The sequence below is a fragment of the Dasypus novemcinctus genome, chromosome 9 (genome assembly GCF_030445035.2).
Source record: "Dasypus novemcinctus isolate mDasNov1 chromosome 9, mDasNov1.1.hap2, whole genome shotgun sequence".
Lineage (NCBI taxonomy): Eukaryota > Metazoa > Chordata > Mammalia > Cingulata > Dasypodidae > Dasypus > Dasypus novemcinctus.
In genome coordinates this window covers 3,499,599-3,571,320 of record NC_080681.1, presented here as the reverse complement: position 1 = coordinate 3,571,320, position 71,722 = coordinate 3,499,599, and the positions used below count along the sequence as shown (strand labels likewise).

At 45.7% G+C, this 71,722-nt stretch overlaps 1 protein-coding gene across 5 annotated transcripts; it reads left to right on the top strand.

Annotated features, from left to right (window-relative positions):
- Window positions 1-12,486: 12,486 nt before the first annotated feature.
- HAO2 (hydroxyacid oxidase 2) lies at window positions 12,487-70,362 on the top strand. Of its 5 annotated transcripts, none has more exons than XM_058302961.2 (9): window positions 12,487-12,585; window positions 43,621-43,759; window positions 45,340-45,491; window positions 56,569-56,852; window positions 58,674-58,883; window positions 60,482-60,571; window positions 63,959-64,117; window positions 64,435-64,504; window positions 64,844-68,696. In XM_058302961.2, the coding sequence occupies exons 1-9, from the start codon at window positions 12,576-12,578 to the stop codon at window positions 65,116-65,118; spliced, it is 1,389 nt and encodes a 462-aa protein (XP_058158944.1). In that variant the 5' UTR covers window positions 12,487-12,575; the 3' UTR covers window positions 65,119-68,696. The 5 variants fall into 5 exon arrangements, with proteins under 5 accessions (XP_058158944.1, XP_058158946.1, XP_058158947.1 ...); XM_058302964.1 differs by lacking the exon at window positions 64,844-68,696 and adding an exon at window positions 68,703-70,362 and having other exon boundaries at window positions 12,491-12,585; XM_058302962.1 differs by lacking the exon at window positions 12,487-12,585 and adding an exon at window positions 13,366-13,528.
- Window positions 70,363-71,722: the final 1,360 nt, after the last annotated feature.

Genomic DNA, 71,722 nt, shown 5'->3' with positions numbered 1-71,722 from the left:
CTGCTACTAACATTACCTAGGGGGAGAAAAAACAATGTGGTGTCTAAAAGTCATGGCATTCAAGGGGTTATAAAAAACAATGTGTTATAAAACTTCAACTTTACTTTCTTCCTGATTATTTGGCTATTGGGTTATTATAAAAGGCCTGTAAGAATTTCAGTATGTGTTTAATTCTATTGAATTTGAACACTAGACACCAAGAGCTAAAATCTTGGGCTAAAGCCGAGGCCTGCCTCCTCCTGGCTGCAGCACTGTAAGCAAGCTGCTAATCCTTCCTGGGTCACGGTTTCCTCAGCTGAAAAATCCATAATGCCTGCCACGAAATGTGGTTCTGGGGCTCGAATGCCACAGTGCGTGCGACATCTGAAAGCGGCCCTGCAGCCCTGCCCACACCGCTGGAGTCTCTTCAAGCGTACCTTGTAATATTGTCCAACTGCCTTCTTTATTCTCTTAATAAAAATTATTAAAATAAATATAATGAAAAAGAAATTACATGTACATTTTTGTGTGCTTCTGAGTGTATATATCCTTAGCTTGCTTACACTGTTGCCAGTGTAAAGATGGTTACACTTAATTTTATGGGACATAAATTATGACATTACTTCATAAATTCATGGTAATAGTTCCATAAATTTTTGCATTAGTATAAAATTATCATATAATTACAAAGTTCATAGGTATCTACAGAAGAAGTTACAGTAAAGTGCTAAAACCACAAATTATATTTTGGGTTGTATATTAAATCAAAATAATGCATGTCGTTGTGGCTCTTGAGTGTTAAAACGTGATAGACAGTCTGACTTCTGGGCCCTGTAAAGCAGCGTTACTGTAACACTGTGTTGCCTCCTGCCTTGTTGACATTAAACAGGATATTTGATAAGATTTTCCACTGAGCATTTTACAGGTTAACGACAGCGTTACCAGGGTCTGGGCTTCTTGGGCCATCCCCGAAGGGGATCTTCAGGCGGAGATTGGTGATCGTGCCCCTGCTCTCACGCCTGCAAAGGCACTGGGATCAAGTCCAGCCTGGCTGTGCTAACAATGCATGCAGGACTGAGAAGGGTAACCTAAAAATAAATAATGCGGTTGTGAAAAAGAAGTCCACGTGAGAAGCACCACATCAGCAGATGGCAATGGTCTTTGCAAGCCCCTCTGCCACCTCTCGGCCTTCCCATTCCTCCCCGTGTCTGGGGCCTGCCTGCGGCTTGTCCCTGCCGGTCCCTGCCCGTCCCTGCCACGCTGCCGTTGCTCCTGGCCCTGGGCTCTGCCGCTGCTCCCACTTCGCCCCCCGCCGCGGGCCTGGGTGCCTTCCCCGTGCCCTCCTGCGCTCCCGCCAGCTCTTCTTCCCGCAAGCTTGCCCTCCCCGCTGAGCCTGAGCCCCGCAGCCCTCGCGAGGAGAGGGTCCTCAACCGCTTAGAGCTCTGGCCCCTGCTTGGTGACTTGCCCCTCTGCTGGGAAGAGACTCCTTTAATCTCTGTGTCTTGAAAAATCCCTAGCCCCACTCCATCGACTCACCTTAATCTCTTATGGAAAATTCTCCTCTCCCATTTTCCCTTGTTCTCCACCCATCCACTCCTACCGACGACAACTCCCAGTTCCAGAGCCTTCCTGAGCCTCTGTTGCTCATTTATGTCTATAGAGAGAGAGGATATGTGTCAGGACAAGGCTTGAAGCTTTGGAGGATTTTGACGAATGCCTTTGCTGCATGCTCTACACCTGCCCTGTCCAATACGGGTAACGGCTAATCGTGTGGCTCTTAAAATTTAAACTTTAATTAATAAATTCAAAAGTCTGTTCTTCAGTCATGCTGGTCACATCTCAAGTACTGCATAGCCTCACGTGGCTGCTTCATTGTCCGTGAACATCGCTAGCGTTCTGTTTGTCAGCTCAGGTCTGTAGCAGTTGTCAGTGTCTTTCTACATCTCCCCATTTTATTATCAGAGCTTGGAATCCTAGAGGTGAGCTTTACTTCTGGAAAGTTCTCGTTCTTTCTCCGTTCCAGCTCAGCACCCGCGAAGCCTCCTGGCGGGTGGGACCGGGGCAGGGCTGGAGGGCGCTGTTCTGCAGCTGGCAGGCGCCGCAGGTGCACCGCGCGGCCGCGGCTCAGGCCCTGGCCTTGGCGCGGGCGCCCTCGAGATGCCGAGTGAGGGGAGTGGTGACATGTTTAGTGAAAGGTGCTATTTACGGTCAGTCTCCAGCAGATGGACTCTGGGGGAGGGGGCTCGGCGACACCGTCCACGCGGCAGCTGGAATCCCGTGGCTTTGTCTGGATCTCACCTGAGAGTTTGCCGTGTGCCTAAACTGGACCCTGTTGCTGTTCTGGAGCCACAGCAGGTGGGGCGCTGGGGGCCGAGGTGCTGCCAGCTGCACCCCAGCTCCAGAGGGCTGCAGTGCTCTCAACGCCCCGCCAGCGCAGCGTCATCTCCTGGGACGCTGCTGGCACCTAGTGGGAGTCAGGGGAGCAGCTCCCATTTGGCGGCTCACGAAGAGCGGCTTCTGCGGAGACCCCCTCTGTCCTGCGGGGTTCAGCCTTGACGCCCCTCCTCTGACAAGAGTGGTGGCAGGCGAAAAAGAGAAGCCAAAGGAATGAAACGCTGCTTCTCAACTCATCCGTACAATGCCCGCAGCACTGGCTCTCCGCAGTCAGAACCAACGCTCTCCTTTTATAACACCTATTTCATTTCTTCACTCACTGGCATCCTAAAACTAAATTCACATGTAAAATAACTTACCTGTGAACATTATCATGAAAATCAACACAACATCTAACTGTAAAATAAAGGTGAAAACATAGTAACGTATGATTAAAACATGCATTTCGATATGTATGTATTCAGACATGAAGGGATTAAAATGTAATTGTGTCACATGTCTGGAAAATGATCATTTGCATTTACGAGAAGAGAGAATATCAAAAGCAACTCTGTGCAAGAAGTGCAGGGAAATGAAGGTGCAGAAATGCGGGTGGACACTGGAATCAAACCTTGTGTTCAGATAAATAGTAAGAGACCAACTTGATGCTGTGGGTAGGTGATACAAGGAGATAACATACTGGAGGAGAAAAGGAGCTGGGTCTACGCTTGGGTCAATGGAGAATGGAAAAAAAAAACAGCTACAGGAAGCAAGAAATGGAGATGGAGAGTTCAGCCAAAGCAGGAAGTCGGGAAGCGTCTAAATGAAATGAAGGTCCTCTGAGGGTCCATCGACATGTGGAGGCAGAGGTGAGGGAGAGGGGGCTGGAGGCGGTCGGCTTGTCATTTCCTGTTGAAGCGACGGGTGGCCGGCAGGACTAGAGGACCGGGACGCCCAGGAGGACAGCCCACGTGTCACGACGCCTAGCCCGGGTAGGGCGGCCGTCCTTGTGAGCGGTATCAGTGCGCTGCTGTGCCCGGCTCTCAAGAGGGCCTCCGCAAAGGCTGGTCGAGATAGCCTCCACTCATGCTCTTGTGAACTGAGGTGAGCGGCTTACTCAATATCGAGGCTCTCATTTATTGAGCATCCACTGTCATCGGTGTTTTATATGCGTTATGTAATTCTCATAACAACCCCAAGGCACATATTACCATCTTCACTTTACAGAGGTGAACACCCAGGGATGGATTTGGAAAGCAAAAAAAGCCACATCGGTCAAGCTCTTGGTAGTATGTGGCAAAGCCAGGATTCAGAAGCAGCTGTAGGGGTCAGGAGTTTGGCTCCCTGCCAGTGGGCCCTACTTTGGAGTTTATGGTCCCCAGGGACAGAGTCAGACTCAGCTGTGGTTTCCCTACACATGGCTCTCCTGCCCCTTCTATCTGAACCTACTATACTTGATAGGTGTGTGTCCAAGAGACTTAAATCTTTGGGCTGTCCATGGGCCAGTTGAGACCTGAATTTCATCAGAGTTGCAACATCTACTCTCCAGGTCATTGCACTCACCCAGGATGACTAACAAGGAGATGATGATGGACAATGAACATCCCAAGGAACAAAGAAGAGCTGCAACTGCAAGCAAGATACCCCATGGGACCTAAGCCCCCTCTCAATTAAAGGCAGAGTGGGCATCACCACCCCAGAATCCTCAGGATTGAGGAATGAATAATGGACTAGAGTAGACTTACTGGTATTCTACTATAGACTTACTGTGATTCTAACAATGGAAGAAATTTTATCATTGATGTGGAGGCAGAGGCCACCAGAGGTTCTAAGGGGAGTGAGAGGGAAAAATAGTTGAAATATGGGGGCATTTTGGGGACATTGGAATTGTCCTGCATGATGTTGCAATGACAGAGACAGGCCATTATATATTTTGTCATAACCTACAAAACTGTGTAGGACAGAGTGTAAACTTAATCCACAGTTAGTGGCAATGCTTCAATTTGTGTTCATCAATTGTAACAATTTTAAGACACTAAGAGGGATGTTGTTAATGTGGGAAAGTGTGTGAAAGATAGAACGTTGGTCATATGGGAATTCCCTAATCTAAAGTATCCTTTAAAAAAAATAAAAATGTATTAAAAATAAAAAAGAAAGCAAGCAAGCAGGTGCATTTGAGTGTATGTAGCTCAGTGGTTGAGTACCTGCTTCTCATGTATGAGGTCCCAGGTTCATTCAGTACCTCCTAAACAAATCAGCTGTATGTGATTTGAATCTCACGCCCTTCCTACCAGGTAGTTGGGTAGAAACAGGTATTCCCACTCCCACTCGGTTATGAGTAACCTGAGGCAAAGAGCAGTGGTGTGACTTGCTCGATGCCGAGCAGGTGGTATGTAACTTCTGTTTTTAAACTGCTAAGTCCATGTCTTCTCCAGCATTCACATCATATCTTGTGAATAGATTTTAGGGTTCTCCAATATCAGCTGCAATTTAAGTAAATTAAATTAAACTGTAGTGGCAGGATATGAGCATGGTAATTTATCAACTGTTTCATAATAGGGACCAGAAATTTGAGTGTCATTTACTGAATTTAGTTAAGATCTGTGCTCAGTATGGGAACAATTAGCTAAACAGACTGCAAATAAATTCTCTGATTACTCTCAGGGATAGGATAGTGACTCATTAAAAAGCCGCTCTTGGATATGAGGGTGAACTGGCTTGAACATCTGTCACCAAATTGGTTGTTGGATTTGATCTTGCACGGTGAGCATTGCCTTCCTCTACCATTGACCCATGACCATCCTGCCTAAATTTTCATGCTGGGTCTAAAATCCCAATGAGGTCCCTTCAAGGGTATCCAAGTATGAAGTATCTCTTGGCATCAGAACATTCTGTGAAATCGTTCATGAGGACAATTTTGTACTTTTAAAGTGGTTATCTTTTATTAGTAACTATGGACTATTCGAATGAAGCCTAAATGAGCTGACATAACTGGAGCTCTCATACTTTGCTGGTGGGAATATAAAATGGTACAACCACTCCAGAGAACTGGTCCTTACAAAAGTTACAAATATGCTGGGTTATTCAGCAACTTTACTCCTAGGCATTTATCCGAGAGAAATGAAAAGAGGCTCCTGAAAAGAACTATATAAGAATGGTCATAGAATTTTTATTCACAATTGCCCCTCTAACTGTAAACAACCCAAATACCTACCAACTGGTAAATGGATAAGCAAGTTGTACTATGTTCACACAGTAGAACAGTAATCAGCAATAAAAAAGAGAAAAACTACCCATTGAAGCATCAACATAGATGAATCTCAAAAGCATTTAGCTGAGTGAAGGGAAGCACACATGCATAATTAGTTAATTGATTCTATTGATTTAAAGTGCTAAAACAGGCAAAAGGAAGCTGTGGCAATAGGAGTCTAACCAGTGACTGCCTCAGGGGGCGGGAGGGCGTTGACTGGAGAGGGACCAGGAAACTTTCGGAGGCGAAGGACAAGTTCAATATCATGATGTGGCGGTGGTTCTCTCAGTTTTGTAGAAACTCATCAAATGCTACACCTAAAATGGGTTTGTTTTATTGTATGTAAATTGTATCCCAATTTTTAAAAAATGAAACATGGACCTCTTTCAGCTACTGGGAGACCATATTGTGTTCGGTTTCCATGCTTACCTTCTCTTCCACTTCTCTTTTCCATGCTTCAGGCCATAAATGATCAAGACTCTTACAATCAACCTTTAGAGGAAGTAATTGGGACAGGGGCCTAGGGCCACGGGGTCAACCATAGTTTAATGTCTTTAAAAAATTGTCAATCCATGATGCTAAGAAATGGATTAATAAGCTTGTGAATCAAATGATTGCAGCCACCCTCCACCAAAGGAAAGAAAAGAAGCCAGGCAGAATGTCCACGGAATGCAAGTATGCTTAGTTTAGGGAATAAACTATGGGCAAGCACAGCAGACTTTCTGGGAAAGAGGACTTGGAATCCAGTGTCCCAGGGGAGAGGGGGAACGTTCCAGACCTCTCTCTTAAGCTTCCTTTCAGAGGCACAGAAGACTCCATTTACCCAGGGGATCTCATCAGAAACGTAGGACATTAAAAAGCTGCTCCCCCTGAAACTATCCTAACTAACGTGGACCTGGTATTCTCACCCAGAGTTTGACCCCCAAATCTGCTGACATCCTTGCTGGTTCACAAGTCCGACTGTTAATCAACAGCCCAGGAACCACAGCTGTCCTGACCTTTACGTTCGGTTGTCCCTAGCCTTCCCGTGGGAACCACGTGAGAAAGGGGAAGAAAGAAGAGAAAAAGCTGGGTGGGGAGGAGAAGGGCCATCCTATGCCTGCTTCTTTGTCTGAGAATTCAGGTTTTAATATCTGCTCTTTAAGTTCACAACCATCGTCGTGTGCCTACTACGTGCCAAACTCTGTCTGGGTCAGTGTGAATCAAGAATGAATATAGCACGAGTCTTGTCCTCGAGGAACTCAGACTTGCAGATGCCCCCACCATCATGAACCAACTGGAATACAGCAGAATGAGCTCCTCACACGCCACGTGCTCTGCCCAGCATTTTGGGGAGGACTTTCTGCATGGGGACTGTGGCAGTTTGAGATTATTTATGAATTCCCAAATTTTTTAAAAAACTATGTTTGTAAAAGGCCCATTCCTCTGGGGGTGATACCCTTTGTTTGCATTAAATTCAAGGCTTTTAAGCTTACTTAATAAAATCACTTTAGGGCCTTTGATTAAACCCCATCAGCAGGGCACGACTCAGCTTGAGTCCAGGCCCCTTGGTGGGCTGATATAAACAGACACTCACACAGAAGAAGACGCAGAAGAGGAGAGAGCGTGGGCATTTCGGTTCTGCCGTGTGACAGAAAGGATAAGGCTCAAACAGCTAAAGCCCCAAGAAGAGAGATAAGCCATTTACCTGATAGTTTGTGACCAAAGAGAACAGAGCAGCTGAGAAGGCTCGAGAGACCAGGCAGAGCCCGCCCGCCATCTTGCTTCAACACGGGGCAACAGACTTTGGTGGAAAGCAGCCTCGAGCTGGACTCTTTAGGGCCTTGTGACTGTAAGCTTCTACCTCAAACAACTACCCTTTATAAAAGCCAACAGATTTCTGGTACTTTGCATCAGCACCCTTTTGGCTGCCTAATAGAGGGACATACATCCACTGAGTGTTAGGGACAAGTAGGAATATTCCAGAGAGAAGGAAGAGTGAGCCCAAGTCACACAAGCGTGAAAACAAGATGCTTTGGTGCAAGCAGAGGCAAATGGGAGCCGTTAGACCTTTCCTGAAGACACAAACAGTCCCCACAAGTCCCTTCGCCCTCCACTGCTTTCAGAGGCTCCTGTTGAACACTACTCTTCAGCTCCCACTGCCCCAGTTAGAGACCCAAGGACTGGTGTTGGGAGGGGAGCAGGAAATAGAGAGAGCTCAATTCATGTGCAAGGACCACATAGCCTCTTGGCTAGACAGCTTTCCCCGGTCACCTCAGCCTGAAGTGCTTTCTCCCTTGTCTGGTCTCCTCTAGACCACTCTGTGCATTATTAACTAAGAGCATAATAGTCAAAGTGCAGACTCTGGACCAGATGGCCTGGCTTGGAATCCTGACCCTGGTGTTTGCTAGCTATGTGATCTTTTTTTTTTTCTTCTTTATTTTTTTTAAATGTTACATTTAAAAAACATGAGGTCTCCATATACCCCCCACCCCCCTCACCCCTCTCCTTCCACATCAACAAGCTCTTTCATCATCATGGCACATTTCATTGCATTTGGTGAATACATTTTGGAGCACTGCTGCACCACATGGATGATGGTTTACACTGTAGTTTACACTCTCCCCCATTCTACCCAGTGGGCCATGGCAGGACATCCAATGTCCAGCATCTGTCTCTGCAGTACCACCCAGGACAACTCCAAGTCCTGAAAATGCCCCCACATCTTATCTCTTCTTCTCTCTCCCTACCCTCAGCAGCTACTGTGGCCACTTTCTCCACATCAATGCTACAATTTCTTCCATTACTAATCACAATAGTTCCATAGTAGAATATCAGTAAGTCCACTCTAATCCATACTCTATTCCCCCATCCTGTGAACCCTGGGATGGTGATGTCCACTCCACCTCTGTATCGAGAGGGGGCTTAGATCCCACATGGATGGTGGATGCAATTCTCCTGCTTGCAGTTGTAGGCACTCTTGGCTCCCTGGTGTGGTGGTTGACCTTCTTCCCCTCCCTGTTAGCTGGCCAGGGTAAGTCCAATAAACCAGACAGTAGGGTTGCAAACCTGTTGAGGCCCAGGGCCTGGCTGTCACATGGACAGTCCAGAGATTCAGGTCTCCTGAGTATACACCAACCCCAGCGCCAACCACAGGTCCGGTAAAAGTAACAGAAGAGGCACGTGTAGAAAGGTCACATCTGAGTCCAACTCCATCACACTCAGGAACACAACTCCAAAGTAGGGCCAACTGACATGACACTGAACTCCAGAGCCATCTGCCATGACCATAGATACTTCTTCTCCCTGTGCCTCAGTGTCCTTATCTGTAAAATGGGGTAATGACAAGCACCAGCTAGTGATACAACTAAAAAAGACCTTGAATAAAAAGGGGAAATGGTAAAGACAATTTAGTTTATATGGCTAAGAGACTTCAAAATCAGTTGGGAGGTCATCAAAGGGGTTGCGCTTACACACATCTCAGCAGGATCCCAGAGATAGCCAAAGTAGATACAACCCCAGATAGTGGTGCTCCTGAGGGCTACAGAGACACCCAGGTCCTACGGTCATGGCAGACGGCTCTGGAGTTCAGTGCCTTGCCAGTGGGCCCTACTTTGGACCTTGTACTCCTGAGTGTGATGGAGTTGGACTCAGATGTGACCTCTCTACACATGCTTCTTCTGTCACTTTTACTGAACCTGTGGTTGGTGCTGGGGTCAGTGTATGCTCAGGAGGCTTGAATCTCTGCACTGTCCATATGCCAGCTGGACCCTGAGCCTCAGCAGAGTGGCAACACCTGCTCTCCAGTTCATTGCACTTACCCAGGTCAGCTAACAGGGAGGTAAGGATGGTCAACCACCACACCAGGGAACAGAGAACTGCAAGCAGGAGAATCCCATCCATCAGCCATGTGGGATCTAAGCCCCCTCTCGATTTAGAGGTGGAATGGACATTGCCATACCAGGGTCCACAAGATGGAGGAATAAAATATGGATTAGAGTGGACTTACTGGTACTCTACTATGGAATTATTGTGACTCTAACAATGGAAGAAATTATGTCATTGATGTGGAGACAGTGGCCACGGCGGTTGCTGAAGGCAGGGAGAGGGAAAAAGAGGTGTAATGTGGGGACATTTTGGGGACTTGGAGTTGTCCTCAACGATATTGCAGGGACAGATGCTGGACATTATATATCCTGCCATAACCCACTGAATGGACTGGGGGAGAGTGTAAACTGTAATGTAAACTATAATCCAAGCAGTGCAGCAGTGCTCCAACATGTATTTATCAAATACAACGAATGTGCCACAATGATGAAAGAAGTTGTCGATGTGGGAGGATGAGGAGTGTGGGGAGTGGGGTATGTGGGAACTTCTTATATTTTTTAATGTCATATTTTGTGTGATCTATGTATCTTTAAAAAAAAAAGAAAATTTAAAAAAGGAAGAGGGAAAAGAAGGGGTAATGATAATAACCTGCCTCATGAGTAACTCACATAAAGCCTTTAGAACACTGTCTGGCTCATAGTAAATGCCCCATGAATGCTCTTATTACTAATGAGGCGGGAACTGTACTATTTATCGGGCGTTTTTGGAACTAAGCACAGTGCTAGGTCCTCTACACCCATTGTCACAGTTCAGCCGTGAGGCATCCTGGTGCCTGAGCACAGAGAATGATACAGACTCGGGCAATTTTAGGGAGGACCTCGCTGCTTTCTCAACAGAAGTAACTTTCCCTCCTGCCCCCACCTTCCCTCCCCTGCCACCAAAGCAACCTAAAATTTTTGTTTCGCTCTGGATTTCCAAACAATACAGACCGACGGCTGGGTTCCAGTGGTTCTCACGCCAACAGGTTGTTGATAGCTGATCCCATGCCATCTCCCACAGGGACGCTGTGCCAGGACCCCACGCCATCTCCCACAGGGACACTCGTGCCACGACCCCACGCCATCTCCCACAGGGACGCCGTGCCACGACCCCACGCCATCTCCCACAGGGACGCCGTGCCACGACCCCACGCCATCTCCCACAGGGACGCCGTGCCACGACCCCACGCCATCTCCCACAGGGACACTCGTGCCACGACCCCACGCCATCTCCCACAGGGACGCCGTGCCACGACCCCACGCCATCTCCCACAGGGACACTCGTGCCATGACCCCATGCCATCTCCCACAGGGACGCCGTGCCACGACCCCGGCACCTTCTGGTCCTGTGCCAGGCACCTGCCTTCCTCTGTGATCTGGGGGGGTGCATGAACCAGCTCTCTCCACCTGGCGTGCCTCTATGGCAAGAAGCACGTCCGCCTCCGATCAAATCCCACCCACGTAGCAAACTTGACCGCTGGAGGGACCCTTTGCCTTTCTACTTCAGAACTCTGTAAAACAAGGACAATGCCACCCCATGATATATGTTCTTAGCCAAAACCAGGCCCTCCAGCAGGCCCTTCTTTCCCCCTCGGTTTGACGGAGCCCTGTCCGGGACTAGTTTTGCTTTTGGCTTCAACCACCCAAGGTTACCTCGAGTCTGACTGTGGCTCCAAAGGGTCAGGTGAATCTTTAACCTTGAGAGGCTTGAGCACAGACATGCAAAGTCCAGGGAGCTCATCCTGACTTCTGGAATTTGCTCAGAAAGGATGGCTAGCTGGATGGAGAGCAGGGAAGAGGAGGCCCTGGAGCGCCCTTCCTGTCTTCCATCAGGGCAATCGGATGTTCCGTCCTGCTCGTGGAAATACACTTGCTCACTAAGAGGCTGGTCGTGTCCTTTCTCTCTCTTCATCCAAGTTAGGCAGGTGCATTGGCCACCAGGTCCTGCGTGAATGAAACCCAACGTCCCTGCCCAGCCGTGTCCTGACACATCTTGCTAGCCTTCTGGTGCTGCACTGAGGGAATGTGTGCGGTCTACAAGGCTAGGCCAGTCTTCCCCCTGGCCCAACCTCTGGAATTTAAGAGATGCTGCAAATAGCCCCCACCTCAAATAGCTCTTCCATTTGCTATTAGATCATTTAGGCCAAAGTGCTGAAGGTCAGTGTTAAAATGCACCAGCTTGGAAGGGAGGGTAGTGCTTAGCTCAGCGCAGTTATCAGGTCCAAAGGTCCGCAGACTGCCCAGCTCTGTGTGATTATACCAAATGCCACTGATCGCACACTTTAGATAAACTGCATGGCTTACAAATTTTAAGAATGAGAGAAAAATAAAAAGGTCCCCAGCATGGTAACAGTTCCTCCTGGAGAATCTCCAGCATGCCAGGCACTGCTCTGTCAACTAGCCGCACCTTCTGAGCATTAGCTCACTTAATTCCTGCTTCGCTCCCCTGTGGCATAGCGCAGTTCTGAGGGAGTCGGCGCACAGCGTGACTAAGCAGCCTGGGGCAGTTGCTGAGTGGCCTTGCGCTTGAACTCAGGGGTTGGGCTGCAGGGTCCCTGTTCTTAAGCATCATGCTGCCCCGCCTCAGCATGGAGGCGAGTGGCCCAGGACTGGAAAAGAGTCAGGGCCGTTCTGGAGTCGGGGACAGTGAGAGGGTCACGGGACACGGAAGCTGATTGTGGATGTGGGTGTAGAGGCCGTTCGTGGATGGGTAAGAATCACTATGGAGAAAAGGCGTCTTGGGGCGTGGAGGCAGGCCAAGTGGTTGAGCGCCTGCTTCCCATGGACGAGGTTCGGCATTGGGTCCCAGGTACCTCCTGTAAAAAAAACGAAGGGATCTGCAGCTCCGAGGGTGGCCCGACGGGGAGCATTTCTGAGGTCGTACTGCCATCTAGTGGTCAGACCGCAGGTAGAACTGATGCTCCAAGCAACTCCAGCATGAGCCTTTTATGAAGACTCTAGGACAAATCCGCAGGGCTGTTTTGCTTTTCAGGGGCGCTGCCTGTGCTGAACAGGCACGTCCTGCCGCATTGCTGTTGTCACGGAAAGGCGAGCGGTCCAGGGCGTCCACAAGCCACCGTGTGGCGTGCCAAGTCTGGGTTCAAACCCTAACCGCCTGTTCCTGCTGGATGACTTTGGGTGAGTCACGTAATCTCATCTCCTTGCCTGAAAAAATAGGGACAATACTACCCACCCCTCTGGTTGCTGTGAGGATTCCATTAAATAAGGCATGTAAAGCGCCTGGCACATCCCAGGAACGTAATGACCGGTGGTCGCTGCTGCCATGCAAAGGCGAGACAGCAGCTGGGGCCGCCGCAGAGAGGAAAGGGGAGGGTGACTCAGAAATTAACTCATGGCCCGTGTTCCCTCCCGGAGAGCTCTTTTTCACTTGCACTCCTGTTTTTCTTTCCCAACCTTCTGCCTACGGTTCTCCACTCAAAATTATCAGCGGTTGGGGAGCGGATGTAGCTTAAGTGGTTGAGCGCCTGCTTCCCATGTAAGAGGTCCTGGGTTCAAGTCCCAGTCCTGCTGCCTCGAAACAAAACGACGACAACCACAAATCAGCGGTTCTCCTCGCCTCTGGAAAACTCACGCAGCGCACTCCGCCTAACCGGCGTCCCCTGCCCTCAGAATCCCAAGCCCTGGGGGCTCCTCCCCAGACCCCTCAGCACCTGCCCGAACTCCCCCTTCCTTTCCACCACAGGGGCTCTTGGAGTTCCCTCACCTGCAATCACCTCTCTCGTCTCTATCCAGCTTTGACAAAGAGGGAACAAAGTGTGATTTGGGAGTAAATAAGCAGCTCTCTTATTCTGAAATTTGATTTTGCGACCCACTTCATTCAATTCTGAAGTAAATTTGCAAAGCAAAGCTCATTTAAAATGCACCTTGCTCTGGTCTGGCTGCTCATTTACTCCAGAGCCCGTGGTGACCCTCTTAAGATACTAGCTCTGGGCCTTGACCCTCTTCGTTCCGCCTGGTGCTGTGGGGCAGCGCTCTGCTGTTTCCCGCCTCACACAGCAGGGCTTTGGGCAGCTGCCTCCAGACACCACTTTTCCTGAGGACTGGAAGACGCCGGAATCAGGTTTCCTGCTGGGGGGTCTTCTGCGTGCTTGCAGGTGGGGGAGGAGATGAAGGTCAGACAAGAACAGAGGCTAGCGAAGAGTGAGGCGGCTCAACCGGTTGAGCACCTGCTTCCCACGTGGGAGGTCCCGGGTTCCACCGTGCCTCCTAAAAACAAAACAGAAAGACAAACAACAAGCCAACAAACGAAAAAAATCAACTCTGGGGAGCCGATGTAGCTCAGAGGTTGAGCACCGGCTTCCCACATACAAGGTCCCAGGTTCAATCCCTGGCCCAGTACCAAAAAAAAAGAACAGAGGCTAGAGACTGACTTCTTTGACCCTCAACAGAAAGGGGTCACGTAGAGACCAGCAGTAGGGGATGATGGGAGGAATGGCAAGGAAAGCCTCTGCTCCAGAGTGACTATGGGTAGAGAAGGGTAAGTCTGCAAAGTCATGTCTTAGAACGACATGGTGGAATATATATATATATGTATATGCCCTTATAAGGGAAATGGGTCAAAATATGTTCGCCTGGAAGGGTTCTAGAAAAGCTGGACTGTATCATCCCTGCCCTTAGGGACATATCTTGACCACTGCTTCCTGGACCACAGGCAGAAGAAAAGAGACATGCCTACTGCTTCTAAACGAGCAGAGAAGTCAGTGTTCCTAAAATGTAGTTTCTTAGAAGGAATAAGCTTGTCTGACATTAGGCACAATTTCCCTCCAGGGGAGAGCTTTCTGGGATTGTAACTGGGATAAAGTTGAATCTGTAAGATCAATTTGGGGACAACTGCCATTTTAATAATATTGAGATTTCCAATCTCAATATTTCCATGTTTCCATGAACATGGAGTATCTCTCCCTTTATCTGGGTCTTTCTTAATTTCTCTCAGGAAATTTTTATCAATTTATTCTTGATATTTAATTATCTGTTGAAATTATCACTAGATAGTTAATGTTTTGAAGCTATTGTAAAAGGTATACTTTTAAAAATTATTTTTCTTATCCCCCCCACCTTGTGGCTTGTTTGCTGTCTGTTCTCTGCGTTCATTCGCTGCGCATTCTTCTGTGTTTTTGCTTGCCTCACTTTTTTTGTTGCGTCAGCTTTCTGAGTCGGCTCTCTGCAGCGCTTGTGGGCTGGCGGTGCTCCACGGTGCTCGGGCCGGCAGCTCTCTGCAGTGAGTGGGTGAACCTGCCTTCACAAGGAGGCCCCGGGACACAAACCCAGGGTCTCCCATATGGTAGGCAGGAGCCCAACTCATTGAGCCTCAGCCGTTTCCCATAAAAAATATACTTTAAATTTCAATTTTTTCAAATTTTGTTGCCTATGCACACACACAAAATTGAATTTTATATATAGACCTTGCATACTGTAGAATTGCTAAATCCTCTCATTACTAAATTCACTTATTCTAGTAGTTTGTTTGAGACGCCTTTGGATGTTCTACATATGCATTTAGGTCAACCGTAAATACAGACAATCTTACTTCTTTCTTTACATTCCTAAATATCTATGCTCCTAGTAAAAGCTCTTAAAAATACATGAAACCAAAATAGAAATTCAAAAAATAGATAAATACACATTTATAGAGATTTCAATATCCCTTCCTCAATAACTGATGTAACAGAAACACAGAAAATAAGGAATTTAACAGACTCAAACACAACAATGAATTCAACCTCCATTTACAATTACAGAACACTCCATCCGATAGCCAAATATACATTTTTTTCAAGCACAGATAGAACATTTACCAAGAACAACAATATCAAGAACATAAAAAAATTTTCCACAAATCTTTTTTTTCTCCATATCACTTACCTGTTTTATTTTCATTAAAATATTAATGTCAATCAGAAATGTTCATATTTCTTCATCTTCACATATTTTTAAGTTTTATTGATACATATTAACAAAGCACAAATCCATTCAGAGTGTATAATCAGTGGTATTTGGTATAGTCTGTAGTTTTTAAAAATTTTATTATTTTTTAAAAATTTTATTTTTCATTATCTTTTTTAAGTTAATAGATCACACAAAATGTTACATTAAAAAACATAAAAGGTTCCCATATACCCCATTCCCCATCCCTCCACCCCATCATATTTTTATTTGTATTTTTCTGAAGATACATAGATCACAAAAAATATTACATTAAAACATATAAGAGGTCCCATACACCCCCAGACATCTCCATGAATCTTAAAAGATTCAAGTCAGACAAAATGTGCCTTCTGACCACAGTGGACTTAAATCAGAAATCAAGAGGAGAGAGATCTCTGAAAAACTCCTAAATATTTGAAAACTAAGTAAACTTCTAAATAACCTCATTGGGTCAAAAAAGAAATCAAAAGGGAAGTTAAAAAACATTTTGGGTTAGGCAAAGATTTCTTCAGTGTGACACCAAAAGCATAACCCGTAAAAGAACAAGATTAATAAATTAGACTTTATCAAAACTTTAAAACCTAGCTCTTCAAAAGACACTGAGAAGAGAATGGAAAGACAAGCCACAAACTGGAAGAAAATATTTTCAAAGCATACATATAATAAAGGAGCAGTACCAAGAATATATAAAGAACTCTCAAAATTCAATAATAACAATTCAAACAACCCAATTTAAAAATTGGCAAATGATTTGAAAAGTCATTTCACTGAAGAAGATATGCAGATGGCAAGTAAATATGCTAAAAGGTACTCAACATCATTACTTATTAAAGAAATGCCAAATAAAAGCATAATAAGACGCCACCATCCATCTACTAGACTGGCTAAAATTAAAAAGACTGACCATACCAAGTGGTGGCAAGGATGTGAAGAAACTGGAACTCTAATATACTGCTAGTGGGAATGAAAAACAGTTTGTCAGTTTTTAAAAAATGTTAAACACACACCTGGCATTTCATCTAGTCATTTTTAAGCCAAGGAAAAAAAGCATATTTCTTTATATTCTGAATCCTTGTAACCAATTATTCCTAGCAGCTTTATTTGTAATGACCAAATATGGAAAAACCTAAATGTCCATCAAAAGGTGACTTGATAAGCAAAAGTGGCATACCCATATAATATAACTTTATTTGGCAATAGAAAATAATATATTATTAATACATGAAACAACATGGGCGAATCTCAGAATAATTATGCTGAGTGAAGAATCAGACAAAAAATGCACATATTGTATGATTCCATTTATATAAAACTCTTGAAAATGCAAACTAGTCTATAATGACAGAAAGCAGGTAAGTGATTGCCTGCGTGGAGAGGGGCCTGCAGGGAGGGATGGGAGGAAGGTGTCACAAAGGGTCAGGGGAGAACTTTGGGGAGTGATGGGCCGTCCCCTCTCTTGATTGTAGTCATGGTTTCATTGTGTGTACATATTTCAAAACTCATGAGAGTGTACAATTAAAATACGAGCAGCTTGTGAATGTCAATTATACCTCAATAACACTGTTAAAAAGTTTCTGAGAGAGGTGTATTGAAATCTCCACCCACGATTGTTGACTTTTCTATTTCTGCTTTTAGTTCTGTCAGCTCTTCCTACATGTACATTATCAGGTACACATATATTTAGGATTGCTATACCTTCCTCATAAATTGACCCTTTTGTCATTATTGTTTCTCTGGTCACATTCTTGCTTCAGAGTTTAATTTGTCTTACATCAATTGAACCACCAAGGCATTCTCAATATTAGAGTTCGTTTGGCATATCTTTTTTTATTTTTAACCTATTTGTGTCCTTATATTAATATTTAAGTCTCTCATGTTGATAGTTTGTAGTTGTAGTTGGGTCTTGTGTTTAGTTTTTGTTTTTTTTAATCAGTGTGATAAATTCCATCTTTTGAAAGTTTGGTTTGTTTACATTTAGTGCAATTACTGATCTTTTTGGGTGTTAATCTACCATACTACCATTTCCTGTTTTCCCCTGTCTTCTTTGTTTCTTTATTTTTCTTTTGGACCAGTCAAGTATACATATTATTCTATTTTATCTCTGCTTTCTAAGTTTTAAATTCTTACATTCTCATATATTATTTTAGTGGTTTACCTTGAGATTGCAATATTCATCCTTAATCTACCATAATCTACCTTAAATTAATGTTATGTTATTTTGTGAACAATTTAATCCATTTATCTTCTTGTCTTTGGGCTATGGTTATCATCATTTTACCTCCACATATACTATAAACATGCTTATACATTACACTATATTTTTAAAAAACGTTTTTTCTTCACAACTTTTTAAAAAATTTTATTTATTCATTTTTAAAAAAATATTACATTAAAAAAATATGAGGCCCCCATTCACCCCCACTGCCCCCACCCCACCACTCCCCCCACAGTAACACTCTCCCCCATCATCATGACACATCCATTGCATCTGGTGAGTACATCTCTGGGCATCGCTGCACCCCATGGCCTGTTGTCCACACCATAACCCACACTCTCCCACGTTCCATCCAGTGGGCCATGGGAGGACATACAAAGTCCGGCAATTGTCCCTGCAGCACCACCCAGGACAACTCCAAGTCCTGAAAATGCGTCCACATCTCATCTCTTCCTCCCATTCCCCACACCCAGCAGCCACCATGGCCACTTTCTCCACACCAATGCCACATTTCTCGATTATTAACCACAATAGTTCATGAATAGAATATCATTAAGTCCACTCTAATTCTTACTGTATTCCTCCTTCCTGTGGACCTTGGCTTGGTTGTGTCCATTCCACATCTATGGCAAGAGGGGGCTTAGATTCCACATGGATACTGGATGCAATCCTCCTGCTTTCAGTTGTAGGCACTCTAGGCTCCATGGTGTGGTGGTTGACATTCTTCAACTCCATGTTAGCTTAGTGGGTAAGTCCAATAAATCAGAGTGTAGTAGCTGAAGTCTTTTGAGGCTCAGGGCCTGGCTATCATATTGTCAGTCCAGAGATTCAGATCCCCTAGATATATCTTAAACCCCAGCACCAACTACAATTCCAGTAAAGTAGCAGGAAAGGCTTGTGAAAAGAGATCCCATCTGAGTCCAGTTCCATCATGCAGAAACACCAGCTCCAAAGAAGGGCCAACTGATATGGCAGTGAACCCCATCTGCCATGACCATAGAACCTGTGGGTCTCTTTAGCCCTCAAAAGGACCAATACCTGGGTTTGTATCTACTTTATCTGTCTCTGAGACTTTGCTCAGGTGTGCATAAGGGCAATCCTTCTGACAACCTCCAGACTCTTTTTTAGAGACTCATAGCCATATAAACTCATTTGTCCTTTCCATTTCCCCCTTACTTTAGGTCAAACAGCATTTTTAACTCCTGTTATTATATGTAGACAGGGATATTCTGCTGGTCCGCGTTGAACCTTTAATTCAAGGTCATTTTCTAGTTGCATCATCAGCTGGTACTTGGTAGTGATCCCTCAGTGCCAGGGAGGCTCATCCCCGGGTGTCATGTCCCACGCTGGGGGGAAGGCATTGCATTTACATGCTGAGTTTGGCTTTGAGACTGGCCACATTTGAGTAACATGGAGGCTGTCAGGAGGGAACTCTTAGGCACAGTGCTGCTCTAGGCCTTGTTCTTATTTCAGGCGTATAGACTCACAAGCATAGTCATTAGTATCAGGGGCTCACTGTTGGACCCTCATTCCTTCCTGGTCCTTGCCGTTGCACCTGGGGGACAGCCGCTGCTCCCCAGGGACCACAACAGAGCCCCCCCCTGGCCAGGAAGCCAGTACCCCCCCAGCTGTTGTTTTTAATTGTTTCTACTATGAGTATATCCAAACATTTCCATGCACCCTGGACACATGCCCTGTATAACTCCCTGTCAACCATATGTCCCCTTTCAATAACATCCCATACCAGTATTCCTCCGCTGCCATTGTTGAACCACTCTGTGATCCAAAACTTCCTGAAAATTGAAGCCCAATATAATGTCAGGTTCCCTTAATAGTAAAATGAAATATAGCAATGAGTTTAAAGGTTAGATATAGAATACATATTGATTTGGAAAAATTCTACATCCTATCTTTTTCTTTTCTTTTTTCCTAATTATTGAGCTTCTCTTCACAAGAGCCTTAGATCACAGTAATTCATATATACAATATACAGTACTCCCACATATCCATTATAAAACCTTTTCCCTTCCACAGCGATAATCTTTTAACTTATTCATATCATATTTACTGAAACTGATGTACAGATATTGAGACAAAAGCTTTCAAACAAGGTAACATTTGTGTTTACATTGTGGTTTATACTTTAGGCTATACAGTTTTCTAAATTTTTAGTTATCCTATGTTTTACATTATGGTTTACATCACTAGTCTGTCGTCCCCTATATGTTTTTGGTGTAATATTACATGTTTTATATCCATCCTTGTGTACTCTTGTGAAGCACTTCTTTTGCTCTCACAGTTACTTCGGTTCCATCTATTCAATATCTATTTCCCCCTCCCCTTGGGGCCCACAGTGACAGTCAATCTTCATTTCTTGAGGAGCCATGTTCAGAGATACTTGCAACAGTGTTCAGGGCCTGACTTGCTCAACTGCCCTAATGCCCTGGGAGCCACCCTTTCTCTTGAGAGATATGGTTCCCTCTATTTGATGGCATTAGTCCTCCCCAGGTTATGGGTCTACCTTCACTGTCATTATATGGGTCTCTACCCAATGGTATAACCCACTCTGGCAAAATGAGCATTCATTTATTCCCTAGGAGTCTGTCCTGCGTCAGATTATCCCCTTTGAGTATCTTAAACAGGTAACTTTCCTAATTATATTTTGAAAAGGTTTTCTCAGCATTATACTCTCAACCAACACCTGACAATCTCCTATGTTTGTATGTTGCCTCCCCCTCCCCCCAATTTCTTGGGCAATATTACCCATCTGCCCATCCCTAGCCCCCCTCAAACCCGCAAATCCCCACCCAAAGGTAACCCTATGCCCCCATTTTATCCCTTCCTTGTACACATACTTACCTCCAGCTTATCATAGATTTCACCCATGTAGATGTCAGCTTACATCCTTCCTCTACCCCCCAGTTTCCTGTAAGCCTATCTTCCAGTCTCTAGCTCTCTGAGGCAGCTTGCTTATTTCATATCATTGAGGTCATGTAGTATTTGTCCTTCAATGCCTGGGTTGCTTCACTCAACATAAGGTTCTCAAGATTCATCCATGTTATCACGTGTGTTTGTAGTGTATTTGTTCTTAAAGCCAAGTAGTTTTCCATTGTATGTATATACCACATTTTATTGATCCACTCATCTGTTGATGGGCATTTCGGTTGATTCCAACTTTTGGTGATAGTGAACAAAGCTGCTATGAACATTGGTGTGCATATATCGGTTTGTTTCCTGTGTTCAGTTCTGCTGGGTATATACCCAGCAGTGGAAATGCTGGGTCATATGGCAAATCTGCGGTTAGTTTTTTGAGAAACTGCCAAACTGTCCTCCAGAATGGTTGGATCCTTCTGCATTCCCACCAGCAGTGGATGAGTGTTCCCATTTCTTTACATCCTCTCCAGCATTTGTATTCTTCTGTTTTTTTCATAGCTGCCAATCTTATGGGAGTAAGATGGTATCTCATTGTAGTTTTGATTTGCATTTCCCTGATAGCTAAAGATTTGGAGCATTTTTTCATGTGCTTTTTAGTCATTTGTATTTCTTCTTTGGAGAAGTGTCTGTTTAAATCTTTTTCCCATTTTTTAAATGGGTTGTTTATCTTTTTATTTTCAAGATATAGGAGTTCTTTATATATGCAAGTTATAAGTCTCTTATTGGATATATGGTTGCCAAATATTTTCTCCCATGTGTAGGCTCCCTTTTTACTTTCTTGACAAACTCCTTTGAGGTGCAGAAGGCTTTAATTTTGAGGAAGTCCCATTTATCTATTTGTTCTTTTGCTGCTCGTGCTTTTGGTGTGATGTTCTTGAAGCCATTTCCTATTACAAGGTCTTGTAGATGTTTCCCTACACTGCTTTCCAAGGTCTTTATGGTCTTGGCTCTTATATTTAGGTCTTTGATCCATCTTGAGTTGATCTTTGTATAAAGTGTGAGATGGTAATCCTCTTTCATTCTTCTACATATGGATATCCAGTTCTCCAGGCACCATTTGTTGAATAGGCCATTCTCTCCCAGTTGAGAGGGTTTGGTGGCTTTATCGAATATTATATGGTGATATATATGAGGTTCTATATCAGAACTTTCAATTTGATTCCATTGGTCTGTGTGTCTCTTCTTACCCCATACCATGCTGTTTTCACAACTGTAGCTTTGTAGTATGTTTTGAAGTCAGGTAGTGTGATTCCTCCAATTTCGTTTTTCTTTTTCAATATGTCTTTGGCTATTCGGGGCCTCTTTCCTTTCCAAATAAATTTCATAGTTAGTTTTTTCTAGTTCCTTAAAGAAGGCTGTGTTGATTTTTATTGGGATTGCATTGAATGTGTAGATCAGTTTTGGTAGGATAGACATCTTAATAATATTTAGTCTTCCTATCCATGAACAGGGAATATTCTTCCATTTATTTAGGTCTTCTTTGATTTCCTTGAACAGTCTTGTATAGTTCTCGGTGTATAAGTTTTTTACATCTTTAGTTAAATTTATTCCTAAATATTTGATTTTTTTATTTACTATTGTGAATGGTATTTGTTTCTTGATTTCCTCCTGATCTTGCTCATTATTGGTGCACAGAAATGCTACTGATTTTTGCACATTGATCTTATAACCTATGACTTTATTAAACTCATTTATGAGTTCTAGTAGCTTTGTTGTAGACCTCTCAGGGTTTTCTATGTATAGGATCATGTCATCTGCAAATAATGAAACTTTGACTTCTTCCTTTCGAATTTGAATGCCTTTTATATCTGGTTTTTGCCTCAGTGCTCGAGCAAGTACTTCTAAGACAATGTTAAAAAGAAGGGGAGAGAGTGGGCATCCTTGTCTTGTTCCTGACTTTAGAGGGAAGGATTTTAGGATTTCTCCACTGTAAATGATGTTGGCTGTGGGGTTTTCATATATACTATTTATCACGTTCAAAAAATTTCCTTGTATTCCAATCTTTTGGAGTGTTTTTATCAAGAAAGGGTGCTGTATTTTGTCAAATGCTTTTTCTGCATCTATCGATATAATCATATGATTTTTTTCCTTCAATCTGTTTATATGATGTATTACATTGATTGATTTTCTTATGTTGAACCATCCTTGCATACCTGGAATGAATCCCACTTGGTCGTGGTGTATAATTCATTTAATGTGTTGTTGAATACGATTAGCAAGTATTTTGTTAAGTATTTTTGCGTCTAAGTTCATTAGAGAAATCGGTCTGTAATTTTCCTTTCTTGTGGTGTCTTTGTTTGGCTTTGGTACTAGGGTAATGTTGGCATCATAGAAGGAGTTAGGCAATGTTCCTTCTGTTTCAATTTTTTGGAAGAGTTTCAGCAGGATTGGTGTTAGTTCTTTCCAGAATGTTTTGTAGAATTCACCTGTGAAGCCGTCCGGCCCTGGGCTCTTCTTAGTTGGGAGGTTTTTAATGACAGAATCTATCTCTTTACTTGTGATTGGTTTGTTGAGATCATCAATTTTTTCTTTCGTCAATATTGGCTGCTTATGTGTTACTAGGAATTTGTCCATTTCCTCTGAATTGTCATTTTTGTTGGAATATAGTTTTTCAAAGTATCCTCTTATGATAGTCTTTATTTCTGTGGGGTCGATGGTGGTATCTCCTTTCTCATTTCTTATTTTGGGTATTTGCATCTTCTCTCTTTTTTTCTTTTATTAGTCTTGCTAAAGGTTTGTCAATTTTATTGGTCTTCTCAAAAAACCAGCTTTTGGTCTTGTTTATCTTTTCAAGTGCTTTCTTATTTTCTATTTCATTTAGTTCTGTCCTTATCTTTGTTCTTTCTTTCTTTCTTCTTACTGTGGGATTACTTTGTTGGTTTTTTTTCTAATTCCTCCAAATGTGCAGTTAGTTCTTCAATTTTTGCTCTTTCTTTTTTTTTGATGTATAAATTTATGGCTATAAATTTCCCTCTCAGTACTGCTTTTGCTGTATCCCATAAGTTTTGGTATGTTGTGTTATCATTATCATTTGTTTCAAGGTAGTTATTGATTTCTTTTGAGATTTCCTCTTTGACACACTGTTTTTCTAAGAGTATGCTGTTTAATTTCCATATCTTGGTGTGAAATCTGGGTCTCTGGCCCTTGCAGATTTCCAGCTTCACTCCACTGTGGTCAGAGATATTATTTTGTATGATTTTGATCTTCCTGAATTCATTAAGCCTTTCTTTGTGGCCTAGCCTATGGTCTATCTTGGAGAATGATCCATGTGCACTTGAGAAAAATGTATATCCTGCTGTGTTTGGGTGTAATGATCTGTATATGTCTATTAGATCCAGCTCCTCTAATATATTGTTCAAACATTTTGTTTCTTTAGTGTTTTTGAGATGTTCTGTCCAGAGTTTATAGTAGTGTATTAAAATCCCCCACTATAATTGTAGATGCATCTATTCTTTCACTTAGTTTTTCCAGCATTTGCCTCATGTATTTATAGGCGCCCTTGTTAGGAGCATAAATATTTATGATTGTTCGATCTTCTTGACAGATTGTCCCTCTCACTAATATGTAGTATCCTTCTTTGTCTCTCACAATTGTTTCACATTTAAAGTCTATTTTGTCTGATATTAATATAGCTACTCTTGCCTTTTTTTTGGTTATTGTTTGCTTGTAAGATTGCTTTCCAATCATTCACTTTCAGCCTCCATGAATCTCTGGGTCTAAGATGTGTGTAGACACATGTCTAAGATGTGTCTAAGACAGCATATAGATGGGTCATATTTCCTTATCCAATGTCCCAGTCTGAATCTTTTAATAGGTGAGTTTAATCCGTTGACATTCAGTGTTATTACTTTCAAGGAATTATTTATGTTAGCCATATTTTGATTGGACTTGTGTTTGTCATATTTTGTTTGATTTTTTTCTTCTCTTTTTGTCTTTTTTGTTGCTCTTACACTCTCCTCCAACTCTGTCTGTCCTGTTTTTTCCTTTCTTCCTGCAGAACTCCCTTTAGAATTTCTTGAAAGGGAGGTTTCTTGTTGGCATACTCTTTCAATTTCTGTTTATCTGTGAATATTTTGAACTCTCCATCACTTTTGAATGCTAGTTTAGCTGGATAGAGTATTCTTGGTTGGAAATTTTTTTCTTTTTGTTCCTTGACTCTATCATACCATTGCCTTCTTGCTTCCATGGTTTCAGAAGAGAAATCAGCACTTAATCTAATTGAGCTTCCCTTGTATGTGATGGTTTTCTTTTCTCTTGCTGCTTTTAGAATTTTCTCTTTGTTTTGAGCATTGGATAATTTGACAAGTATATGTCTTGGGGTGGCCCTGTTGGGGTTTATGATGTCTGGGGTGCGTTGTGCTTCTTAGATATGTACATCTGTCTCTCTCAGTAGATTTGGGAAGTTTTCAGCCATTATTTCCTGCAACACTCCTGCTGATCCCTTTCCCTTTTCTTCTCCTTCCGGGATGCCTATAATACATATGTTTATGCGTTTTGCATTGTCATTCAGGTCCCTAAGTCCTAGCTGAATTTTTTCTATCTTTTTATCGATTAATTCTACTATCTGTTTGATTTCTGATGTACTGTCTTCCACATCGCTAATTCTCTGCTCTGCCTCTTCTAATCTGCTGCTATTTGCTGCGAGTGTATTTTTGATTTCTTGAACTGTGGTGTTCATTCCCATCATATCTGTTATCTTTTTGCATATGTCTGCATTTCCTCTCCAAGTGTTGTCTTCATATTGTTAACCTCTTCCTTTACTTCATTAAATTTGTCTCTGATATATGTTCTGAGATCTTTCATTACTTGTGCGAAGTTCTGCTCCCCTTCCTGGTTTTTAGTTTTTTCATTGGATTCAGCCATGTTTTCCCGATTACTAGTTTGGTTTGTATTTTTTTGTTGCTGTCTGGTCATCATTTTATCTTGATGGGTTTAATCAGTTCCTTAGCTTCTTTGTCTAGTCTTGGGGATTAATTAGCTGTTGTTTTTTGTGTGTTATATCTTCTCTTTGTCACTTTGTTCTTCTTATTCTAATTTCTTATTGCTGGCTGAGTTTGCTTTGGAGGAAAGTATTAGGGCCAGGGAAAGGCAATTTTGTAAGAAAGGAAAATGTGTAAACTAGTATTGGTAATAAATGTTAGAGCAACAATATGAGATCTGGGAGGATGGATATTAGATTCATGTAAGTTGTGTAGAGTTATAGCAGTAAGTAGAGTACCTATAATGAGGTAGTCGACTGAATATGGGAGGAATATGGTATGAATTAAAAAGCTAGTGTTTTCATGAGAGAGGGAAAGAGAAAAGAAAGGCAATAGATTCAAGAGTGAATGAAAGACAGAAAACAAAACAAAGGTATTAGAAATTAAAAGTTAGACAATTTGGGGATCAAAGAAAGGGAGGTGGAATATAGGAGAGACAGTAGATGATGAGGATATCAAGATGTGGGGGAAAGGGGATGGTGTAGATAGCCAAAATCAATTCACAGAGAAATGAGGCAACGGAGGATGAGGAAACCCAGCAAATGTGAGGTGTTCCCTGCAGCACCTATTGTATAATTAAGATAAAATAAAATAAGAAGAAAATGAGGGACAAGAGGAAAGAAAAAAAAAAGAGAAGAAAGAAAGAGAAAAAGTGGGGGTGGGTAAAAAAAAGGGAGGGGAACAAATAAGGAAAAGAAAAGAATATATAGAACAACAACAATAGCAACGACAAAAAAGCCCTAAATAAATGAAAAAAAGACCTTGGGGGATACAATGGGAGAAAAGACTTGGAAATAATGCAATATTAGCAACCAGGACAATAAAAAATAAAAAATAGAAAATTAAAACTAAAATTAAAAAAAAAAGTATACGTTGAGGGCTAGGACAATCAAGGGCCTCAGATGGACCTCAGGGCATGGTGGATTCAGGGGTGGAAAGTCTGTGATATTGCAGACTCAAGAGGTGTAAATCTCTGTGGTGTGGGCCACCAGGGTTTAGGGGACACAGACCTGGCAACCTCAAATCCAGTTAACAGGGAGCCTGGGAGCACTGCAGTGCAACACTGCCTTCAGGGATCCCCGCAGCTGGGTGCCAGCCCTATGGGGGAGGTCACATCCACAAACTCTGACCTATGTGTCAGAAACCCACAATTCCCCCTCTCTCTGGGGTCTCTTTTGTGGCTGTATCACCAATTCGACTTCAGGACACCTCCCGCCCTGCAAGCCCCCAAAACAGCCAGTTGGGGGCGCCTCTATATTGCAGGTGCCAATTTAAGGACGCTGCACATCTGCAGCCAGGCCTAGGGGGCAGGGCTCTAGCCGGAAGCGCTGATATCAGTGTCAGAAACCGAAAATCCCACGCCTCACAAAAGATTCCCCTAATCAGCTTCCAGATGCCTCCCACCCTGCAAGCCCCCGAAACAGCCTCCTGGTGATGTCTCTTTATTGCGAGCGATTTAAGGCCACTGCAGATCGGCAGCCGGCCTTGGGGGTGGGGCTCTAGCCCAAAGCACTATTTATTCGTGTCAGAAATAAAAAATTCCTTGCCTCGCAAAAAACTACCGTCTGTCTCACCAAATCAGTTTGCGAAGGCCTCCTGCCCTGTTAGCCCCCCAATAGTCCGCTCAGGGCTTATGAATTCCCCAGTAATGCAGAGCCTCCAGGAATCGCCACCGTGGTGCTGGTGCTGTGGTACTGCCCACCCCAGGGGGGAGTGTCCCGCGCAGCCCCTAGCTCCATGTAAGAGAGCCTCAATTTTATCTTTTACACGAATTTTCTCTGTTACCTTCCCACCGAATCGATGTCCAGATACCTCCTGCCCTGCAAAATCCCGAAACAGCCTGGTCCTGAAGAATTTCTAATGCTGCCCAGCCACTTCTTTGCAGGAGAGACTATCAGGTGCACTCACTCAGCCACCATCTTGCCCCGCCTCCCTCTTCACAACTTTAAATCAGTTTACTGACACAGTAACACGGCACACATGCCTCCCTGTCACCCCCCTCACCCAATTTGGGTCTGGGTCTTCCCCACTTCCTCCCCACTTAAAATGAGCTGTTCAGTGAAAACAGAAAAAGGCAGGTCCCTGCCCCGCCTCCACCCCACCTGGGTCCACGGAACGGGGTCACGGCACTGCTCAGAGCTGGCTGGGGAGGGAGGGTGGCAGCCAGAGGCTCCAGTCCTGAGGAATGACCCCCACGGACCCCAGCCCCCATCGGCCGTTCCTCCATCTCTCTGCTCTGACCCTCGGGAAGAGACCGCGGGGCCTGCGCCTCCTGCCAGGAGCAAGAAATCCTGGCAACGAACTGAGAATGGGGATTCGGCTTGTATTTTTTAAGGCCCAGGTGCTCCCCAAAAGCCCAGGTGGCGGGGATGAATTTCAGTGCCCCTACTTAAAAAGCTTCAATGACGTTAACCAGATCAAGCTAGCTTCACCAAATACCAGAACACCAAGCTGTCAAGGAGGACGGGTCACACCTGCTCGACTCCAGGCCAAACCCAAAGACCCACGGAGAAGCCCAGGTGGGGCATCACCCAAAGGCCACAGAGAAGCCCAGGTGGAGCATCACCCACAGGCCACGGAGAAGCCCAGGTGGAGCGTCACCCACAGGCCACAGAGAAGCCCAGGTGGAGCATCACCCACAGGCCACGGAGAAGCCCAGGTGGAGCGTCACCCACAGGCCACAGGGAAGCCCAGGTGGAGCGTCACCCACAGGCCACGGAGAAGCCCAGGTGGAGCGTCACCCACAGGCCACGGAGAAGCCCAGGTGGAGCGTCACCCACAGGCCACGGAGAAGCCCAGGTGGAGCGTCACCCACAGGCCATGGAGAAGCCCAGGTGTAGCATCAGCCACAGGCCACAGGGAAGCCCAGGTGGAGCGTCACCCACAGGCCACAGAGAAGCCCAGGTGGAGTGTCACCCACAGGCCACAGGGAAGCCCAGGTGGAGCGTCACCCACAGGCCACAGGGAAGCCCAGGTGGAGCATCACCCAAAGGCCACAGAGAAGCCCAGGTGGAGTGTCACCCAAAGGCTCACGGAGAAGCCCAGGTGGAGTGTCAGAAAATGCAAAGACGCTGCCCAGGGGTTGGAACCAAGTCTACACCCAGGAGCTCCTGGGGTGCTGGGAGGCAGAGAAAGAAAAAGAAGACACAAGTCTTAAAAGCCAAAAAAGAGAGCCCAGCAGCAGCGGAAGCTGAGCCTGACTGCTGCCCTGGCCTTTCAGGCCTTACCCCTGCCCAGCCCTTGCCTCTGGGCAGTGTCCTCCCGTGGCCTCGATAAAGCCCCTTGCACAGGGCAGTTGAAAAGGCTTCAAATGCCTGCTCATGAACATCTTCATTTACTATTGGTGATTCCACGAGAGTAACATGTTTACGATGTGCTTCATGAAGAACAATTTCCATGCGTCAACTCTGAGAACACAACAGGCTGCCCCCAGCCTGAGCCCCTCAGTGTCCTCCCTTAGACAGCGAGGAGACCCCTCCTCCATCCCAGGGCTGCCTGACCTTCCCTCCTTCCCCCACTGTGGGCTTTTGGCCAACAATACCCCCCATGACCATTGGCTAACGTCCTCATCATACAAGTTCTGGTCCGGGGGGTAAACCATGACCGTCACATCTTGCCGAGGGGCACAGGGATGGCCTGGACGCACAGCCTCAACGCCCTAGAAGCTGAAGGCCTTCAGGAGCGGAGCTCTGTCTTCCCCACCCTTCCCAAAGCAGATGAAGACAGAGTTTGCGTTCATCTTCTCTCCAGCAAACTCTAACAGGGCGAACAATCCTTCTTTGCTCCCATCAGCTAATAACCCATCAGGGATTTCTACAAACAGGCTCTGGCTGGACAGGACTGCATCCCAGGAAGAGAGGTTCACCTCGGCGGCCTCATACTGGAGTGGATGGTGGGAGGTTGCCCATGAGCCTCTGCTTTTTTTTTTTTTTAAAGATTTATTTTATTTTTTTCTCTCCCCTTCCTCCCCACTGTCTGCTCTCTGTGTCCATTCTCTGTGTGTTCTTCTGCATCCACTTGCATTATCCGGCAGCACTGGGAAACTGCATCTCTTTTTTGTTTCATCATCTTGAGGCATCAGCCCTCTGTGTGTGTGGCGTCACTCCTGGGCAGTTGGCGCTTTTTTCATGTGGGGTGGCTCTCCTTATGGGGCACACTCCTTGTGTGTGGGGCACCCCTACATGGTGGCACCCCTGCATGGCACAGCACTCCTTGCCTGCGCAGCACTGTGTGTGGGCCAGCTCACCACCTGGGCCAGAAGGCCCTGGGTTTGAACCCTGGACCCTCCATATGGTAGACAGATGCTCTTCAGTTGAGCCATGTCCACTTCCCACGGTGAGCCTCTTGTCCTTAGAGATTAGAGCTGAGAGAGAAGGATCCCTGTCACACCCTCGCCCACCGGGGATCTTCAACAGTGGGTGAGGGGCATCAGGAGCACCACAGAGGCCCTGGAACAATGTGCCTGGGACCGTTACTCAAAGACAAAATACTATCGTCCTGGGTGATTATCTTCCTCAGCGGCTCTGCTCACGGAGCAAGGAGAAGCCACAGGGAGTGGGTAGGTGGATGAGTGGGTGGGTGTGGGGTTGTGCACATGGGCTGATCGCAGGCTAAGTTCCTGTCAGGCCATGGGCCGAGAGCCTCCTCCTGCTTCAGTGAGCGCCTGCCTCTTAAAATAGTTTATAGTCTTTGGGTTTGCTAATCCTTTCTTTTTCTGTGTCCAGTCTACTGTTAAGCCCATCCATGGAATTCTTTATTTTATTTACTTAATTCTTTCAGTTTCTGAATTTCCCTTGACTCTTTTTAGTTTTCATTTATCTGAGCAAATGATCTTTTTACCTATATTATCCATATTTCCTCTAAATCATTTAACATAATTATAACATTTAAGTCCTTTTCTGCCATTTCCAATATCTCAGTCATCCTTTGTTCTACTTCTATTGAGTATTTTGCTTCTTGATAATGGCTCATCGTTTCCTATTTCTTACATGTTTTGTAGCTTTTCATCATATGTTAGACATTCTGTGTGAAATAATAGTAAGGAATGAAATAGCTGTCCCCAGAGGAGGTATGCCCTTTCTTTGGTCCAGTAGCCAGGATGGAGAGCTCTTTTCTTTGACTAGTCAGTAGCTGAGCTGGGTTTGAGCTATGTTGCTGTTGGTCAGCTTCAGTTAACTCCTAGTTTTTTAATATCATGAGAACGAAATAAGGTCCTCCCACTCTAGCAAGGCTTGGGGGATAAAAGCATCATGAGACTGTGATTTCTCTGCTTTCCAGCCTATACCCCAGCTACATGTACCTCCATCTACTCAGAAAAAGTTCTACAGGTGAGAATCGGTGGACAGGAAGGATGTCTTTGCATTTGGGAAATCTCCAGTTTCAACAGTCACACTAACCTGCATGTCATTAAAAGTGTGGCTGTCTCCTGTTTTCAGCAAATTTCATCTACACTGTGGCAACCTAATTCCTCCACTTTTGTTTGTCCTCACGCTCAGTTTCTTCTCACCTAGGAAGGGCTTTTCCCTCTTGGAATTTAGTTAGTTTAAACTCTTTGCAATCGTGCACTTTGATAACTTAAAAAATACTTATGGTTTTTAATTGTCTGCTATTTTCTGTTTGTTACTACTGGAGAAACAGCATTTTGTGGTCTACCACCCTCTAACAAGAAGTGGAATTCCCAAAGCCTTTATACTCACTTACTACTATGCTATCCTGCCTTTTACAAGATCCCTTGATTCTCACAAGATCTCTAGGACACAGAGAGTAATATCCTAATTTTACAAATGAGAATTGAGGCTTACGTAAAATTAGATGGAGTAGAACATCATCTGTGGGATACCATTTGAGAGGAAATGAAAATATTCACAAATACCTGGGTAACTCTCTCTAGAAAAGGGCTTTTGTTACACTCCAAGGCATATACACTAAGAGGGAATGAGCTACTGAAGTCCATCTTCTGCTTTCATTGTAAGCAGAGACCACACGACATAGGTCTTTTTATCGCCAGTTTTAGCACAGTGCTTAACTAGATTAGGCTGTGCTGTAGTAAAGAATGAACACTGAAATCCTAGGAGTGTAACACACACACATTTATTTCTTGCTCATACTAAGCAGGTGCCCTCCAGGACCACACCTTCCCATGGTGCCTGAGAGGTCCGAGCAGCCTTTGCCTCTATCTATGCCTTCTGGACCACGTGGCCTCCAGATTGCAGTAATAGGAGGGAAAAAAAGAGATGAAGGGTAATATACCTGCTCTTAAATTCTTGGCCCAAAATTAATAGGTATAACTTTCACTCTCAGCCCATTGGCCAGAACTAGTCTATAACCCTGATTATCTTTAAAGACCTGGGAAACTCCTACCTCTGGTTTATTGGACTTACCCCAGCCAGCTAACAGGGAGGTGAAGAAGGTCAACCACCACACCAGGGAGCCAAGAGTGCCTACAACTGCAAACAGGAGAATTGCGTCAAGCATCCAAGTGGAATCTAAGCTCCCTCTATATCACCACCATTCCAGGGTTCACAGGCTGGAGGAATAGAGTGTGGATTAGAGTGGACTTACTGATATTCTATTCTGGAACTATTGTGATTAGTAATGGACATAAATATAGCATTGATGTGGAGAAAGTGGCCATGGTAGCTGCTGAGGGTAGGGAGTGGGAAGAAGAGATGTGATGTGGGGGCATTTTCGGGACTTGGAGTTGTCCTGGGTGGTGCTGCAGGGACAGTTACCGGACATTGTATGTCCTCCCATGGCCCACTGGGTGGACTGGGGAGAGTGTAAGCTATAATGTGGGCCATTGACCATGAGGTGCAGCGGTGCTCAGAGATGTAGTCACCAAGTGCAATGAATGTCCCATGATGATGGAGGAGGCTTTTATGGGAGGAGTGGGGTGAGGGGGGTGGGAGGGTATATGGGGACCACATTTTTTTAATGTAACATTTTAAAAAAACTAAAGACCTGGGAAATGTTGGAGAGCACATGGTGAGGCTGCAAACCTGGATGAATGGAGGTCCTTGATAAACGGTTAGATGATTTAATGAGTAAATCTGACACAGCATTCTAAATTCTACCATCACAGGATTATTTAGATCTTGCAGAAGCATTCAATTTACAGAGCCTTACCTGGAAATGCTCATGTCATCCATAGGAGGAATAATGAAAAGGCATCTACCATTTATTGACCATCTCCTTTATACCAGGCAGTGCCCTAGAAACTTTTTATGGGCCGTCGTGTTTACTCCTCAAAAAGGCTCTATGGGGTATGCCTTAATATTCTTCTTTCACAAATAACTTTTCCACGAAACTACAGTGAGCAAGTAGGAGAACTAGGATTTGATCCTAATTTTGCTAGTTTCCAAACTTATGAGAGTGTTCTATCTCCTACACCCTCACTAACTACCTCAGCTATTTTTTATTGTAATCATCATATTCTTTTTTTACATATATATATTTTGAAAAGATATTTGGATTACATAAATGTTACATAAAAATACAGGGGATTCCCATATGCCCTGCTCCCTAGCCCTCCCTCATTTTCCACATTAACATCCTTTATTAGTGTGGTACATTTGTTACTATTGATGAAAACATTTTGGAGCATTGCCACTAAGTATGGATTATGGTTTACATTATAGTTCACACTCTCTCCCACACAATTTTGTATGTTTTAGCAAGATATGTACTGACCTGTATTTGTTGTTGTAATATCTATCATTCAGGAAAATTCTTAAGTCCCAAAAATGCCCTCATATTTCACCTGTTTTTCCCTCTCCCTGCCCCCAGCACCTCCAGTGGCCACTGCCTCACATCAATGATATAATTTCTTCCATTGAAAGAATCACAATAAATCTATAGTAGAATACTAGTAAGTCCACTCTGGCATAGTTCATCCTCCAATCCTGAGGGTTCTGGGATGGTGATGCCCACTCCACCTCTAATTGAGAGGGGGCTTTAAGCCCATGGGGCAGATGGATGGGACTATCTTGCTTGCATCTGCAGACTCTTTCTGTTTCTTGAGATGGTCGTTGTCCATCATCATCTCCTTGTTAGTTGTCCTGGGTGAGTCCAATGAACTGGAGAGTGGGTGTTGCAATTCTGCTGAGATTCAGAGCCCAGCTGACACATGGACAGCCCAAAGATTGTAGTCTCTTGGTGTACACTTATCAACCCTAGTGCTAATTATAGGTTCAAATAGAAGGGTCAGAAGAGCCATGTTTAAGGAAACCAGAACTGAGCCCAACTCTGTCACACTGGGGAGCGTAAATTCCAAAGTGGGGTTCACTGGCAGGGTGCCCAACACCTGAGCTGTCTGCCCTGCCTATAGTGTCTGGATGTCTCCAGAGCCCTCAGGAGCCCCACTATTTGAGGCAGTATTTACTGTGGCAGTCGATGAGATCTTGCTGAGATGTGCGTAAGCATAACCTCTAGAATGACCTCCTGACTCATTTGAAGTTTCTTAGCATGTAAATGCATTTGTCTTTACCCTTTCCCCCTTCTGGTCGAGGTGTTTCCCAGTCGCATTGCTAGTTGGTGCTTGGTAGTGATCCCTCAGTGCCAGGGAGGCTCATCTCCCCCAGCTCTTAATGCCTATGGACCACTGCTACCAGCCGAAAGCAAAGCTCTTCAGAAATGCAGTCTGGGGTAGTTGCCACGGTGAGAGGTGCTAGGAGGAAGGCGAAGAGGGCCAGTGCTCTACTCTACTCAATAATTAGCTTCCTTTAACCTAGCCCTTTCTCCTCTCTACCCTGCTGCCACCCAGCACCTGCCACTGTTAAGATATCGCTTCACATACAAGACCTGAAGGCAATGAAAAGAATAGAGTTCAGAGCCTGTTTCAGCACTGTGCAGCTTCTGACCTCTGTTTTGCACACTCCATACTTTTTGAACAGATAGAGAGGAAGGGGCAGCGATCTGCACAAGGACACCTTTCCCAATGGCTTGGATTTGGTGGGACTTGACACAGGTCACTTCATGCAGTTCTTCTGACCCTACAGCATAGATAGAGACTTGAATGTCTCCCCGTTACCACGGCTACTTCTGATGATTCAAGTACGACACAAGCAAGTAAGAAGGACCCCAGGTCAGATTTTGCCATTCTTGTCATGTGAACTTGAGTTATTCACTTGGATTCTCTGGGTGTCAATTATTTTTCATCTATGAAAGGGACTTTGTACATCCACTCTCTGATCACCTTTTATCTCACTGGGTTATTGAGAACATCAAATGGGGTAATGTGTGGAAGAGTGCTTTGTAGACTGTTACAATCGATTTAAATGTAAGAGGCTATTTTTATGAGCAGTGAAATAATGAAGACCTTTTACTTTTTAATTGAGTTATGACTTCATTGAGAAATGGGAGCAAGGCTGCATATTCCCACGACATTTTAAACTTCTAAGATCCTTGCCAACTCTGTCATTCTATAAACCACACTTGGCTGCACACATTTTCTTTTTATAGTGCTTAAGCATTGGACCTTTGGAGTTAGAACACATGGGCAGATGTGTGAGCTCGGGCGAAGCATTCTAATGTTACTAACGTTCAGATCACTCAACTGCGAATGGTGATACTAATATTTGTATTTTGGGATTCTTATAAGGATTAAAACATTAGTGCAGGTAAAGCGTTTTACACAGTGTGTGGCATATCATAAAGCACTCAGCTTTATTATATAATTAAGGAGCCATTATGCTGACACTAAGGCTGCAATCAAATGATACAATCAAATGATTCCACTGCTTAATAGAATAAGAAAATCTCCAACCTTCCAAAATGCTACCTGAGTGGTTGGGCCAATGCCTCCCTCCCTCCCAGGACACCCTAAACTGTCCCCAACACCCTTTAGCAAGAACCCAATTTACAACATGGCTATGCTCCAAAGCTCTGCTTGGAAGTCATTTGTTTGGAACTCAGAACATACCTTCCCTTAGAAAGCAATCTATTAAAATAGTGGTCGAATTCCCAGGGTGGCCGAAAAAAACTACTTGAGCCACAAAGTAGCAAAAAGTTTGTGTATTTGCAGTGCAAATGAACCTAAGTTAATTTTGCCATATTGCTAGTCATTAATCAAAACCAAAAATCTGAGAAAACTCCAATAAATACTTTCTTTTCTTTCTTGTAAATGTTGACAATGAGGAAGAAAACAGGCTTAATTAGGGAAGAGAGTTTAGTGGAATCCTAAGGTACATCTGACAGTAACTTCTAAGGCATTTGAGGTTTGTTACTAGATTTACTGTGACTTCAAGCTTTTCTGACATTTTCGTTCTTGGACCAGTGTCTCCTAATATTAATCTCATCTGCCATGATGGAGTTACTTTTTGATTTGCAAATAGGAAAGGGAAAGAAGTCAGAGAGATTAGAGAAAGGTAAGAAGGGATAAGAAAGGTTTCCCTTGGAAAATCAGCCAATAGTTTGGAGAAACTGAGGAAGGAGGAAGAGGACTTACAGACAGCATGTATCAGTGCGGGAACACCATGTCTGCGGGAACCCCACACTCCTGCAGCCGGTCAGGTGCTTCCCCACCGAAGCCATAGGTGGCGGCACAGAGCCAGAACCGCTTGAAAAGTGAGGGCTGGCTGGGAGTGTTGGTGGTAGGAGGTAAGCCTAAACCGAGGGCTGGTCCCTTGTTCAGAACTTTATTGCCACACACACACACAAAGCCGAATCCCCACGTTAAGATGACCTCACCCACACAGAGGTCAAGGGAAGCACAGAGTGTGAGGACCTCACTTGGTTTCCAAAGGAAGAAACCGAGGCGCCAGGAAAAGAAATTACTTGTTCATGTCCTTAGAGCTCAATCTTGGCAAACACTATCCACTAACTAGAGGAAGTAACACTTGACTCTGCACCTGCGGCTGTCTTTGCCAACCTTGGTTCATCAGGGCAGTAGGAGTAAAGAGGAGTTGGAATGATGAAAGCCAGTGGGGATGAGTTGAGGCTGTAGACTCCTCAGCCTGTGCTGACATTAAGTGAAGAGAAGCCAATTCTAGTTGACATTGCCAGGCTATCCAGAAGCAATTGCAAGAATCATGTACTACTTCAGAAAGAGCACTGAGCATGGAGCAGGAGACCCGGTTCATAGTTTAAATCTGCTTCCCAAGACCTTGGGCTCACCTCTTCATGTCTCTATGGTCCCTCTCAGCGATACAAAGCATGACATTCTAATTGCCTTCCAGTTCACACCAGGCCGGATGTGTGGTCACTGTAGCTTGGAAGGATGGAACAGCCGGTAGCTAACGGTCTAATTCCGTCACAGTAGCTCCAGGATGAGCATGCCCCTAATATAAATATGCCTCCAGACCCTGAAAAAGCCTTCAAGGATGGTTATTATTTAAAAATTTTAAAAAAGAAAGAAAATGACAAGAGTTAGAGAGGATGCACAGAAATCAGAACCTCTGTGCATTACTGGTAGAAAGATAAAATGGAGCAGCTAGTATGGCAGTTCCTCAAAAAGTTAAATTCAGAGTTAGCACAGGACCTGGCAATTCATTGAAGATTCAAACAAATACTTGTACATCAATGTTCATGACAGCATTATTCACAAAAGCCAAAATTCAGTGGGGATGAGTTGAGTCTTATCTCCAACAGATGAATGGATAAACAAAATACGGTACATACACAAAATGTACAATTACTCAGCTATAAAAATGAAAGACGTTTCATGTATGCTGCAACATGGGTGAACCTTGAAACTATTATGCTGAGTGAAATAAGCAAGGGACAGAAAAATACTGTGATTCCACTTAAATGGTGTATCTAGATATAGCAAATTCATATACAGAGAAAATAAAAAGAGTTTACTAGGGGAAGGAGGTGAGGGAGTTGCTGCTAGGGGGTAACAGTGTTTCTAAATTTTAGAAATTTTGGAAAATAAAAAAGCACACAGAAGACCAAGGGTCCTAGAGTAAAACAAAGATAGGTGTCGTTCCCCTCTGACCACTTGCCAGGAAGGTTCTGAGGGACCCGGCACCTGTCTCCTCATCGCAGCCCGTGCCTTCCAGCCACACAGGGAGATTCACCTACTGGCACTGAAAACGGGCTCAAGAGTGGTTGAAGGGTGTGGGCTGAGGGTGAGAGATTATTCCTGTAAAAACCAAATAACCAGAAGTCGTCTTCATAATCTGGAAGCAGTCCCGAGTCCTTGGTCAGGCAGGGGCCACCCTGGGCCCCTCGGTGCTCTCATTCCCCAACAAACGGAATCCTTTTGTCCTGCCCTTTCCTCCCGCCCCAGGGACTCCCCCGGGCGCCCACCGGCCCTCCTGGTGGGGCCTGTCCATTTCACTGGCTCGTGTCTTCCCGGCCTGGCCCTGCTGTCCCCGCTCGGGCTCCCTGCGGCCCCCTCCAGCAGCACCAGGGCCCCTGCCCCTTCTGCCAGGCCTCCCTCCACGGCCAGGGCCTCCTGCACCTGCAGCCCCTCCACCTGCTGCTGTTGCCATGGGGACCACACCACCCTCCAGTCACCGCCCTTGAGGCTGGGGAAGCAGCACCCCACGTGCAAGACTAAAACACTTTCAGCCGACCTTGAGGAGTGTAATCTTTCAGACAAATCCCCCCCAGGGTGGCCTTGATGTTATCTCTACCCAGCCTTTGGGAAATGCGGCCTAAGGGCCAGTGTCAAAGCGTCTTGAAGGTCAAGCCAGCTGCAACACCCAGCCCTTTCCCCTTGAGCTGAGTCATCTCCCGCAGCCCTGTTTATTCCATCGCATCTCACTGGCCTGCCCTGTGACCTCAACCCCATAATTTCTTGCAGAATGCCTAGTTTTTCATACAACTGTAAATGCTGATCCCTCAGAGCTCATAAATAGGTGTAGTTGGGGGCATTTTAGGGACCGTGGAATTGTGCTGCATGGCGTTGCAATGATGGATACAGGCCATTGCACATTTTGCCATAACTTACAAAATTGCATGGGGCAGAGTGTAAAGTGCAATGAAAACTCTAATCCACAGCTAGAAGCAATGCTTCAAGATGTGTTCATCAACTGTAACAAATGTACCTCACTAATGAAGGATGTTAATGGGGGAAAGTGGCAGAAGCAGAGGAGGTGGGGCTTATGGAAACTCCCTATATTTTTTACGTAACATTTATGCAATCTAAAGTTTCTTTAAAATAAATAAATAAAATTTAAAAATAAAATAAATGTTACCCCTCATGAATCAAGTGAACCGACTGAACTCTTCAAAGGAAGACAGGCTGTTGGGGAGCCTAGCTGGGTTAGTCCACGCGGAAGCGAGCCAGCTCCGCCTTGCAATGCCCTGCTCCTGTGTGTGCCCGTCCACCGATCCCCAGTCAGGAGAGCTGAGAGCTTCAGCTTGTCAGCAACAGGCGTCCCTGACTGTGTTCCCTCTTAACTTCTTTGTCACGGTAATTGCACTTCAGCATTTCGTTTTTCACTTGAAGACAAAAAGTGTAAATAGATTAAATGAGCTAAAATGAGCCAAAGTTCCTAGAACAGAATCTAGTAGTTGGTCAGTGCACAAGAATGTTTTATTCTTTTTTCCTCTTTCTCTCCCTTTTGGGTCATTGAGGTAGAGGAGGGGAAAACATGGAGTGGGAATGAAAAACAAGGGGAATACAAGAAAACCAGAGTCTTGAATCCACCCCGTAATTTCTGGTGTTTTACATCTGATATTAATCAAGCTGAATATACAAAAACATAGGGGAGCAGATGTAGCTCAGTGGTTGAGCACCTGCTTCCCATGTACAATGTCCTGGGTTCAATTCCTGGTACCTAACAAAAACAAAAACAAAAACACAGAGTGCTAAGTTTTCTCTCCCAAACTTAGGAAAAGCTTGAACAAAGAAGTTAGCCCTCTCTTCAACTTTAAGTCTTAGGTTGAATTTCTAAAAAAAACCATACACTAAGTACTATACTAGGCTTTTCATACATGATAAAAATAATAAATGCATCATAATTGTATTTTTAATCTATAATAAAATTATTTTAAATTCAATGTACTAAGTAATTCAATGTACTAAGTATTTTGCAATGTACTATGAAATTGAAAATGGAGAACATTTATTTTAGAAGCTACAAGGAGACATGATTCCTGAGTTATCCCCTGTAATAATTTACTACCTGATCTTTGACTAGTTATTTCATTTCCTAGGTCTCATTCTCTTCAAATATAGAATGGAGAGACTAATACATTGTCTGCTTACTTCACAGGAAGTTGAGTAGATAGAAGAGAGGCTATATAAAATGTAGAAGTATAGAAATGTAATAAATTAATCTTTGGTATATAAGGATGTTGGGGTTAACACTTTAGTTCCAAGCAGTTTTTTTTTTAATTACAGACTTTATTTTTTGTTGCAAGCTTACAGCAAATTGAGTGGATAATAGAATTATTATTATGTACACCCTCTTTCTCCAGTTCACAGTTTCTCCTGTTAACAACTTGCATTAGTGTAGGGTAGTACAATTATTACCATTGATGAGCCAATATGGATACATTATTATTAACTAAAAAATCCATAGTTTATATTAAGGCTCATGCTTTTGTTGAAGAGTTCTATAGTTTTTTGTTTTGTTTTGTTTGAACTCAGGACCTTGTACATGGGAAGCAGGCACTCAACCCCTGAGCTCCATCTGCTCCCCAATGAGAGTTGGTTTTTCGTTTGTTTGTTTTTAGGAGGTATCAGGGCTTGCACCTGGGACCTTGTACGTGGGAAGGAGGCGCTCAACCACTTGAGCTACATCTGCTCCCCTCTGTGGATTTTAATAAATGCATAATGTTGTGCGCCTACCATTACGGTATCACACAGAATAGTTTCAGAGTGTGTCCTAAAAATGCCTTATCCTTCCCTATCCCCATTAACCCCTGGCAACTACTGGTCTTTTTACTGTCTCTATAGTTCCACCTTTTCCAGAATATATCATATAGTTGGAGTCATATAGTGTTTAGCCTTTTTAGACTGACTTCTTTCACTAAGCCATAGGCATTTAAGATTCTCCATGTCTTTTTGTGACTTGAGAGCTCAGTTCCTTTAATCACTGAATAATATTCCATTGTGCTGATGAATCACATTTTGTTTATTCATTTACCTTTTGAAGATTATCTTCGTTTTTTTTTTGTTTGTTTTTGTTTTTAATGTTTTTTGTTTTTTAATTTTTTTGAAGGCTATCTTGATGGTTTCCAGAATTGGGCAAGTATGAATAACGCTGCCACAAACACTAAAGGGCAGGGTTTTGTGTGGGCATGTTTTCAACTCATTTGGGTAAATTCTGAGTAGCGTAATTGCTGAGTCGTACAGGGAGACCATGTTCAGTTTTCTAAGAAACTGCCCAGCTTCCTTCCACAGTGGTGGTGCCATTTTGCATTCCCACCAGCAATGAATGAGCGTTGCGGTTGTCCAAGCAGTTTTCAAATGAAGCAATTCACACCATGCCAAGCAAGTAATTATGAGTGAGTCTCAGCCCTTTCTCTTGGATTAGACACAAACTTGCCTAATTTCTATACTAGAAATCTGTAGAAGAGCATTTCTGTGAGTGTGCAATGCGCAGGCTATGGGAGTTTGTTAAGACATTGGGAGTTGAAACTTGGTGGAGAATTCTCACCCAATAAGGCAGAGACGACCCGCAGTGCAGGCGGTGGAATGTGAGATTCCAGGGGCAGGCATTTCTGAACAGCAACTCAGTGTCAGGAATCTTCCTAGTTGCTGGGGATACACAGTACGTCTAAGGGTCCCAGACCACCCCTGAGATTCGGGGAGTCACTAGGAATCAGGAATCAGCATGTGGTTGTACTCAGGGCTGTATGTTATTACAGCACAAGGATACAAGACAAAACCAGCGAAGGGAAAGGACTCATGGGTGAAGTCTGGAGGAAACTAGAATAAACTTACAAGAGTCTTCTCCCCCAGCAGCCACTGGGGGTGCTGAAGGCAGGGAGAGGGACAAAGACGTGTAATATGGAGGCATTTTGGGCACTTGGAATTGTCCTGAATGGCGTGGCAATGACAGACACAGGCCATTCTATATCCTGCCATAGCCTACAGAATGGAGTGGGAGAGGGTGTAAGCTACAATGTGAACTGTAATCCACGCCGGTGGCCAGGCTCCAAAATGTGCTCATCAATTGCAATGAATGAGCCTCAGTAATGAAGGATGTTATAAATGCGGGGAAAAGTGGGAGGTGTGGGGAGTGGGGCACGTGGGAATCCATTATAATCGTTTATGTAGCCTTTTATGTAATCTAAGTACCTTTTAAAAATAAATAATGTATATATATTATATAAACAAAAACACCAGGAGTCTTCTCCCAGTGGAATCACTCAGGAACTGTCACAACACGTGTAAAATGTCATCTACCAGGCAAGCTCAACAGAGACTCAAGGTTTTCTGGGAGCTGGTCTCAGGGGCCCCCTCTGCCTGACTTGTACCCAAATCCGAGACTCGCAGAGGGGAAGGCGCGGCTCAGCGTCACGCCCGCCGTTGCACAGGCCAGGCGCGGGGAGCCGTTCTCATCCGGGGAGGACGCAGTCCCTCCAGAGTTCCGAGTCCCAGACGCCGGCCGCTGGAGCCGCCTGGTGAGCAGGCCTTTCCAGGGGTGGCGCTCTCAGGCCTGCTCGGTGAGCTTGTGTGTGGGCACAGAGAGGGAAACAATTCCAGTATGGTAGGATAAATGCAACGGTTAGTTCACTTGCCGAAGGCAGAGGAGCCCTTCAGAGTGCTGAGTAAAAACTAGAAACAGAGATGTGGCCGCTGCCCCTTAGCAGCCCCCCCCCCTCGGCCGGCGAGGTGCACGTCTGCCAACAGCCTCCGGGGGCTGGGACGGGCCCCCCTCCTGGCCTCGGTGTGGGGGGCCCCGCTCATCGTGGGGGCCCTGTTTTCCATCTGTCCGTCGTTTCTTTCTGCTTAGCCCCTTGGCTAAGCGCGCTGGGTGACCCTAGCTTGGCCCCAGCTGCCCTCCGGCCAGCTCTGGCCCCCCCCCCCCAAGTTCTCGGCACCTCACTCTTGATCCAGCACCCTTGTCTCCCGGCCCGTTAGGAGCTAACACATTTGTCTTGCGGCCACGGTTCCTGGGGCTCCCACTTACCCCCTTCCTTCGGTCGGTGGCCTGCGAGCCTTGCCGTGTCCACCCGCAGCCTTCGGCTAATTTCCGCGCCGCTGCCAACGGCGGGCAAGTGCCCGCGCCGCGAGCTCCGGCCGGCCCAGCCTCTCCCTGGGCAGTGCTCCCGTGAGAGAGGACCACAGGCCAGACGCGCTGCACCCTGCACCCAGCATCTCGCGGCTCCTGTTCTCAACCATCGCCCCTTCTGGGGAAAAGGACCGGTGACCCACACGCCCTCCTCTTTCAGGGGTGGTTGTATCAGAGTTACTAACCAGGTTGAGGGGCTTCAGGATGGGTTGGGCAAGAATGAAGGCAGCATAGGGTGCTTTCCTAGTCTTGAAATTAACAAAATAACGAAGAGGCGGGTGGAGAACGCCTAGTAACACTAAGCAATGTGCTCAGTGGCCAGGCCGAGGCGTCTCCAAGAGCCAGCTCCCTCCCCACTTGACCTGCAGGCCCAGGCAATTCAGACCTCCTGAGGCTCCAGACGGTGGGATCAGATCAGCCCCAAGACTCCCACTCTGGTGGGTCTCCTCCAAAAAAAAAAAAGGCACAGAGATACAAAACAGCCTTTTGGTATGCTCCAGAAATGCAAGTTGGGATTCGTATGACAGGTGCAAAACAAGCTCACCAAGGGATGACGCTGGCGGGGCAGGGAGGAGCCAGATTCTGAAGGGCTGGGAATGCCGTGGCACTTTGAAAGGCGAGAGGCATGATCAGATTTGCAGAAACCTGACTGTAGAAAGATCCCCGGCAGCTGGAGGGAGAGTGGATGGACAGCGAGCGCTAGGAGATAGACGAGGAATTCGTGTAAGATCCTAAAAGAGGGCAAGGGGTCTTCTACTGGACCAGAGGCAGCGGGCAAGAAGAGGACGGGCCAGACAGGAAGGTTTGGAAGACTGCATAATGGGGACTCCTAGAGCGCAGGAAGGGGGGTCCCAGAGCCCTACCTTCTGACCTGAGGTGACCCCATTGATACAAAGACTACGGCGGGACTCGTTGGCTCCAAACAGCTTCATCCTGTCTTTTGTTTCTTTGTTGTCCTTTCAAGGTCCAGCGATGCCCTTGGTGTGTCTGGCAGACTTCCAGGCCCACGCACGGAAGCGTCTGTCCAAGTCAACTTGGGATTACATCGAAGGAGCAGCCGATGAAGGCGTCACAAAGGACGAAAACATTGCGGCATTTAAAAAGTTTGTTCTTCTATTTTCCTTTCTATTAAGCTAAGGTGCGCTGGGTGACAGCTCTGTGGAAGGCAGCAGTCCGGGTTTCTACCTCCAAATAACACTGTGTACTCGAGACCCAATCATGGGGATTTTTTTTTTGGCAGGGGTTAAGGAGGGCGGGTGGAGCACAAGCTTATCTTAGTGCACCTGCAGAACGAGCACAAGTGTGTCATCCTTCCTCTAAATCCCAGCAACTTTGCAACCTGACAGGCTGGGACAAGAGTCCCCAGGCTCCTGTGAGGGGAGAAGCCTGCTGGGTGGATCTAAACCGCCTCGGTTTCTACACTTCCGGCTTGGAGGAGAAAATGTTAGGCAAAGAGAGGACTCAGGTTTGCAGAACACAGGACCTCCCGGGAGTCTCAGGGATGGAGAAAACGGAGGCGGGGGAGAGGAGCTGGACTAGGAAAGCAGGGGAGAGGGCAGTGTTTGCACACAGTGGCCCAGGCGAAATCTGGCCGCCACCGCCTGTTCTCTATGACCTACAAGCTCAAAATGACTTTTCGTTTTTAAATAGTTGGGGGAAAAAATCAAAACAAGAACAATAGTTTGTGATATGGAAGGAGTACACGAAATGGAAACTTCTGGGTCGAAAGTAGTTCCCTTGGAGCGCTGCCTCGCTTGGTCATTTACATATTGCCTACAGCTGCTTTTGTTCTGCCACAGCAGAGGTAATTGTGATGGACCCTGTACAGCACTCAAGGCCTAAAAGGTTTGTTTTCTGGCCCTTTACAGAAAAGAAAATAGCCGAGCTGTGGGATAGAGAGGTAAAGGGAAACTGGAAAATGGGCTACAAGGGCCACACCTTATTCAGTGTTTTCATACTTAATTAGCACCATACTGGGACCGGCTTCATCTCATTTTGTCATCACAAAGCTTTGGGGAAATTGAGATTACTACAGCTATTTCACAGCTGGAGTCACAGAAGCTAACTTCCTCAAGCGTGCGCAATTAGCAGTCCCACAAAATCTTTCATTTGTGCCCAGAAGTATTTGGTGGGGGGAAAAGCCAAGTATTTTTCGACCCAGAGTTGATGTATTCAGTGATCTTGAGAGTGTGTTTTATATACTGATTACTTGTGTACCTCCCTACCGTCTGCTACAAGCAGTATTTAAATCAGATCTTCAAACAGATTAGCCTCTGGCCAAAAAAAGCTTGGCATCCCTCACACCTCTTCTTCTGTGCTCTAGTCCTCACTGCACTGCATTGATCATATCCTCCAAGTGCTGAGACTGTGGCTGGGGGCACGGCAGAGCCAGACCCCTGAACGGCGGAGGCAGGCTGTGGAGGGAGTGGAGCGGGCTTGGGAGGAGCAGGGTCCACATGGGAGCAGGGGCGCTTCCGGCAGCTCAGCTCCGGCTGGATCCGGGCTGTTGAACCAGCTCTCAGCAGCCAAGGCCCCGGGAGGTTTCAAGAGACCCAGACGGGTGCAGCACCCGTCTGTGGCAGGCGGCCCCAGCCTCAAGCATCAGGCGGCCCCAGCCCCAGGCGCTGCCTCCAGCCTGCAGAGTTAAACCCACCAACAGGAAATATTTGTGTTGCCCACACAGAATCCGCCTCCGTCCCCGGTACCTGAGAGACGTGACCAAGGTGGACACCAGGACGACCATCCAGGGAGAGGAGGTCAGCGCGCCCGTTGGCATCGCGCCCTCCGGCTTCCACTGCCTGGCCTGGCCTGATGGGGAAATGAGCACGGCGAGGGGTACGGAGTCCCCCGCCTAGAGGCCCCCTTCCCACGGCGGGGAGGGTGCCCGGGCACCCCCAGAGCAGCCCGCGGGTTCCTCTGGAGACCAGCGCCCTGGCTGGAATTGGAGAGCGGGAGGGAAGACTTAAAGCTGAGGTTAACGTTTCACTTGAGTGAGGAACATCAATTTTGCATGATGAAGAACGGTCCCAGCCAAGGAGGGGCTAGTGAGTGAAGAGCAGGAGGGTGTGCATTCCCGCCTAGCCTCTCAGGACCCCGACCGTCTGTGGAGCAGGGGTGGCCCCCGGGGAGGGCTCTCCTTTGCTCCCCACGGGCTGCGGTGATCCTGTGAATTTAGCATGTGGAGGTAACCATTACATGGTGGCCTAACACAACCATTACATAGTGGCCTAACTGCAGGTGCCCTGGCCTAAGGTTTCATTTCCCTTCTCTTCCGTTCGCTTCATGGGCTTGTTTCCCCAAGTTTTCTGTTGGGTTATGTCTCCTTAGTGTTAGAAATAAATTTTCTTCTGGAAGAAAATAAGGCTCACCGAATAGTGGAGAAGAAAAGAATTTATTCTCAATCTTGCAAGAAGGGGTGCACAACCAGAAAACATGGCTGGTGTCCCAAACAAAGAAAAATGACACAATTTATACCCCCAAGCCTAGCACGCAAGCCCTTCCTCGGCTTCTCCATAGATTGGATACTTCAGAAGTTACAGCCTATCCAAGGAGATCTAGCTTTCCCGCACAAAAGTTTGTGATTACCCACTTCCCCCATCACATTCCAACCACTTTAGTTTTTACCTGCTCCCCTTTGCCAAATAAGGGATGGAATTTAGTGCTGAATTGGTATTGATTTAGCTCTTTTTGGGGCATCTTTTTATTGCCCATAGGACTGGCTTAAGCTGGTTTCCTTTGTTGCTGTTTAACCCAGGAGTGGGAGACTGAGGCAGTAGGCTGCCAGGTTACATTAATCAATGTTTTCTTCCTTTATGTGAAAACTAAACTAATCTTTGTTTCTTACAATTGCCCCTCTTTCTTTTAAATTCTTTTTAGTTTTCACATTTCTGTTCTTCAAGTTTTCTAAGTGCTATCTCACACTCTTCTTCATAAGAATCTCCTTCTTTAAGGGGGTACAGATCGTTTTGCCTACACTGTACGGGCATTTGTTTGGTTAGGGCGGTTTCAATGAAGTTTGAACTAGCTCTCAGGCACATGGAATGATACAGCATCTGACCGTGGTAAGCACCCCAGCTGAGATAATGAGGGAGGTTAAGATGGACAGTGCAACCCCTTTCCATTTTCCAAACCAATTTTCAAGCCATCCTGTGAGTGAATTGCTAATGTCAGAATTCTCTGCTAATTCCTCAGATAGGGCTGTTAGGCCTTGTAAAGCTTTAGTGATAGTTCCATTAGGGGCAGTGTTATTGGGGATGATGTACAGCAACTACCTCCAATCATAACACAGACTCCCCCTTTCTCACTAGCGCATAGCTAAGGCCATTCTATTTTCCCATGCCATTCTGCTAGTAGCATCTAATTGTTCTGCAATTCCCTTAACTGCATTCCTGGTGTAATTAATAAATCTCTGTTGGTTATAATAGATATAATTAATCCAGTCTACATTTTTATTAATGGTGACCCACCAGAACAAGAATGACTCAAACCCAGCTGCTACCTGATTTCTAGCTTTAAGCTCATCTGGGACTCCTCGGGGAGCTCCTATGTTGTCTAAATAGATCCGCTCATCAAAAGAACCAAGTAAACTTCTTTTCTCTCTCCCTCCCTGGGATGATATTCTCGCTTCTTTTTCAAATGCCAGGGTGAATGGGATAGCCAATTGGACTAGAGCACAGGTTCTGCCCCACCTCTCAGGCAGTATTGGCTGGAGAACACCCTTTCCACAGGACCACCACAGGTCTGCTTGAGGTCTGACCAAACTGGAGAAATTGTCAGTACGATCACTGCTTACATTCCACACTTGTGTACACGAGGCCATAGTTTCAAGGTCCTGGAATCCTTTCCCATGTCTAGAGAGACAAGCAGAGTGATTCCTTGGGCCCAGACGGGAGGGGGCATGGCCTTGATGTTTCCATTTTTGACTGGTGGGAAGAGAGAGGATAATGTACTATAATTTTCACCAGGAGTAGCATTTTGAAAGAGGAGCATCATGCACTTAAGCTCCTTTTCATGCTTTTCCATACTGAACGGAAAATATGAGCTGTGGGGCGGCCTGAGGCACAAGCATGACAGTTGCTTTTGTTTAGACTCTGGACTGTATATTTAATCCATTCTACCCAGGCATTTGCGTCCCCATATCCTGTCTCTATTTCTATGGTTTGCTTTAAATCTTCTGGCTTAAGTATCCTAACTGCTTTGGGATCATTTTGAATTGGGGAACTGGCCTTTGGTGGGTTTTCCTGTGGTGTTTCTGAAGGGTTAGCTGGAGAGGGTGTTGTCGATGTCATATCTACAGGGGGAGGAAGGACTCGGAAACGGAACCTCCCCAGAGGATCTTTACCTGTAACACCTCCTCCCATTCCATAGACTCCATCGACCACTTGGTCCCTGCCGCTGCTCCTAGTTTCTAATTTGTCTGCTTTCTTAATAGTTATTACTGCTGGATTGCACTAAGACTTTTGTAGTCTGGTGGGGTATTACCTTTATAAAAGGTTATCTTACCCTTTAATGGCCTTGAACTTGGTGAGACCCATCTCATATTCACGGTCCATCCCTTACACTGGGTAGTCCACCATGCATCATCCCAGGAGGGACAAGGGGGGGCTCGACCGTAACCATTCCCACTGGCTCTGGGCATAGGTGTTTATCTTCCCCACTCAGCCATCGCTGGTGCTCTAAATTCCCACAGTCTATTACTTGGCAGGCGTCAAACTGCACCGTCTGGCACTCCAGACCTTCAGTCACGTTTATAACTAATTTGATGGGGCTAGTTGCTTCTCGGGTTAGAAACATCATGGCTAGTAAGATTATTTTCACCTGTAACTTAAGCTTTGAATTTCTCCTCTGGTATTCTGATAGGACTAGGGCCATTATTGACAAGAACAATACACAGCTCAGCGCCCCCCCCCCTTCCCACCCCAGTTATTGTTTTTTCAGTGTGATCTTTAAGGGATCTGGGGCTGAAATTATTTTCCAAGACTCAGATGAAGTTGTTGGGTACTTATCATCCAGTTCAGGTACTGGTCCTTTACTCAAGTGTAATGAGTCCAGTCTTTTTCTACTGTGTAAACTGCTGTTTCAGTTGACATCAAGACTTGATAAGGTCCTTCCCAGGTGGGTTGGAGTTTGGACTCTTTCCACAACTTGATTAGGACCCAGCTGCCAGGTTGGTGTTGGTGGACTGCAAGTTCAAGAGGTGGAGTCTGAGGAACAAACCCCGATGTCTGAGGGATGACAAAGCAGAAGACAAGGCCAGTATACAATTTTGAAGAAAGAGATCCTTCAACTCAAAGGAGGGGAGTTCTCCAGGCTTCCCAGGGAAGGGCAGACCAAAAAGCATTTCATAAGGAGAAATTCCCAGTTCCCTCCTAGGGGCAGTTCGGATTTTTAACAGAGCTATAGGTAAACATTTAACCCATGGTAATTTGGTTTCTAAGACCAACTTAGATTTTTTTTAAGGTTTGATTCATTCTTTCCACTTTCCCTGAGGATGGTGAGTGCCAGGGTGTATGGAAGTTCCATATGACATTTAGACCCTGCATAATATTTTGCAACACTCTGGATGTAAAGTGACCACCATTGTCTGAATCTATATTTTCTACTAACCCATATCGGGGAATGATTTGTTCAAGGATAATTTTTGAAGTCCCTGATGCTGTAGCTGAAGCTAGAGGGTATGCTTCTACCCACCCTGTCAGGTGATCCACAATAACCAGAACATACTTTAGTCGACCTACAAGGGGCATTTCAGTATGATCAACCTGAGTGCTGTGGAACGGTCTGAGGCCCGGCTCCCTCCCCTCTGGCACTTGCTTTCTTAAAACTTTCTTATTAACTTTCTGACAGATTATGCACCCTTCACTTATTTGTTTGGCTATAGTATAAAGGCCCACACACCCAAAATGCTTGAGGACCAGGTCACACAGGGCCTGTGCTCCCCAGTGACTCCCTTGGTGCAAAACTGCTAGTACTTCCCTCATTATTTGCTTATTCAACATCTGCCAGCCATCTGGGAGGAGCCACTTCCCTTGGCTATCTAAGGTTCCCCCAGTTGTTCTAGTTCTTTTACTTCCTTTTCAGAGAATACAGGGATTCCAGTTTCTTTGGGGATGGAGGGTATCAGGACCATTAGTTCCAGAGGGGAACAGAGGGAAGCCTCTTTGGCCTTTTCATCTGACAACCTGTTGCCTTTTGCTTCAAAAGTGTGACACTTCTGATGCCCATTTATATGTACCATGGCTATTTCCCTTGGTAAGAGCAGACTGGCTAACACTTGTTTTACCAGTTCCACATGGACTAATTCCTTCCCTCTGTTATTGATCAATCCCCTTTCTTCCCAAATTTTTCTAAAGATGTGGACCACGCCAAAGGCATATTTAGGATCTGTGTAGACTGTACTATCTTTTCCCTCTAACAATTTAAGGGCTTGATTTAATGCATACAGCTCACAAGTTTGAGCTGACCAATCACTGGGCAGTCGGCCAGCTTCTTTCACCTCACAAGTTAGTCCATCAATAATAGCATAGCCATTGTGCCTTTTTCCTTCCAGGACCCTAGAAGACCCATCTATAAACAATTTTCCCCTGAATGTAAGGGAAGGTCCCCCAGGTCAGGCTGGACTTGGGTTTGGTATACAATTAAGTCGAGACAGTCATGTTCAGTAGTTTCTACTTGGTTGGGACCTTCCCAAAGTTAAGAAGCTGGGTTCAGACTACGATCAACTGTCAGTATTAAATGTCTTTTCCCATTAGAATAGCCTCATATTTCAGAATTCGGGAATCTGTTAACCATCTTCCTGCTTTTTGAGACAAAATAGTCCTGACCTGATGAGGGGGGCTAACAACTAAGGCCCCTCCAAAGGCCAGTGTCCTGCTTTCTTCTACTAAGAGAGCAGGTGCTGCCACGGCCTGAGCACACCCTGGCCGTCCCTTGGAGACAGGGTCCAGGATTCTGGAAAGGAAGGCCACGGGCTTCTTTTGGCCTCCAGATGTGGGTTAGGACTCCCAAGGCTGTCCCCTCATCCACTGTCACAAACAGATGGAAAGCCTTCTCGAGAGAGGGGAGGGCTAGAAGAGGGGCTTGCCCCAATGCCTGCTTGAGCCCCTCCAAGGCCTTCACTTCCTCCTCTTTTCACTCTAACTTGTCAGGCTCCTCCTCCAACAGTTTTTGGTGTAACCCTTTGGTTTGGGATGCATAAGAATCTGTCCATAATCTACAATATCCCACCAATCCCCAAAACCTTCTTAGTTCTCTTTTTGTCTGGGGAAGAGGTAATTTAGTAATGGCCTGAATTCTTTCTGGATTTATCTTCCTCCTTCCCTCACTAATGAGATGACCCAGGTATTTGACTTCTTTTTCTACAAATTGTAGCTTACCTTTTTGACACTCAGCCCTTGATCCCCCAGGAAATTCAGTAAGCTCTTTGTAGTTTGGGCCACCATCTGCCTTTCTTCACCTGATATTAGCATATCATCTGCATATTGTAAAAGGGAAATTTCAGGTTTCAGGTGGGACTGCAGATTTCTCCAATACTTTTTCCAGTTCCTGCCCAAAGAGGTTGGGGGATTCTGTGAAGTCTTGGGGTACAACTGTCCCCCTATACTGCTGTTTTCTTCCTGTAGAGGGATCCTCCCACTCAAAGGCAAACAAGTCCCTACTCTCTGGGTCAAGGGGACAGGTCCAAAAGGCATCCTTTAGATCTACTACACTAAGCCATTTATGATGGCAGGGATCTTACTGAGGAGAGTGTATGGATTTGGGACTACTGGGTGTTGAACCTGAATGATTTGATTAATGGCCCTAAAATCCTGTACCAGCCTCCAACTTCCATCTGATTTCTGAACAGGCAAGATAGGAGAATTGACGGGGGACATGCAGGGCTCCAAGAGTCCATCCCCAAAGAGGCCTTGGATGATGGGCTGAAGTCCCTGCCTCCCCTTAAGGGGAATGGGGTATTGTCTTTGACAAATAATTTCCCCTTCCTTTCTCAATTTGATTTTAATAGGGGGTACCTGCCAACCCCCTCTATTCCCTTCTCTTACCCACACTTCCTCTCTGATACCTTTTTCATCTTCTTCAGTGAGCATGGCTAAGACTACTTCTATCTGCCCATCCCTTACTTCCAAATGCAAACTCATGAATACTATTAAGTCCCTTCCCAACAAATCACTCCCGGCTTCTGGGATGTACAACAAAGGGCTTATAATTCGATTGTCTGCCCAACAAATATCAGTGGGAGAAAGAATGGGGACCTCAAATCCTTCTCCTTTTACCCCTGAGACTGTAAGGGAACTTCCAGAGAGTTTGGTCCCTCTGGGAAGATGAGTCAGAGAGGATTGGACTGCCCAGTGTCCACTAGAAATGTAATTTCCTCCTGATATGGCCCACCCTTAGACTTACTAAAGGCTCCCGGTGGGCTTTAGAAGTGAGGAGCCTCAGACCCCCTAATCCTCAAAATTCACGAGGGGATTACCTGACTCTCTTTCTTTAAACTCGGGCATTCCCTTTTGAAATGACCAGGGCTCCCACAGTGCTAGCACCCTGCAGAGCCTTGCCTTCTCCGTGTCCCCTTATCTAAATAAGCCCATTTTGCATCTTTTTCTTACCTCTACCTGTCCCCTCCCTGACTTGTCTCCAGTCTTTTCCTAACCATTTGATCCACTGTACTAATCATAACCTTTGCTTTCTGTTTCTGCTTTTCCTCCTCTCTCCTTACAAACACTTTCTGGGACTCTCTCAATAACTCTTCCAATGGCTTATTCATCCATCTTTCTATTTTCTGAATTTTTTTTCTGAGTATCAGGCCAAGACCCTTTCACATAGCTGACTTTTAACATTCCCTGAGCCACAGGATCATCAGGGTCCATCCCTGAATATTTCCTCACTTGGTCCCTCAATCGTTGCAGGTAAGCAGAGGGAGTTTCATCTTTCTCCTGGGCTACTTCAAAGGCCTTACTCAAGTTTTGAGATTTGGGTACAGCCAATTTGATCCCCTGTATAATGATCTTTCATTTGTGCTCTGTCCCCCAGGTCATTATTATCCCAGTTAGGGTCTGTGTTTGAGAACTTCTGTTCTGCTGCTATTACCCCCTGTCTGGGTGGATGCTGCCTTCCCACTCCTTCATAGCTGCCCTCCGCACCATTCCTCTTTCTTCTCCCGTAAAGAGGATATTCAGTATGGACATAAGTTCAGGCCAGGTGTATAAGCTAGGACCTAGGAATTGATCTACTTGTTCAGCCAGCCCCACTGGATCTTCCATTACAGACTTCATCTCCTTTCTGTACTTGTCAGTGGGGCACTTACATGGCCAATCTCCCCTGGCCCCACTGGTACTTCTCTCAGTGGATACAAAGGCTCAGTGGAGTTTTGCTCTTTCACTCTCTTTTCCTCAGATGCTCTGGGGAATGGAACAATTTGTATATCTTTCTTACACTGCTCCAATTCTTTCCTCGGCTGTTGGTGGTCCCACTTGATTCTCCGGTTCCCCAGGGCTTACAATGGGTTTTATCGGGCCCTCCAAATCTAATGGCCCTTCTCCTGGGGGTGGGGAGTGGGGAGGGGGAACATAAGGAGGAGGGAGATTAGACAAGGGGTCCCAGGGTTTAGTTTCTACATCTTTTGTTTCTGCAGCCTTAGTTTCTGCAAGCTTAGTTTTGGGGCCTGGATTCTCAGCTTTCATAGGATAGAGAGCAGCCCCCTTTCCCTTTAGCCAGCACATGGCATAGCCAGACTCTTCTTTGGAGAAGGGAGTTTTTCCATTAACATACAGTGCAAGGTCAGCACAAAGCCAATCCTCATCTGCCCCATATTTTGGCCGGAATACGCCAGGCAGTAAAATACTTTCCTTGGACCAGATACAACAGCAGCATTTAATCATTTTCTGCTTGTCTTTTCCCTGGTCCGATCACTATGGGTCCAATGCCTTAACATCCTCCCTAGTGGACTATCTGGAGGAATGTCTCCGGGGGATCCTACAGATACCCCCTCCCCTTTTTCCCAGTTGACTGACTGCCTCTATTTCCTCTTCTGAATCTTGTCAGGGTCTCTTTCTCTTGAATCTTTTGCTTTGTCCGTCTCCGGCCCTTTCCCTCACGGGAGAGGGGAAATGTGAATTGGGACTCCGCACTCACTCCACACTGTATGCCACACGTCTCAAGCACACACAGCGAACCTCAGACTCATCAGAATTCCCAACCACCAAGGTAATACTTAACAGCCTTTGTTCTTACCTTGGTCCATGCATGGAGTCAGCTGGTCAGCAAGAAGCAGATTTTCCCTTCCCTTTTTCTCATCCACAATCAGCAGATCTAAGCATCTGTTCTCGGGCCTCCTGGCTGCCAGAGGGGAGGCTCCCGCTGGTGGAGTCCAAGACTGCTTAAACAGCGGGGCGCGCCTCCCCCATTGTCCACCCCGGGGGTCCGTCTCTAAAGCCTCAGAATCCTGGATGAGCCCCCAAAGCTGTTAGAAAGAAATCTTCTTCTGGAAGAAAATAAGGCTCACCCGACTGTGGAGAAGAAAAGGATTTATTCTTAATCTTGCAAGAAGGGGCGCACAACCAGAAAACATGGCTTGCAAAACAAAGAAAAATGACACAATTTATACCCCCAAGCCTAGCACGCAAGCCCTGCCTCTGTTTCTCCATAAATTGTATACTTCAGAAGTTACAACCTATCTGAGAAGATTTAACTTTCCTGTGCAAAAGTTTGTGATTAACCGCTTCCCCCATCACATTCCAACCACTTTAGTTTTTACCTGCTCCCCTTTGTCAAATAAGGAGTGGAATTTAGTGCTGAATTAGTATTGATTTAGCTCTTTTTGGGGCATCTTTTTATTGCCTATAGGACTGGCTTAAGCTGGTTTCCTTTGTTGCTGTTTAACCCGGGAGTGGGAGACTGAGGCAGTAGGCTGCCAGGTTACATTAATCATTATTTTCTTCCTTTATGTGAAAACTAAACTTATCTTTGTTTCTTACATTAGTGTCTGGGTTCTGTACCCTGTACCCCCATTATGAGAGAGAGAGAAGGGAGGGGAGGGAAGGAGAGAAGGGAAGAAGCTGAAAATAGCCCTGCGACTCTTTGGTAATCCTCACTCTTGGTTTTAGTTTTCCAGTTGCTAAAACCAATACTGTACAATAGATTGGCTTAAACAATGGAATTTATTGGCACATGGGTTTGAGGCAGGACAAGTCCTAAGTGAGGCATCAGCAAGGTGCAGCTTCTCCCTGAAGCTGTGGCGTTCTGGGCTGGCTGTTGGCGCTCCTCGCTCCTTGGCTTTTCCGCATGTGGCGAGGTCTTCCCTCTCTTTCAGGTTCTGCTGACTTCCGGTTTCCTGCTCTTCCTGTGTCTTCTCTCTCTGTGGCCTTCTCTAGAAGACCTCCAGCAATTTGATCTGTATTCATGCTCATTTGGTTGAGCCACACCCTACCTGAAGGAACCTCCTCAAAAGCTCCCGTGAACAAGGGTTCACACCCACAAGAATGGATTAAAATCAGGAGCATGCTTTTCTGGGGAACATAACTCCAGACTACCACAAGGTCAAATCTTTTGTGTATGTCCAGGGCTTCCCTAGGGTTTTTTCCTTTGACCCTGTGATTCAGGAAGCAAGGAATCCAAATATTCCAGAATTGAAAGTGATAGCCACCTTGATGGGATTAGTCACCAAGTCTGGCAATTTGGAATGGAATTAGTTTGCGAAATCTTCATGATTGAATGCGTTGTGCTGGTTGAGAAACGGGGTAAGAGAATGTGGTCCCCTGTTGACAGTAAGAACTGAAAATACAACTTTTGGATCAGGCCAAATCTCATGGGGTATTCAATGACAGTGACATTAACCTACCATTGGAGAGACTCACTGAAAACGATTAAAGTAGGAAATGAGAAATATGCAAATCATCTGTAGCAGTAGTGTCACCATCATCACCACCATCATAATCAACCTCATTATATTAGCATTTGTGTAGTATGTCATTTTGCAATTTAAAGAATGCTTCCATATCTAGTATCTTATTTAATCTCCCAACAATTCTGTAAGATTTTTTTTTAAATTTCCCCATTTTGTGGTTAAGGGAAATGAGACTCAAGGTCACACAGCTGAGAAGTGGTAGAACTAGCACTCTTCTACTGTCAGATAGCATGCTTTCTCCACCACAACACTCAACCCGCTCTATGGGAATTGAATTTTCTCTTCCTCTGTTTTACTTAATTCCCTTCTGCTTCATCGTGGAGTTCGCAAGAAGCCAACTCACCTGCCCTCGGGCCACAACATACTCAACAAGGTTCTGGGAATGAAAGGACATCTCAAACTGGAAATATTTTGCTCTGGAGTGCAGGGTTTGTAAGATACGCTGTACAGAGGAGAACCCAAACAGCCTTGTGCTTGTTACAGATAGAATCACGCCCCCCCAGAGGACATGCTCAAACCCCAGCTCCTGGTCCTGTGGATGCGATCTTGATTGTAAATCGGCCCTCAGTAAAGAGGAGGCCAAACTAGATTAGCGGGGGCTCTAATCCAACACCACTGGAGTCCTTTTAAGCAGAAGAGGCTTGGCCACAGCAGGAGACAGCTGGCGATAGAGATGGCGTGTGACAGGCAGAGCCTGAGTTCCAAGTGTGGGGGCCACCCCTGAGCACCACAGACTTTCAGACCCTTCTGGCCTCCCAGACTGTGAGACAATGCATTCCTGTTTAAGCTGAGTAGTCTGTGGCTGCCTGTTACAGCAGCCCCGACCAACTAAGATAAAACTCAGTGTGCTCAGACCACCTCCTGCCCCTGCCCTATGGGAAGCACAGCGGAGCCAGCTCCAGCTCTACTCACAGGGCAGGCTCGTGGGAGGCAGTACAAGCTCCCACGGCTTCTCCCCCCGGTCCTGATCCTCCCTGCCCTCCGGTCTGAGTCGTGCCCTTTGTTTGGCAGCTGCCCAAGAAGCCGGTATCTGCTACACCACCAGTACGTATGCCTCCTGTACCCTGGAGGACATCGTTACTGCTGCCCCCAAAGGCCTCCGGTGGTTTCAACTCTACGTGCAAACGGACCGACTCCTGAACAAACAGCTGGTCCGGAGGGCCGAATCCCTGGGTTTCAGAGCTTTGGTGATCACTGTGGATGTACCTGTAGTTGGCAACAGGCGACAGGACCTTCGAAACCTATTGGACTTGAAGACGAATTTATTGCTAAAGGATCTTCAATCGCCTAAAGAGGTAGGAAGGATACCAGCTTCAATGGGTAGACATTGCGGGAGACAATTTTCCTTCCCTCTTTCCTCTTCTCCCTTCTTTCCTTTCACAGTATTTATTGTACGCCTGCTCTGTGCCAGACAGGGAGAGGCAGCAGTTCTAGAAACAGATCATGTTCCTGCTACCCAGACCTTCCAAAATATTCTCACCCCTGGCACCGTCCAACCTAACACTAGGAGTGTTCTAGCCGAGGTTGGACCTAAGTAACAGGATATATGTAGAAAGGATTGTTCCATGAAATAGGGGGGGCAAATAAAGTTTTCCAAAATTTTCTACTTTATGGCACTTATAGAAAAAGATCATTTTGGATGGTGCGCCAAGACTGACTATCTGAGGGGAATGCTGCAGACAAGGAGACGGGCCCATGGAGCCAGCCAGCTCGGGCCCGCCCCGCTGGGCTGTGGACTGGGGAGTGGACAGCTCTGCACACCTGGAATTCCTCCTCGGAGCACCAGGCTGCCACACATCCCGTGTTTGGAATCTCTGCAGAAGGCGTGTCCCCGTGTGGTGGTTTGAGGCGGTGTGTGCCACAGGACAACATGCTCTTAAACTTAGCCCGTTTCTGGAGGCGTGATGCCATTGCAAGGAAGGCCTTTTGAAGAGGCCACCTCCGCTAAGGGGGGCCCACCTCCGTCAGGACGGGGCTTCATGCCGTGACCGGAGCCCTTCACACGTGGGGTGGAATTCAGGCGAACAGAGAAAAGGCCACAGGAAGTGGAGCTGAGAGCCACAAAGCCCAGAAGAGAAGGGAGCGGCCGGGAGCGGCTGCCTGCGCGTGCCGTGTGACGAGCTAAGGGCCAAGAACCGCCGCCAGCGCCCCAGAGCCCGCGGTCTCCAGGAGGAAAGCGCTGCCTGGACGGTGCCTTCGTGTCTGTGAGCGAATGCGTTCCCACTGCTCGACCTCAGCCCCTCAGGGGCATCTGCTTGAGCAGCCTCGGAAACCGAAACACCTCCCAGGAAAACTCTACGGGAGAACGGGATGGAGTGTCCCAGAAAGCAAGCCGTGGAAAATCTGGACCTCCCTGGCTAAAGCAGAGCTAGCGATGTCGGCCTTTCTAGCCAGTGGGCAGTTGTGACACCGCGGCCGTGTGACTCAACAGCTCTGCCCGTTAACCACAAACTGGCCATGAGGAGCTCTGGGGTCCTTATCTCCAACTCCAAAGACGTGACATTTACGTGTGCTTGATGTAGTGAACCAAGGATAAATGTTGGATAATATGTGATTTAAGATTATTGATGTATTGCTTAGTTCTTACTACTTCGTGCGTTATCTCAACCACAGAACGTTACTTTCATTGAACTGCAAACTGTTTTGGTTAATCATCTCACCTACTATATTTTGAATTATTTTAAAGGTACAGACTGCAGCAGGAAACAGAGGTCACTTAAGCAATTAGGCTTCTCCTTCCCACATCGGAGGTCCTGAGTTCAGTTCCCGGTGCCTCCTAAAGGAACAAAGAAGCCAAACAGTCACAGCAAATGCAAACAACAGGGGAGTGGGGAGGGAGAAATAAAAGTACAGACTGTGCCTTATTTGTGTTGGTGTCCCCTGGGCCTGACGTAATTATTAAGCAGGGCAGGAGTAAAGATTAACGAATAAACCATCGAGGTAGAAATTCACGCACACGAATTTCATCAGGAAAGAAGCCAGATGTGTTTTTTGGATTTTATGGTTCCTCTTTTCAAGCTTATAAATGGAAGCCTCCCCGAAGGCGTCTCATTTCTGAAATGGGCCAAGCCGTGTGGAGAGAGTTGGGAACTAAGATTTCCTTCTATTCCCCACAGAGCAATTCAGTGCCTCATCTGCAGGTGTCTCCCATCGACGCGTCCTTCTGCTGGAATGATCTGGCCTGGCTTCAGAGCATAACTCAGTTACCCATCATCCTTAAAGGGATCTTGACCAGAGAGGATGCAGAGTTAGCCGTGAAGCACAGTGTCCAGGGCATCATCGTTTCCAACCACGGAGGGCGGCAGCTTGACGGGGTTCCTGCTTCCGTAAGTAAACGACTTCAGGGGGCCGTGCGGTCGAGAGCTCTTCTGTGTGCCATGCTCCCTGCGGCGTGGTGCACGCTGCCGCGCCTTTCCGCAGGCATTAACTGTGAGGGTCTATTCTAGGAGGTCCCGGGGTTTCAACTGGGGACCTCGACCTTGGGAAGCAGGCACTCAACCGCTAACTAAACCCGCTCCTGATTTTAAGGATTTTTAATCACTAACTACAGCCTAGCATGTGCCAGGCTTTTTTTTTTTTTAAACAAGCTTTACATATATCATCTCTACTCCTGAGAGCTGTCCTACAGATGGGCGATAATATCTCCCCTTTACCAATCAAGATACTGGAGTTTAGAGATGTTAAGCCACTTGTCCAAGGCCACACAGGTAATAAGTTACGATAAGACTTGAGAAGGGGGATGTTTCAGAGGCGGTGAGGTTTTGCTCCCTTCTGGCAGAAGCACTCAGCTTGAAGCTGGCCTGTCTGCGGGGACTGTATTTTCTCCTACGACACATCCCAAGAAGAAGCAGGTTTATTTGAGCTGGTAAATAATGGTCTTTCACAATAAAACTAAAAAATGCCCGAATGAATAATTTGCTGAAATCTATGACAGCCTGTAATTCTTTTCCATTCCATGAAGTTATGTCCACTATAGATAGAATTTGGGAGAAGAAAATGAGGAAGAGGGAAGCAGGGAAAGAGTCTTTAAATGTGAATTAGTTATCAATTTATTATTATGGAGATATGTAGGTTATATCTTTCGAGAGATTTTTCTTCTATGGATGCTTAACTCCTGTTAAGAAAAGGAAGTGTTTTTTTCCTCTCTATTTTTATTGGATAAATAAAATGTGTCCACTGCAATAAAGTATAAAATATACACAAGTAAAAAGCCTAAGATAAAATCACCCAATTTCATTTTTACCATTAATTTTAATATTTTAGTAGTGGTTAACCTTTTAATGCAAATAAAACTTTGTTTTTAAGAATGGAATTGTACTACACATAATACATATAACATTTTGTAATTTTCTTCTTTTCACTTACCAATATATTAAGAGTATCTTCATTTTAATATGTGCTTCTATTCTTTTTAATAGTTGCATAATATGAATGGACAATTTATTTAACCAATCTCCTATTGTTGAGTATTTGTATTGCTTTCACTATTTTAATCAATTTCAATGCATCAGAAACCCTCCATAAAGCTAAATATTTTGCACATTCTCATTACTTTTATTTTTTTATTTTGTTTTATTTTTTTAAAAAATTTTAGTTGTCTTTTTTTAAGTTACATAGATCACAAAAAATGTTACATTAAAAAATATGAGTTCCCAAATACCCCCCCAACCCCTCACCCCACTCCTCCCACATCAACAACCTCTTTCATCAGTGTGGTACATTCACTGCATTTGGTGAATACATTTTGGAGCACTGCTGCACCGCATGGATTATAGTTTACATTGTAGTTTACACTCTCCCCCAGTCCATTCAGTGGGTTATGACAGGATATATAATGTCCAGCATCTGTCCCTGCAATATCATTTAGGACAACTCCAAGTCCTGAAAATGCCCCCACATCACATCTCTTCTTCCCTCTCCCTAGTGCTCAGCAACTACTGTGGCCACTGTCTCCACATCAATGATACAATTTCTTCCATTGCTAGAGGCACAAGAGTTCACTAGTAGAATACAAGTAAGTCCATTCTAATCCATATTTTATTCCTCCATCCTGAGGACCCTGGGATGGTGATGTCCACTCCACCTCTAAATCGAGAGAGGGGCTTAGGTCCCACATGGCTGGTGGATGCGATTCTCCTGCTTGCAGTTGTAGGCACTCTCGGTTCCCTGGTGTGGTGGTTGACCATCCTCACCTCCTTGTTAGCTGGCCTGGGTGAGTCCAACGAACCAGAGAGTAGGAGTTGCCCCTCTGCTGAGGCTCAGGGCCCAGCTGGCACATGGCCAGTCCAGAGATTCAAGTCTCCTGAGCATACACCAACCCCAGAGCCAACTACATGTTCAGTAAATCAATTACTTCTTTAAGACAAATTTCAGGGAGTTAAAATGCTGGGTCAGATGGTTCGAGCGTCCCAAGGTTTATTACGCATGGAGATTTAAGGTGCGAATCACTCAGCTCATCCTCCAACCCATAGGTTAGAGCTCTGATAGCGAGCAGGGGACGTGGAGAGCAAGGCGCAGGTAATGCAAGTGCAATCTTAACATAGGCTTAAATCTAATCCATTCCTGTGGTGTGAACCCGCTGTAAGGAGGACCTTCTGATGAGGCCCCTTCAGTGCTGGGATTAAGGTGAAGTGAGTTAGGGAAATGCAGGTGTAGGATGGGCGCTTGTCTTTCTTTTTTTCCCCCTATGATCCCTTTATTTTTTTAAAATGTTACATTCAAAAAATAGAAGAGGTTCCCGTATACCTCCCACCCCCCAACCTCTAATCTTCCCAGACAAGGGCAAAAAAGCAAAGAGCCCCACCCCCACAGCCATCAGCAAGTGTCCAGGGTGGAAGATTGATTTTCAAAATAAAACTGACAACAACATAATACAATGGTGCCAGGCCCTCAGTAGTCGGTCTAGCTGGTCCTGCTTCCTCGGGAAGGACTGAATAATCAAAGGAGCAAAAGGTTTAGACTAATTCTTCCCTTCTGCTTCCTTGACAAAGAACGAGTGCGGGCAGAGTCTCTCTTTCCTACAGGCTAAGGCGTTTCTCCTGCTCCTTTATGCTGGTCGAGACGTTCTCTGAAACCATTTGACTTAGGACCTGAACCAGGGTCGTCCAGGGGCAGGATCGTAGTGGCACGACTCTAGGGAGAGACTCGCCTTGAACTCACAATTTAAGAAGGTGCTAAAAAAGCCTCAGGAATAAAGACAAAAAGTATTTATTATACTATTTTAAAAAATGAAAATTAATGCCAAAAAATTTCATGATGAGCACAATATCAACATTTTAAAGAAAGACGCCAAGAGGGCCTACAACTGCAAGCAGGAGAATTGCATCCATCATCCGCGTGGGATCTAAGCCCCCTCTCGATGTGGAGGTGGACTGGACATCACCATCCCAGGTCCACAGGATGGAGGAATAGAGCATGGATTAGAGTAGACTTACTGATATTCTACTCTGAAACTATTGTGACTAGTAATGGAAGAAATTGTAGCATTGATGTGGAGAAAGTGGCCACAGTAGTTGCTGAGGATAGAAAGAGTGTAGAAGAGATGTGATGTGGGAGGATTTTTGGGTTTGGAGTTGTCCTAAATGATATTGCAGGGACAGATGCAGGACATTATATATCCTGCCATAACCCACTGAATGGACTGGGGGAGAGTGTAAACTACAATGTAAACTATAATCCATGTGGTGCAGCAGTGCTCCAAAATGTATTCACCAAATGCAGTGGCTGTGCCACACTGATGAAAGAGGTTGTTGATGTGGGAGGAGTGGGGGGTGTGAGGGTGGGAGGTACATGGGAACCTGTTATATTTTTTGAATGTAACATTTTAAAAAAATAAAGGAATCGTAGGGGGAAAAAAAAGAAAAACAAGCCCTGACCCTACACTTGCATTACCCTAACTCACTTCACTTTAATCCCAGCACTGAAGCGGCCTCATCAAAAGGTCCTACTTACGGTGGGTTCACACCACAGGAATGGATTGGATTTAAGACTATGTTTTTCTGGGGTACCTATAGCGGCAAACCACCCCACTGAGAATTTAAAAAATCTATCACTTATTAGGATATGAATTTTCTCCAGTTGTACATATAAGTCTAAGACATATTCAATTCCTTAACATTTGTAAATTAAATCACAAAACCCTTTCCTGCCTGACTCCTTCCGCTCAGCGTCGCCTGAGGGTCACAGTGAGATAGATGTCCACTCCCTGGCTGCGCAAGTCTTCCCAGGGCCAGCAGTACCTGCCCTTCTCAGCTGCGCCTCAGAGACTCGGGACAGGAGGCCTGAGTCCTGGGGCCTTCCACGCCCATCAACCCTCTTGCCCTCCTGCAAGTCCTGGTTTGAAATGATATTAAAGAAGATTAAAAAATTATGTTAAAAGAGTTAAGAAACTAAGTCAAGTGGTGGAGGAACTGGGGAGACCCCGAGCAGGAGGCTCGGTGCACCCGTCTTGTCAAGGGGCCCGCTCCTGGGCAGGCAGGGCCCGTTAGCCGCAGCCCCTGGAAGTGAAGAGGCCAGGGAAGGGAAGCCTCAAGGGAGCGACCAGGTCAGCGTGGGAACGTCTCCTGTCTTGTCTTTCAGAGGCTTAAACTGTACCTTTCGAATGTTCCTCATGGAGCCCATGTGGCTCAGTGGTTGAGCACCTGCTTCCCACACGGGAGGACCCAGGCTAGGTTCCCGGTGCCTCCGAAAAACAAAACAAACAGCAAGCAAAACAAATGAACAGAACCAATTCAGGGGAGCGGATGTGGCTCGGTGGTTGAGTGCCAGCTTCCCACACATAAGGTCTTGCTTTAATATCCAGCCCTGTAACCTCCAAAATAAATAAATAAGTAAAAACCAAAAAAAGTTGCTGTTGCATTCCTGTCCCATTTCTCAGCTAAACAATGAGTGGATCAGGGAGGCGCTGGTCAAACATAGCTCATGAGGAAAGATGTGCTGCCCTGTTAACGTGACAGGCTGCGGCAGGACCTGCCGCGGTAGATTGTATTGTTTTGCCCAAGAAAACAATCCTCTCCTGCGCCCTGGAGAGCACCTCGAGCCATGTCATCTGGGAATCAGAAAAGGTGGGAGAAAATAAAAAGTCAAAATTTGCCTTAAAAACAAAAGAATGTGAAGGTGAGCCTTATAAAGGGGAAATGTCGTCTGGAGAGTAAAGGAGAACCAGCAGGTCTTCCAGCCTGCAGACAATCAAACAAAAGAGCCAGCGATCAGGCTGGACTCGAGTGAAAGCGGGAAAGTCTGGAGAACCTCCCAGGCCTCGGGAACCCAGAGCTTTGGTAACGTCGGCAGCGTTGAGCAGGCGAGGAGGAGCAGCTGTTAAAGCACGTCCTGCCCACGCTGCTGGCCGGCTCTGCCCAGGCCTGCTCAGACCTCTAGAGCCGTATGTGCGTCTCCTTTTCAGATCGATGCCTTGACAGAGGTTGTGGCTGCTGTGGACGGGAGAATTGAAGTGTACCTGGACGGTGGGGTCCGAACTGGCAACGACGTGCTCAAGGCCCTGGCACTCGGGGCCAAATGCGTTTTTCTTGGAAGGCCAATCCTCTGGGGCCTTGCCTGTAAGGTAAGAGTGTCAAAGTGAAAACGGAAAATCAGTTGGAAAATACAGAGCTTCACGTGCATTTTCACGTGTTTCTGTGGATTCCTTATCCGGCCTCGCCGTGTTTCCAGGTGCCAGAGACTCCTGAGGGAGAGTCACGCACACCGCCCCGCGTCTCCGTGCGCATCTCCAGCGCACGGCGGCCTTTCAGCAGCTCTCAGCTCGCTCTTTCCCACCGCTCTCTTTTATTCTCATCCAAGTTCCGGCTATATTCAGAACTTGACGCTCTGTAGCTGGTGAGAACGCTCCCTCTGAGTCTCTGATTTCTGTCTTGGGAGCAGGGGGAACACGGTGTTCAGCAAGTTTTGAACATTTTGAAAAAGGAGTTCCACACCGCCATGACCCTTGCGGGTAAGTTTCGATTTTTTTAAATAATTTTTTTTTTAAGATACATAAATCACACAAAATGTTACATTAAAAAAATATAACAGGTTCCCACATGACCCCTGCCAGTCCGTGGCATCAGCTCACTGCCTCGCTTGTCTTCTTTATGAGGCCGTGGGAATCAAAGCCGGGCCTCTTGTGGGAGGCAGGAGCCCAACTGCTTGAGCCACTTTCACTCCCCTGTTGATTCCTATTTTACTTTATTTTAGTTGTCACCATGACTACAGGGAGAATACTATAGATATTCAGTGCCCAGGGGCCAGGAGTGCTACATGTCCTAAAATGCTTGGAACTGTCTCGCAACAGAGGTCACCCCTTCACATGCCAATATAAGTGCAGGCTTTGAGGAACCTTTTGCAGAAGGAAACTCACAGCAGCGTGGGAGGACGGACGAGGTGGACCTCAGTAAGATGCCTCTTGGCTCCTCCATTCTAAAATTTGGTAACAACAGGGAGCAGATTTCCAAAAGTAATGAAATAGGAGTCAAGAGCTCTGAAGCGCAATCAACACCACTTTCGCTCCATTCACTTGTTTCCACGAATGTTCCTGAGCCTCTGCCGCGGTCCAGGCACGGCGTGTGATGTGCAGGCCCTCTCGGGTCCAGTTTTGTTTGGATAATTAGAAAACTGTCTTATACTCCGCATCCAAGTTGCATGTTATTCATTGTTGTAGTTTGCCAGAGCTGCCGTCACAAATATCACACAGAAGTTTGCCTTAAACAGCAGAAATTGACTGGCTCACGGTCTCGGCCTAGAGAAGCCCAAAATCAAGGTGTCGGCAAGGCAGTCATTTCTCGCCAAAGCCTGTGTGTCTGGGTGCTACCTGCCACAAGCTTTGGGCTGCTCTGGCTTGAATCTGTGTCTGTTAGCTCGGAGTGCTGTCCTCTTCTTTCTCCCTTCTGTGAGCCCCTTTGCGGGGCCTTCAGCAATTGTGTGACAACCCAGCCTTATTCAAGTGCACCATACCTGAACTGAAAATAACATCCCCCAGAGTGCCACACATCCTGGGAAGCGGATTAAGATTAAGAACACGTTTAGGGAGCAGAGGCAGCTCAAGTGGCTGAGCGCCTGCTGCCCATGTTCAAGGTCCCAGGTTTGATTCCCCAGTGCCTCCTAAAAACAAACAACAAACAGATGGAAAAACCAGCTCTCGTTGGGGAGTGGATGTAGTTCAGTTGTTAAGGGCTTGCTTCCCATGTACGAGGTCCTGGGTTCAAAAAAACATCTGAATTTGGGTATGTAATTCAACGAATTGTGTCCTTTGCGGCAGCACAATCAGTGGTTAGGCTTGAGGGGAGCTCTGGTCTGAAATGTGTCCCTCAAGAAGGTGTTCTGACGTCTAACCCTGATCCCGTGAATGTGATCTTATTTGCGAATAGGGTCACTGCAAAGGAATTATTTAAATTAAAATGAGGCCATGCTGGAGTAGGGTGGGCCCTTAATCCCCTAAGACAGGGGTCCTTACAAGACAGAGACACAGAGGGAGAAGATGACGTGTAACGATGGAGGCGGACTTACGCCCAGCCAGGGAACGCCAAGAGTCGCTGGCCACTGCGAGAGTCCAGGAGCGCGGCTGGAGCAGCTCCTTTCCCACGGCCCTTCCCACACCTTGACTTTATTTTTTATTTTTTATTTTGAGGTCCTGGGGCTGGTGATGGAGCCCGGGACCTCGAGTGTGGGAAGCCGACGCTCAACCACGGAGCCACGTTGGACTTTCCACTTCTAGCCTTGAGAACTGTGACAGTACACGTTTGTCGTTTCTAGACATTCGGTTTGTGGGACTTAGTTGTGGCAGTCCTTACGACACGCAGAACGAGCTAGAAAACTGAGGTGAGCGTTAGCACAAACACCAGACGTACTTCCACGGAGCAGACTCATAGGAACAAAGCACAGGGGTCAAGGCGTCCCGAGACCCGCCGTCTTCAGTGTCTGTGAAGGTAGAACAGTGACCGGCCCAGGGTCACCAGCGGTCTCGGCCCATTCGCAGGCACGTGTGGAGAGCTGTCACGCTGGAGTCTGTGATCTGGGAACTGAGCAGTGCGGAAGGATGGAAGGCCCTGTGGGCTTTTCTGGGTTGCAGGAGGCCGAGAAGGCTTCTGTGGCACCCCCCAAATATTTTCTCCTGTCCTCGTGAAATGATGGTTGAACTTTTTAAAACCAGAAACCTGTAGGGAAAATTCATTTAAACAGTGCTTTTTATTCCACCGAGAGCTTACTTTAAGAACCCCCAGGTGTAAAATGACCACTAGCAAAATTTCTTTTCTGAGATAGCATGGGGGGCTCTCGTTTAAAAAGGGGCAGGGGAAAAAAGAAAGAAAGAAAAGCAGGATTGTGGCACTTTCTTTCCTGATTTTTGTATTCTTTTTTTCCCTCCTTTTTTTGTTTTTATATTGAGAATGTGTTGTTTTTGTGTTTATAGAAAAAAGTAACAATCCCAACCAAACCAAGGGCAGAAAAGAGGAGGCAGGGAGGAAGAGAAAAAAAAGGAGAGGAAGTCTAGGCTGAAGATTCCTTGCTCCCGGGCAGGAAGAGGCCTGTGGTTTTTGGGGAACTCACAAAAACGCAAAACCATGATGTGAAATCAGCCCTTCCCTGCAAAAGGCCTGTGAAACACCAGACTCGCAGCCCTGCCCATAGAAGCTGATCAACAAATATGAGTTCTCTCTTAATTCCCCTTACAATGTGTGCTGCTTTCCTCTTGTGACCCTGTGATATCACAGACCTGGAAGGAGAACCTCATTTTAGCTACTGTGAAAAAAAAAAATTAGCAATGTCTTTCTAACTGCTAAACCAATTTCCAAAATCATGTTTGTAGAGAGGCTGCAATCACGACTTGTCTTGAAAAATGAAAACATCCATTTCTAAATCATATCCACACGAGGCTGCAAAGATCTCACCCCTGTCTCATCTCTGCTGAAGCAGGAGGCAGAATCCGTAAAGATGATGTATCTTTTAAATTTCTGTTCTTGGTTTGAGTTACCCGCTTTAAGTTAGACAAAACATTTCAGTGTAAACATGCTCATAACTCGCAATAACAAAAAAATAGAAATAAGCTGCAATCGTGCATACTCTCAGCGTGGTTTTACTGAGTCCCCGGCAAGTGCAAGCCAGCGTCCTCGGCACAGCCAAGGACCAAGGAGTCGATATGATTAGAGTTGACACTGATAAGCAGGCTACTTCCGTGAACGGTGACCGCAGTCAGCCGGCTTCCGTGCGCTCGGGGAGGCCGCCTCCTTGCCTCTCTCTAGCCCCTGCCCTGAGGAAGCGCAGAGCACTTCTCAAAATCCTTGTCGGTTCTGGCGGCGGGAAGGGGTCACCTCTGGAGCTGAAGCTCTGCTCCTGCTGAATTAGCTCCATTGACAGGAGTAGTTCCATTACTTCTCCCCGCCTGTTGTTTCTGGCCATCCGTTCTCATCAACTCAGGCCTGAAACTCAGCCTTTTCCTCCACCTCCAGTTCTAGAAAAAGACCCTTTCATTAGCTCTATTTTTGTGAATCGTACATCTTGCTAAGGTTCTGTTCTGGGAGGTGGAGGAGGGGTTTCGCTCATCAGTGTGGAAGAACTTTGCGTTACCAAGGCACAGCCCTGCTCTTCAATCCCTTCAGCCCTCTTACCACGGGGGACTTTTCACTGTCCACTTGACTCCCTAATTTCCCAGTCCCCCATCATCTCCTTTTCCTCTTATCTAGAGTTACTTTCTTCAATCCTTATGTTCAAGCTCAGCTAAAGTCCTAAATTTTCATGTACCTTAAGAGGCTTAGCAAAATAAAAACATTTCCATGTTACGGGGCTTTTCCTTAGGAGGCTGGCGCAGCCCAGCTCTCACGCTGCCCGCAGTCCTAGTCCTCCCTGACAGATCCTTTCCGCATCCCTGGGCCTTATCAGGGCCCACATCAAGGTCAAGTGTATCTATGCACGCAGCAGCTGATAACAACTACTCAACCGCTTTTCCATTTTCACCCTGTCCTCTGGACGTGGTTGAATTAGAGGACTGAGCGCAGGCCCCTGAAACAATGCTGATGCAATCAGGGCTCGTTCTGTACACACCACCTTTGACCAGAGAGAACAGGAGGTCAAGTCAGGCTGGTTCACTCTGGATCAGCCCTGGCTTTGGTGGGGTATGACATAGGTGTTTAGAGAAATGTCACACTGCTTTGTTCTTTCAGGCTGCCGGTCAGTGGCCGAGATCGGTCGGGACCTGGTCCAGTTCCCCCGTCTGTGAGGAAGGGCGACTGGCCCAACTGCGGGCGTCCGTGAAGGGCCCACCAGTCCACGGCCCGGCGCCCGCCTCCCTCCGCGGGCCGGCCAGCGGCTCGTCCCCTGCGCCTCTCCCCGCTCCTGCTGAGCTCCGTACCCTCCAAACTCCTCGGCCTTCTCCAAGCGCTGTGCCCCTCTGCAGCGCACTGAGTTTTATGGGTGGTTCTCTTGTGTGAAAGGCTCCTCTGAGGAAGTCGTCTGGTTAAGAACGTGGACTTTGTATCCACGCAGACGTGCGTTTGAACGCCCAGGAGCGGCCAGCAATCTCTGAGACTGGGCAAGGCTCCGCAGCTCTGGGCGTTGCTCTGTCCTCGTCTGTCAGACGGGGATTACCCTACCCAGCTCACGAGGTTGGAAAAAAGAAAAAGATGAAGTGAAATAATGTGTGTTAAGAACAGAGAACAAGACTTATGAGTCTAAGAAATAGTAGCTGTTATTTTTTTTATTATGATTGTTTAGCAAATTCTTATTCATCAATTAACATCTAACCTTAGCCTGGGCTACTTACTCTTTGCTTCCTAGTGCACTTTGCACAGACCACTATTACAATCCTTATTATATTATGTTATATTTATTTATTTGCATGCATCACTCCATAAATAGATTGAGAATGGCTCCAGGGAAGAAACTGTCTGCTTGGTCTTGGGCTTAGCATATAGTGGCATCTCAATGAACATTTGAGTTGATGGATAGGTGGGTGGATGAGTGGACAGATGGATGGACAGATGAAAGCAGGGATGGAAAATGCATAGATGTCCTATCAGAGACAAAGCGCCACCCCAGACTGGTAGTGAGTGAGAAGAGATTTCTAGAGCAAGGGCACGCAGCTGAATCAGCTCTGATCCTTGAAGACATCAGCAAAGTCAGGGCTGAAAATCAGTATCCTAATATTAATAAATAGCCTCAGAACTGGTTTCCACGTATTCACCTTTGTTCCCTTGTTACATTCTGTTCTCCATACAACAGCCAAAGAGAATTGTTCTTGTTGTTGTTGTATTAATTCTGTATTTCTTCTGTTTAAAACTTTTTTATGGCTTCCCATTGCATTTAGAATAAACTTTAAAATAATCACCAGCTTTATAAGGTGCTGTGTGATCTGGCTCATGCTGATCCTTTTAACTTACTTCCTATCACCCTCCCTTCACTGACTATGCCCCAACTATATTGGTCTCTTTTGTCTTCTCTCTTTCCTCTGGACTTTCATCCTAATTGTCCCCTCTACTAAAATGCCTTTCCCTGTCCTCTTCTCATGGTTGGCTCTTCTTAACATTGAGATCTCAGCCTAAATGTCACCTCCCCAACAAGGTGACATTTTCCCCGCCACTATATCTGGAATTAGTTGCTTGTCACATCAACCTTTTCTTTCCTCTCCTACCATTTATTACAATATGCAATTAATTTATCATACTGTGCCCATCAGTCTCCTGGTTTTGATAATGCAGTTATGAAAGATATCACCTATGGCAAAAGCTAAGTGATGGGTACATAGGATAGGAATGCTCTTTTTCTATTTTTGCAACTTCTTGTGAATCTATAATTATTTAAAAATTAAAAAAGTTTAGAAATACATATTTTGATGAGTTTTGACTAATGCATGTATCTGGGAAACTGCCATTACAATCAAGATAATTAATATTTCCATCACCTCCAAGTTTCCTCATGACCCTTGGCAAGCTCATAGTCTCCCCACACGCCCACTGTCCCCAAAAAGCCACTGTCTGCTTTCTGTCACAGTTGTAGAATTTTATATGAGTTGAATCATACAACATGTATGTATAAACTAGATGAGCACTATTGATTGATTGATTGCCCACATGGTGGATTTCAGCCTCCAGATCCACTGATACTGCACGACACAATGCCCCTACCCCACCACGTGGTTGGTATTTCTCATGTGGCCTGTCCTAACAATGAGACCAAGTGGGTATAGCCAGCCTTCATCCTAAATCACATTATCAAGACTGTCTAGTCTGAACAAAGTGCACTAGGCAAACAAAGACGCTCCTATCAGGCGTTGTATTCCAAGGACCCAGCAAGTACCTCCCAGGCGCCAAGGGCAAGGACCAGAACTTCTCTTTTGACACTGGCAAATTCTTTACTAAATAGGTCATGCCCTAGCCTTTGGCCAAAGCTCTCTTACAGCAAATGATCGAATGCCTGACATTTGGAGAAGCCAGCGTGAGACAGGGACAGTCTATAAAGCCAAAAGATACAGTCTCACATTTTTATACTAAGGTGATTATTCTCCTCCCCCTTGATCTACCACTATTTGTACATTATGATAAAGATAATGTAAGGAAGCATCTATAAGATCTTGTAGGAAGAAATGGTTTTGAAAATTTTATACCCAAAGCATGAGCAATGAAAGAAAAAAACAGATAAATGGGACCTCCTCAAAATTAAGAACTTTTGTGCTTCAAAGGAGTATGTCAAGAAAGTGAAAAGGTAGGCTACTCAGTGGGAGAAAATATTTGAGAAGCATTTATCCAATAAGGGTCTAATATCCAATAGATAGAGAGAAATCTTAAATCTCAAAAAATAAGGACACACAGTCCATGTTAAAAATGGGCAAGAGATCTGAACAGACAATTTTCCAAAGAAGAAATACTAATGGCTAAAAAGCACATGAAAAGAGGCTCGACATAAATAGCTATTAGGGAAAGCAAATCAAAACTACAATGAGATACCATCTTGCACCTATTAGACTGGTGGCTGTTAAAAAAACAGAAAACTGGGAAGCAGATGTGGCTCAAGGGATAGAGCTTCTGCCTACATATGGGAGGACCTGGGTTTGATCCCCTGGTGAAAAGGAAGAGAAAGTGAGCCTGTGTGGCGAACCGGTACCCATGTAAGTGAGTCACACAGCAAGATGATGATGCATCAAAAGAGAGACAAGGGGAGAGTTAAAGTGAAATGCAGCAGAAACCAG

What these genes read in the sequence shown, in the direction of transcription:
- HAO2 (XM_058302961.2), top strand. An exon ending in TTGACGGGGTTCCTGCTTCC is followed by an intron (nt 58,884 to 60,481) that starts GTAAGTAAACGA and finishes CCCTCTCCCTAG; the next exon opens with TGCTCAGCAACTACTGTGGC. An exon ending in TCTGGGGCCTTGCCTGTAAG is followed by an intron (nt 64,118 to 64,434) that starts GTAAGAGTGTCA and finishes TCTTGGGAGCAG; the next exon opens with GGGGAACACGGTGTTCAGCA.